This window comes from Mobula hypostoma, chromosome 30 (assembly GCF_963921235.1).
Source record: "Mobula hypostoma chromosome 30, sMobHyp1.1, whole genome shotgun sequence".
NCBI lineage: Eukaryota > Metazoa > Chordata > Chondrichthyes > Myliobatiformes > Myliobatidae > Mobula > Mobula hypostoma.
In genome coordinates, this window is record NC_086126.1 from 21154637 (window position 1) to 21218320 (window position 63684).

General features: G+C 48.1%; 1 protein-coding gene across 1 annotated transcript; it reads left to right on the forward strand.

Moving 5' to 3' along the window:
- Positions 1-27556: 27556 nt before the first annotated feature.
- Positions 27557-56485, forward strand: yif1a (Yip1 interacting factor homolog A (S. cerevisiae)). Its single transcript, XM_063036568.1, has 8 exons — positions 27557-27666; positions 31571-31785; positions 34104-34208; positions 41100-41184; positions 44727-44784; positions 47788-47943; positions 50632-50725; positions 55773-56485. The coding sequence occupies exons 1-8, from the start codon at positions 27639-27641 to the stop codon at positions 55917-55919; spliced, it is 888 nt and encodes a 295-aa protein (XP_062892638.1). The 5' UTR covers positions 27557-27638; the 3' UTR covers positions 55920-56485.
- Positions 56486-63684: the final 7199 nt, after the last annotated feature.

Sequence of the window (63684 nt, forward strand, 5' to 3'; positions counted from 1 at the left end):
CAGAGACGGGCCCCAGCGTCGGTTCAACGCAGGGTCAGGTAGATCTCGTGGGACAGCGAGCAGAATCGACCTGTCCTCACCTCCGGTCCCATCAGCCTGACCTTTTCAATCTGACCTTGTGCTTCGATCGTCCAAACAATGGGTCTTTCCTCGTTCTCGTACCGGTCCCCATCACCTCGATCCAGCTCGAACCCAACCTTTTCAATTCAGCCCAGTGTTTATATCAATCAAACCTCGGGTCTTTCCTCGGTCTCGTACCCAGTCCCCATCACCTCGATCCAGCTCGAACCCAACCTTTTCAATTCAGCCCGGTGTTTATATCAATCAATCCTCGGGTCTTTCCTCGCTCTCGTACCCGGTCCCCATCACCTCGATCCAGCTCGAACCCAACCTTTTCAATTCAGCCAGTTGTTTATATCAATCAACCTCGGGTCTTCCCTCGTTCTCGTACCCGGTCTCCATCACCTCAATCCAGCTCGAACCCAACCTTTTCAATTCAGCCCGGTGTTTATATCAATCAAACCTCGGGCCTTTTCTCGCTGTCGTACCCGGTCCCCATCACCTCGATCCAGCTCGAACCCAACCTTTTCAATTCAGCCCGGTGTTTATATCAATCAAACCTCGGGCCTTTTCTCGCTGTCGTACCCGGTCCCCATCACCTCGATCCAGCTCGAACCCAACCTTTTCAATTCAGCCCGGTGTTTATATCAATCAAACCTCGGGCCTTTTCTCGCTGTCGTACCCGGTCCCCGTCACCTCGATCCAGCTCGAACCCAACCTTTTCAATTCAGCCCGGTGTTTATATCAATCAAACCTCGGGCCTTTTCTCGCTGTCGTACCCGGTCCCCATCACCTCGATCCAGCTCGAACCCAACCTTTTCAATTCAGCCCGGTGTTTATATCAATCAAACCTCGGGCCTTTTCTCGCTGTCGTACCCGGTCCCCATCACCTCGATCCAGCTCGAACTCAACCTTTTCAATTCAGTCCAGTGTTCCTATCTTTCTTTTTCAATCTTTTTATTAGTTTCATAAAATATAAACATGACATAATAATAGTACAAAGTTATTGGGAATACATTGCTATAATTAACATGAGTAATTATAAAACCAAATAATGCTTAATTGACAAAACTCCCAATCATATAGGATGCCAATGAATAATACAGAACAAAAAGAAATATCTAGACAAAAATCATGAAAAAGGGGAAAAAAAATAACCGCCCGGTGTTTTTTTAGTTAAAAAAACTAATCTAAACAGAATTAATCAACTAAACTAAAAAAAATGACCTGGGCTGTTTTAACATCGTAAAAAATGGGAGAAAAGAAAACCTTAGTGTAGACGACTCCGTTCCTCTCAACCAACACTACAGAGAAGTAAAATAAGTTTGGAAATGGTCAAATTACATCATATGAAAATGCTGAATAAATGGCCTCAAGTTTTTTCAAATTTAATGGAGGGGTCATAAACCACACTTATAATTTTTTCCAAATTTAAACACAACATAGTTTGTGAAAACCAGTGAAATCTAGTAGGAGGGTTAATCTCTTTCCAATTCAGCAAAATGAATATTCTAGCCATTAGAGTAAGAAATGCAATCATCCGACGATTTGATTCTATCATTGGTAACCCAAAAATAGCAGTAATTGGGTGAGGTTGTAAGTCTATATTCAAAACCGTTGAAATAATATCAAAAATATCTTTCCAATATTTTTCCAACAAAGGACATGACCAAAACATATGAGGTAAAGAAGCTATCTCGGAATGACATCATAGGATTTATATAAGAGTAATCACGAGGTAGTTTATCTTTGGACATATGAGGCCTGTGCACTACTTTAAACTGTAGCAATGCATGTTTAGCACATATAGAAGATGAATTAACTAATTGAAGAATTTTTTCCCATTTTTCAATCGGTATAATAATCTTAAGTTCTCTTTCCCAATCAGTTTTAATTTTATTAGATACATCAGGACATAAATTCATAATTATATTATAAATAATTGCTACAACAATGAGAGAGATTTAAATCTAAAATTTTTCCAAAATATCCATTGGATATAAGTGTGGAAAATTAGCAGAAACAGTAATTAAAAAGTTTTTAACCTGTAGGTATCTAAAAAAGTGAGATCTGGGTAAATAATATTTATTAGAAAGTTGATCAAAGGACATAAAACAATTATCCAAAAATAAATCACGAATTTGTACTATACCTTTGATTTTCCAATCAAAGTAAGCTTGATCCATAGTGGAAGGTTGAAAAAAGAAATTAGATATAATAGGACTTGCTAAAATAAATTGGTTCAACCCAAAAATTTTTCTAAATTGAAACCATATACGTAAAGTATGCTAAACTATTGGAATAGCCTGGTGTTTATATCAATCAAACCTCAGGCCTTTCCTCGCTTTCATCGCCGGTCCCCATCACCTCGATGCAGCTCATACTCAACCTTTTGTCATAAGGGGAGCTTTGAATGCGGACCCAAATGCAAGACACAGACACTGATGTACTAGGAACAGGACTAGGACTAGAGTTAGGGACGAGACTGGATGCAGACTCAGAGCTGGGACAAGAACACCGACTTGGGCTAGGACATTGGCTAGGCAAGCAGGACCAGGACAAAGAACTGGGAACTGGGAGCCTGGGCTTGGACTCCGAGCCGGAGACTGGACAAGGACCCAGAGCCTGGGTCTTGACTCGGGCTCGGACCCCGGAACTAGGTGAGGACATGACGTGGCGACAGGACTGGACATGGCTTGGGTTCCTCGAGGCTTGGGCATGGACTCCGAGCCAGAGATGGAGCAAGGACCCAGAACCTAGGTCTTGACTTGGGCTCGGACTCCAGACTAGGCAAAGACATGACGTGGCTACAGGACGGGACGAGGCTTGGATTCTTCGAGGCTTTCCTGGGCAGGACGAGGTACTCCTGGGCTGGGCAAGGCACAAGGACAGGATGAGACCCCGAAGCCTTGACTTGGTCTTGGGAGAACAGGAAACACAAGGACTTGGTCTTGGCAGAACAGGAACACAGAGACTTGGTCTTGGTAGAACTGAGACTTAGGGTCGGGACTCGTACACGGAACACAGAGCCAGGACCCCTCCTTGGGAACAGGACTTGGGGCCGGGGCTCTACACAGAGTCAGGACCCCTCCTAGGGAGCAGGATGTCGGGCCGGGACTTGTACACAGAACACAGAGAGACGGTTTCTCAACACAAGGTAGCGGCAAACGGCCAGACCTACCTAGCGAAGGCGTGGACACAGAGACGGTTCCCAACACAAAGTGGCGGCAAACTGCCGGACCTACCTAGCGAAGACGTGGACACAGAGACAGTTCCAAACAGCGATAGACAGTTCCTTATCTAGACACAGCAAGGCTCCGGTCTTGCTCCGGCTGTAGAACTTGACAGCGATACAGACGAGGTTGTAGGCAAGGCTTCAGGCAAAGGCTTCTGAAGGAAAGGGAAGGGAAGGGAAAGGTCCATCAAATGAGGCTGCTTCTTCTTCTTCTCCTTTTTGTTTAATGGTGGTTGGCAAACCAGCTTTAAGGTGCATTACCGCCACCTGCTCGGCTCCCGTCTTTGACCAAATACGTCCTGGAGCACTTTGCTTTAAACAATCTAGTTCAGCCTGCATATCTCTATTTGTTTCACTCTGTAATGGTAATTCCTCTTGCATATGTGCTCATTAGAGAGCAGCCGCAAACTGCAGTTCTCCCTAATTTTTATCACACCGTTTTCAAGTAATTGCATCATCTCAGTTACATTAATTTCATCTGCATCATTTGTAAGACTAAAATCCTCTTATTTAAGAATATTAATTATCGCATGCTTAACTTTTAAATTTGTTTCCATGTTTTCGTTTAATAATCCGAATATAAATAATTCGCTTTGCAACAATTCCTTTTTCCTTTTATAACTTTGGAATAATTTCCTCCATTTTTAATCTGTTTTCCAAGTCACTGAATTTTTGACAACAAGTATCCTTTTCTTGTGGTCTCTCTCTCTTGCTCTCTCTCTCTCTCTCTCTCTCGTGCTCGATCTCGTGGTCTCTCTCGCTATTAAAAAGAGTAAAAATGAGTAAATATTAAAAATTTAAATTATAAATCATAAATAGAAAATAGAAAAGGGAAAGTAAGGTAGTGCAAAAAAACCAAGAGGCAGGTCCGGATATTTGAAGGGTACGGCCCAGATCCGGGTCAGGATCCGTTCAGCAGTCTTATCACATTGGAAAGAAGCTGTTCCCAAATCTGGCCGTATGACTCTTAAAGCTCCTGAGCCTTCTCCCGGAGGGAAGAGGGACGAAAAGTGTGTTGGCTAGGTGGGTCGTGTCCTTGATTATCCTGGCAGCACTGCTCCGACAGCGTGCGGAGTAAAGTGAGTCCACGGACGGAAGATTGGTTTGTGTGATGTGCTGGGCTGTGTTCACGATCTTCTGCAGCTTCTTCCGGTCTTGGACAGGACAACTTCCATACCAGGTTGTGATGCACCCTAGAAGAATGCTTTCTACGGTGCATCTATAAAAATTAGTGAGGGTTTTAGGGGGGCAGGCCAAATTTCTTTAGTTTTCTCAGGAAGTAAAGGCGTTGGTGGGCCTTCTTGGCAGTGAACTCTGCTTGATTGGACCAAGTCAGGTCACTTGTGAATTCCGGGACATTGTATATAATTTGCGGGCATCAGGGAGCCACTATTAATATGTGGGAGACTCCCAGAACTTCCGGGAGAGGTGGGATGTCTGGGTTTGCTCCACTGTGTGATGGACTGAGGCCAAGGCTATGGGCCTACTCTGGGCTTCATGCCTGTGGCCTCCGCAATGGTTTGCTCCACTGTGAGCCTGCGGGCCTGCTCCAGGCTTCATGCCTGAAACTCACTTTCATCCTGAATGCTGTTTGCTAACAAGAGAAAACCTGCAGTTGCTGGAAATCCGAGCAACACCCACAAAATGCTGGAGGAACTCAGCAGGCCGGGCAACATCTAGGAAAAGAGTACAGTCGATGCTTTGGGGCATGATGTTGACTGTTTATTCCTTTCCACAGATGCTGCCTGGCCTGCTGAGTTCCTCCAGCAGTTTGTGTGTGTTGCTCAATTTTACCATTTGCACAATTTGTTTTTTCACTCCTCCCTGCACGTTGGGTGTTTGTTGGATATTTTCTTTTAATGGGTTCTTTTGGATTTCTTGTTTTGTGGCTGCCTGTAAGGAGATGAGTCTCATGATTGTATAATGTATACGTACTTTGATAATAAATGTATTTTGAACTTTGAACTTTGGCTCTCAGGCCCGGGCTCTGCCTCTTCACTGCGCTTCACCACCGTCATCTGAAACCGGGAGATGACACCTCCCTGGCGACCAGGGGTAACTCCGAGGCCTGCAACACAACGGCAGCCACAAGAGCCACCCTCCCCACCGTCTGTAACGGCAGAGGATCTGAGAGGGGCTCTGCAGACAGTCAACCCCTGTATGGCGGCCGGACCAGACAAACGTCCCAGGCTGATACTGAGGGAGTGTGCACACCAGCTTACTGACATCTTCACAGACATCTTCAACACTTCACTCATCCAGGCTGCTGTCCTCACGTGCTTCAAATCAGCCTCCATCATCCATCTACCAAAGAACTCTGCAGCTTCAGAACTGAATGACCACTGCTCGGAGGCACCGAGTACAATCGTCACGAAGAGCTTTGAATGGCTGCTGATGTCAAAAACTCCAATCCTGTCACATTGGACACTCAGCAATACGCTTACTGACAGGACCGCTTGACAACATCTGACTTTCACTGGCCCTGACACACCTCGAAACCAGGGACACTTCTGTCAGAGTGCTGTTCCTCGGTTTCAGTTTGAGAGTTGGCACTGTTGCCCCACAGAACTTGGTGAACAAGCTTCTACTCCTCGGCCTAAACACACCACTGTCCAACTGGGCACTGGGTTCCTAACCAACAGAGCTCAGAGTGTCAGGATGCGCAACCTCTCCTCACTCCCCATCATCCTCAACACGGGAGACCCTCAGGGCCGTGTGCTGACCCACTGCTGTACACTCTGATCAGATACGGGAGACCTCCAGGGCCGTGTGCTGACCCACTGCCATACACTCTGTTCAGACACGGGAGACCCCCAGGGCCGTGTGCTGACCACTGCCGTACACTCTGTTCAGACACGGGAGACCCCCAGGGCCGTGTGCTGACCCACTGCCATACACTCTGTTCAGACACGGGAGACCCCCAGGGCCGTGTGCTGACCACTGCCGTACACTCTGTTCAGACACGGGAGACCCCCAGGGCCGTGTGCTGACCCACTGCCATACACTCTGTTCAGACACGGGAGACCCCCAGGGCCGTGTGCTGACCCACACCTGTACACTCTGTTCAGACACGGGAGACCCCCAGGGCCGTGTGCTGACCACTGCCGTACACTCTGTTCAGACACGGGAGACCCCCAGGGCCGTGTGCTGACCCACTGCTATACACTCTGTTCAGACACAGGAGACCTCCAGGGCCATGTGCTGACCCACACCTGTACACTCTGTTCAGACACGGGAGACCCCCAGGGCCGTGTGCTGACCCACTGCTATACACTCTGTTCAGACACGGGAGACCTCCAGGGCCATGTGCTGACCCACACCTGTACACTCTGTTCAGACACGGGAGACCCCCAGGGCCGTGTGCTGACCCACTGCTATACACTCTGATCAGACACGGGAGACCCCCCGGGCCGTGTGCTGACCCACCGCCGTACACGCTGTTCAGACACGGGAGACCCCCAGGGCCGTGTGCTGACCCACTGCTGTACACCCTGTTCACACGCGACTGCACGGACAAACACCCGAGCAATCAAGTCCGCCGATGACACGACTGTGGTGGGGCTCATCACCAACAACGATGAGACGGCCTACAGAGAGAAAGTGGAAGAGCCTGAGGCCTGGTGCCAGGCAAATAATATCTCCCTCAGTGTCAACAAGACGAGCGAGATGGTTATTGACTCCGGGAGAACCCGCACGTCCTGGTTTAAGTCGGCAGCACAGCGATGGCAACTGCACACGGCTGCAAACTCCTGGCAGTGCACATCTCCCCCGACATGTTACACACAATCAGGGAAGCTCACCAGCTCTCTGCGGGGCTGAAGAGAGCTGGACTGTGCACACCCACACTGACATCCATCTACCCGCGCGCAGTAGACAGAGCCCTGACATGTTGCATCACTGCACCATACGGACACTGCCCTGTGGCACTCCACAGCGGGTCGTCAATGCTGCCCAACGCCCCACTGACATCAGCCTGCCCTCATATGCTGTATGCAGAAAGGGCCAGTATCATCGTGAGGGATCCCACCCACCCTGCTCAGGGACAGTCTGTCCCACTCCCATCAGGGAGGAGGCTGCGTACCATCCACACCAGGACCACCAGATTCAAAAACAGTTACTTTCCCCAAGCAGTGAGGCTGATCAACACCCCTACCCACTAACCCAGCCCTCCAAACCCCCAAACACCACTACTTTATCATTGCCTGTCAGAGTCACCTTACGTACAGACAGTCCTGTGCCTCGTGTCACTTTATGGACATACAATCAATGTATGTATCTTGCTTATATGTGGCGATTATACATATTCATATTAATTGCAAATTATTATATTGCATTCTTTATCTTATTGCGCTACCTTGTGCTGCATCGCGTCTGGTGCAACAATGGTTTTGTCCCCCTTTTCACTCGTGTACCAGAAATGACGTTAAACAATCTTGAATCTGTTTTCCAGTCTCTGCTGCCCTCTGTTGCTCTGAATCAGTAACATCGTGGATCAGCCAGGAGGGCGTCTTCAAGTTCAAGTTAAGTTTATACTTCATACTTCATTGTCGCCAAACAATTGGTACTAGGATGTATAACCATCACAGCGATATTTGATTCTGCGCTTCCCACTCCCTGGATTACAAATATTAAATACTAAAAATATTAAAAATAGTTAAAATTAGTAAACATTAAAAATTTAAATTATAAATCATAAATAGAAAATAGAAAAATGGAACGTAAGGTTGCGCAAAAAAAACCGAGAGGCAGGTCCGGATATTTGGAGGGTACGGCCCAGATCTGGGTCAGGATCTGTTCAGCAGTCTTATCACATTGGAAAGAAGCTGTTCCCAAATCTGGCCGTACGAGTCTTCAAGCTCCTGAGCCTTCTCCCGGAGGGAAGAGGGACGAAAAGTGTGTTGGCTGGGTGGGTCGTGTCCTTGATTATCCTGGCAGCACTGCTCCGACAGCGTGCGGTGTAAAGTGAGTCCACGGACGGAAAATTGGGGTTGAGGAGGAGCAAAAAAAGGACGAGCCATGAGCCGACTTGATGGGCCAAATGGCCTAATTTTGTTCCTTTGTCTTATGGTCTCATGGCCGTTGAAAAACATAGAAAACATAGAAAACCTACAGCACAATACAGACCCTTTGGCCCACAAGGCTGTGCTGAACATGTACTTACTTTAGATATTAGATTATTAGATTAGAATATGAGGACACTCACTCCTCTTTTATTGTCATTTAGTAATGCATGCATTAAGAAATGATACAATGTTCCTCCAGAATGATATCACAGAAACACAAGACAAACCAAGACTGAAAAACTGACAAAAACCATCTAGGGTTACCCATAGCTCTCTATTTTTCTAAGCTCCATGTACCTATCCAGGAGTCTCTTAAAAGACCCTATCATATCCACCTCCACCGCTGTGGCCGGCAGCCCATTCCACACACTCACCACTCTCTGCGTAAAAAACTTACCCCTGACATCTCCTCTGTACCTACGCCCCAGCGCCTTAAAACTGTGCCCTCTCGTGTTAGCTATTTCAGCCCTGGGAAAAAGCCTCTGACTATCCACACGATCAATGCCTCTCATCATCTTAAATACGTCTATCAGGTCACCTCTCATCATCCATCACTCCAAAGAGAAAAGGCCAAGTTCACTCAACCTATTCTCATAAGGCATGCTCCCCAATCCAGGGAACATCCTTGTAAATCTCCTCTGCACCCTTTCTATAGTTTCCTCATCCTTCCTGTAGTGAGGTGACCAGAACTGAGCACAGTACTTCAAGTGGGGTCTGACCAGGGTCCTATATAACTGTAACATCACCTCTTGGCTCTTAAACTCAATTCCACGATTGATGAAGGGCAATACACCGTATGCCTTCTTAACCACGGAGTCAACACGTGCAGCAGCTTTGAGTGTCCTATGGACTCGGACCCCAAGATCCCTCTGATCCTCCACACTGCCAAGAGTCTTACCATTAATACTATATTCTGACATCATATTTGACCTCCAAAATGAACCACCTCACACTTATCTGGGTTGAACTCCATCTGCCATTTCTCAGCCCAGTTTTGCATCCTACCAATGTCCTGTTGTAACCTCTGACAGCCCTCCACACTATCCACAACACCCCCAACCTTTGTGTCATTAGTGAGCTATGTTGTCTTATGAGATGTAGCTCACTGAACAATTACTTTGCTGGACAACTATAATGATTTTTTAAATGCAAGTAGTTCGAAAAACTCAAGGATTCGCTATGTAGCTTCATTTATTGATTTCTTTAGTTTACAGTACTGTGTAAAAGTCTGAGGCACAAGTATGTAGCTTGGGTGCCTAAGACTTTTGCACAGTACTGTAGTAATTTTACACATTGCACTGTACTGCTGCCACAAAAAAAACATGATATATGTGAGTGATGATAAACCTGATTCTGTCTGACATGGACATATATATATATACACACACACAGTATTATACTATCTGCAATTTGCTATCTGGACCCACTGCAATTTGCCCATCACCACAATAGGTCCACGCAGACATAATCTCAATAGATCTTCACATGGCCTTAGACCACCTGGACAATACAAACACCTACGTCAGGATGCTGTTCAGCGACTAAGGCGCAGCATTTAATACAATCATTCCCACAATCCTGATTGAGAAGTTGCAGAACCTGGGCCTCTGTACGTCCCTCTGTAATTGGATCCTCAACTTCCTAACTGGAAGACCACAATCTGTGTGGATTGGTGATAACATCTCCTCTTGAGGTGACGATCAACACTGGCGCACCTCAGGGGTGTGTGCTTAGCCCTCTGCTCTACTCTCTCTACACTCATGACTGTGTGGCTAGGCATAGCTCAAATATCATCTACAAATTTGCTGACTATACAACCATTGTTGGTAGAATCTCAGGCGGTGTCGAGAGGGCGTACAGGAGTGAGATATGCCACCTAGTGGAGTGGTGCTGCAGCAACAACCTGGCACTCAACGTCAGTAAGACGAGAGAGCTGATTGTGGACTCCAGGAAGGGTAAGACGAAGGAACACATACCAATCTTCACAGAGGGATCAGAAGTGGAGAAAGAGAGCAGTTTCAAGTTCCTGGTTGTCAAGATCTCTGAGGATCTAACCTGATCCCAACATATCAATGTAGTTATGAAGGCAAGACAGCGGCTATACTTCATTAGGAGTTTGAAGAGATTTGGCATGTCAACAAATACACTCAAAGACTTCTATAGTTGTACAGTGGAGAGCATTCTGACAGGCTTCATCACTGTCTGGTATGGAGGGGCTACTACACAGGACCGAAAGAAGCTGCAGAAAGTTGTAAAATTAGTCAGCTCCATCTTCATAGTATCCAAGACATCTTCAAGGAGCGGTGCCTCAGAAAGGAGACGTCAATCGTTAAGGACCCCATCACCCAGGACTTCTCATTGTTACCATGAGGTTAGGAGATACAGAAGCCTGAAGGCACACACTCAGCGATTCAGGAACAGCTTCTTCCCCTCTGCCATCCAATTCCTAAATGGACATTGAACACATGAACACGACCCCACATTCATTATTTCTGTTTTTGCACTACGTATATATATATACACTTACTGTAATTGATTTACTTATTTCTGTCTATATGATCATGTACTGTTGCCGCTAAGTTATCACATTTTACGCCATATGCTGGTGATATTAAACTGGATTCGATCACAGCTTTCAATATAGCACGCACTTGAGATTAATCTGGTTCGAGTTCAGTCCTGACGGGTTCTCCGAGAGCCTGACTCAGGGAACCTTTCCTCTTTGGCCTTTGGACCACTGCGGCCTCCTCTACATCGGTGAGATCTGGGTACTGCTTTTCTGAGCACCTCTGTTCCATCCGCCAAAAGCAGAACTTTCATTTTAATTCCTTTCTCCATTCCTATTCTGACATGTCGGTCCATGGCCTCCTCTTTTGCCACTCTCGGGGTGGAGTAACGCCTTATATTTCTGTCCAGGTAGCCTCCTGAGGGCACAAAGATCGATTTGCCATTGTGGTCATTTTTTCCCCTCCCCTTCTCTCTTTTTCTATTCCCCACTCTGGCCTCTAACCTCTTCTCACCTGCCTATCACTCCCCCACGTCCCCTCCTCCTCTCCCCGCCTATCAGATTCCTCCCTCTCCAGCCCTTTACCTCTCCTACTCACCTGGCTTCACCCGTCACCTTCCTTCTATCCTCCTTCCTGTCTCCCTCCACCTTCTTTTCCAGTCCTGGTGAAGGGTCTCAGCCTGAAACGTCGACTGTTTATTCATTTCTACAGATGCTGCCTGACCTGCTGAGTTCCTCCGGCATTTTGTGTGTGTCACTCTGGAGTCACTGCTGTTGATAATGTCAAAAGGCACCCATTATATCAGAACCGCCCACGATAAATCACAATATCGTTTCATCAGCGTTACAATCATAATCACAATCACACGCTGACTTCTACACTGAACGCCCAACAAGCGCGCCAACCAGCCTTCTGTGTCCCCACTCCCAGAGAACTACAGTACTGCGCAAAAGTCTTAGGTACCCAAAAACTTCTGTCAACGTGGAGCGAGTTTGTAAATCTGGCGGGAGCAAAGGAGAGGGTGGGGCACCGTGGGAGGGGTGGGGGACAGGTGGCAGAGAAGGAGTGTCAGGGGTGGGTACAGACACACCCAGCCCTGAGACACCAGGCAAGGTCATTTGATTCCAAACAATTGGTTTATTGATCAGTACAGAATGTCTCTCTGGTGCTTCCCGCTCCCTCCCCTCTCCCTTCCCCTTTTCCCAACCATGATTCCCCTCTCCCTGCCCCCTTCCCACTCTCAGTCCACAATAGAGACCCAGATCAGAATCAGGTTTGTCATCACTCACACGTCATGAAATTTGTTTTTCTTATGACAGCAGTACAGTGCAATACATAAAATTACCACAGTACTGTGTAATACAGACTGTGTAAAAGTCTCAGACACCCCAGCTATATATATGTGTGCCTCAGACTTCTGCACAGTACTGTGCTTATTCATCCTATCTATGACCCTCATGAGGGTGACGAGGTGGAGATACATCTTTACCAAAGGAGGTGTGAGGTGCTCCTTTCCTCCGTTATCCCGCAGGTCACCCTGGGGCAAGGTGTAGCACCTGCTTAGCCCCCGATCAGGGTGACATGAAGCCGTGGGATCAGGTGGTGGATGGTCATATGAGCAGCCGGTGCAGATCACAAGTCCTGGTTATGTGACCACTGACACCAGGCAGACAATCTCTGAAGGGTATTGATCATGGCTGGGGTCACCCGTCTTGTAAAGACACTGCCCAGAAGAAGGCAATGGCAAACCATTTCTGTAGAAAAATTTGCCCAGAACAATCATGGTCATGGAAAGACCGTGATCACCCAGGTCATACGACACGGCACATAATGAGAAAATGATAATGTTTCCTACTCTGCAAGGAATGAAGTTCACCACTTGTCCAAACTCTCTGTACAACTCAGTCCCTCGAGTCCCAGCAACACCCTATTTTCTTCACTCATTCCATCTTAATGACACCTTTCCGAAAACAAGGTGACCAAAACTGAACACAATATTCTAAACATGGTCTCTCCCACATCTTGTCCACCCCAAGCTCGTTTCTCGATGCCCTGAATGATGATTGCCAGCGTGCCATATCCCTGCTTCGCCACCCTGCCCACCTGTGCCATGGCCCTGCTTCACCACTCTGTCTGCCTGTGCTGTAGCCCTGCTTCACCATCCTGCTCACCTGTGCCATGGCTCTGGTTCACCACCCTGCCCACCTGTGCCATGGCCCTGCTTCACCACTCTGTCTGCCTGTGCTGTAGCCCTGCTTCACCATCCTGCTCACCTGTGCCATGGCTCTGGTTCACCACCCTGCCCACCTGTGCCATGGCCCTGCTTCACCACTCTGTCTGCCTGTGCTGTAGCCCTGCTTCACCATCCTGCTCACCTGTGCCATGGCTCTGGTTCACCATCCTGCTCACCTGTGCCATGGCTCTGGTTCACCACCCTGCCCACCTGTGCCATGGCCCTGGTTCACCACCCTGTCTGCCTGTGCCATGGCTCTGGTTCACCACCCTGCCCACCTGTGCCATGGCCCTGGTTCATCACCCTGTCTGTCTGTGCCATATCCCTGCTTCGCCACCCTGCCCACCTGTGCCATGGCCCTGCTTCACCACTCTGTCTGCCTGTGCTGTAGCCCTGCTTCACCATCCTGCTCACCTGTGCCATGGCTCTGGTTCACCACCCTGCCCACCTGTGCCATGGCCCTGGTTCACCACCCTGTCTGCCTGTGACGTCACTTTCAGTGAACTGGACACCTCTCTCCTCGTTCCTACTCCATAAGAGCCGGAAGGAACATCAATGGATTTTTCCGATGCTGAGCACTTCAAGGGATATGGGGATGTGGCAGGAGTGTGGATGTGATCAGTTGGAGCTTTTCTGAACATCAGTGACACCCACAGGGACAAATGGATCACTTTTGATCCTATACCCCTCTCTTTCCCTGACTAATTTGTACTGTTTTAATTTCATCACATTTTGATTTTTCTGTGACAGTCACTCTTGAATATACACTCTATGGCCGCTTCATTAGGTACAGATGCTCGTTAATACAAATATCCAATCAGCCAATCATGAGGCAGCAACTCAATGCACAAGAGCACGCAGACACGGCCAAGAGGTTCAGTCGTTGTTCAGGCCAAACATCAGAATGGGGGAAGAAATGTGATCTGAGTGACTAGTTGTTGGTGCCAGGTGGCATGGTTTGGGTATCTCAGAAACTACTGATCTCCTGGGATTTTCATGCACAACAGTCCCTGGAGCTTACAGAGCATGGTGTGAAAAAATTCATCCGGTGAGCTGCAGTTTTGTTTGCCACAAACAAGTCGTTCGGTATATTTAAGGCGGAGAATGCTAGGTTCTTCATTATTCAGGGCATTAAAGGTAACGGGGATGAGACAGGAGAATGGGGTTGAGGAAGATAATAAATTAGTCATGATGGAATGGTGGAGCAGACTCAATGGGCTGGATGGCCTCATCCTGCTTCTATGTCTTATGTAAATTGCCTTGTTAATGAGAGGGGTCAGAGGAAAATGGCCAGACTAGTTCAAGCTGACAGAAAAATGACAGTAACTCAAATGACCGCATTTGCAGAAGAGCATCTCTGAACACACAACACATCGAACCTCAGAGTGGATGGGCTACAGCAGCAGAAGGCTACACTGGATTCCACCCCTGTGGCCACTTAATTGGGTACAGGGACGAATATAATAAATAGACACACTAATAAAGTAAGAGACACATGATTAAGGGAGTGGGTCAAATAGATTTCTGTCCCATTGGCACTCATCCAAGTATTATTAGCTGTATTTCATATCAGAAAGGCTACTAAATCTCTGAAACAGTGTCCAGTGGTCTGGGCTACTTCTCTGTGGATGCAAAACTGCCAGCTAGATAATTTAAATTTAATCAATTAAACTGGAATTAAGTAGTCTTATCAGTTAAGACCAGATGCCATGAAAACCCGTCAGGTTCACTGGTGTCCTTTGGAGAAGGAAATCAACCATCTTTATCTGGTCTGTATGCAACTCCAGACCAATGTTCCCTCTAATTTCTTTTAACAGCTGTATGAACCAACCATCGCTCTGAGCAGGAAATTTTCACACAGCCTGAAAAGTGAGTGGCACTTTAGATGTTTCATTTTGTAATATGCACATCAAACAAACACAAACCACAACTCCCAACACAAGTACACAATGCCAAGCTGTCAAAGCAGCCTTCAAAAAATGCTGGAGGTCAAGGAACACCTATGGCAAAGAATAAACAGTTGACGTTTTGGTCTGAGACGCTTCTTCAGGACTGCAAAGGAAGGGGGAAGACACCATACACCAGATGGGCACAATGGCCAAAAGTAAAATGTTTTGACTAGACGATGTCGGCATTCAGCAGGCCAGCAGTTCATTAACAATAAGCTACTGACTTTCATTCTGTGTTTATTGTTACAATTTGTATCAGTGTTGTAACCTGAAACACCGACAATGTAAATGCATTGAAGCACTAAAATGTTTTTTGAAAATCTATGGATTATATTCATTGACACATAATTAATAACTGGGTATTTCACAATTATATTAACATAGCTTTCAAAATTCTAGCCTCAGGACAAAAGAGGCTATGCATGCAGGAGCATTTCAGCTACCCGAGTACATTAGGGGAAACAGTGCTCCACCTTGACAACACAGTTAACTTTTGACTTTCTCCCTATTTCAGAGACAAATATGGATTCATAATCTCGGCCAATATTGTCAGCAACACACACATCTGTGAATGAAGAGATAAGAAAAAGGGTCAGTGATCGTCCTTATCTGCCATATGCATTTACACGTATTAGAAACTTGCTGAAGTGTGTTGCGTGACTTCCAACATGAAACAACAACATTCAATAATTATAAAGAATAAGGAATTATAGGAGAATATGGAATAAAATGTGCACAAATACAGAAATACCAGCATGTATTTACAATGTAAACAGCTTTTTAAAAAGTGGTTTAAAGTATTTCAGTGACCAGGGAAATAGAGGGAGTCGGGGAGGCTAACAAGAATGGTAGATCAGGTTAACTGATTTATGAGCATTTCGAGAGACATAATCTGATTAGGGATAGTCAGCATAGCTTTGTTAAGGGCAGGTCGTGCCTTACGAACCAGATTAAGGATGTGACTAAACACATTGATGAAGGTAGATCAATGGATGTAGTGTATATGGATTTCAGTAAGGCATTTGATAAGGTTCCCCATGCCAGGCTCCTTCAAAAAGTAAGGAGCAATGGTGGTGGAAATGGATACAATAGGGTCTTTTAAGAGACTCTTAGATAGGTACGTGGAGCTGAGAAAAATAGAGGGCTATGTGCTAGGGAAATTCTAGGCAGTTTCTAGAGTAGGTTACATGGTCAGCACAACATTGCGGGCTGAAGGGCCTGTAATGCGCCGCAGTTCTATGTTCTATATTCTATAACTGCCTTGGGAGAAGAAACTTTGAAGGTGATGTGAAGTTTTTGTTTTAGTAGTCCGATAGCACTTTGCAGAAGGGAGATTTGAAAAAGGTAGTTTGCTGGGTGTGTGGTGTCTGCAGTGATATTTCCCTCTTGTGTCGTTGTCCTGGGCACATGCAAGTCCTGCAGTGATGGTGGACTGCAGACATTGGCCGTTTCTGCTGACCTGACAGCTTGCTATGAGAATTCACAGGACACAGATCTGAAAGTTCACAGTAAGGTCATTATCAAAGTACATACATGACACCGTGTTTGGCACAGCGTTGTGGGCCGAAGGGCCTGTATTGTGCTGTAAGTTTTCTGTGTTCTAACATGAGATGAAAAGTCCTTGAAAGTGAATCCATAGGTTGTAGGAACATTTCAATCATGGGGCAAGTGAAGTTGAATAAAGTTATTACCCCTCTGGTTCAGGAGCCTGATGGTTGAGGGGTAATAACTGTTCCTGAACCTGGTGGTGTGGGACCTGAGGTTCCTGTACCTCCTTCCCGATGGAATCAGTTCAGAGTTGAGGTTATCCTCACTGGTTCAGGAGCCTGATGGTTGAGGGGTAATAACTGTTCCTGAACCTGGTGGTGTGAGTCCTGAGGCTCCTGTACCTCCTTCCCGATGGAATCAGTTCAGAGTTGAGGTTATCCCCTCTGGTTCAGGAGCCTGATGGTTGAGGGTAATAACTGTTCCTGAACCTGGTGGTGTGGGACCTGAGGCTCCTGTACCTCCTTCCTGATGGCAGCAGTGAGAAGAGAGCAAGGCCTGGGTGGTGGGGTCCCTGATGATGGATGCTGTTTTCCTGTGACAACACTCCGTGTAGATGTGCTTAATGGTGGGGAGGGCTTTATCCATGATGGACTGGGCCATATGCACCACTTTTTGTAGGATTTTCCATCACAATACATCTATAGAAGTTTGTCAAAGTTTTAGATGTCATGTCAAATCTTCATAAACTCCTGAGGAAATAGAGGTGCTGCCGTGCTTTCTTAGAAATTATTTTACCAAGAAAATCATCTTTTATTCTTTCTTAGTTCTCTTCTAATATTTGTATGCATATCTGTGCACTTGTAAAGCTGCTGTGACACTGTAATTTCCCTTCGGGTCAATAAAGCTATCTATTTATCTAATTGCACTCCGGTGCTGGGCTCAGTTAGGAATGATAAAAGTTATTTGATCCCTTGTGTCTGTTCCATCACGGCTTATGATGCCATTTTCCTGCTCCTCCTCTGTACCTGCAGCTCTCCCTAATGCCCAGAATTTAATGTCTTGAATAAACTTAACAACAGAGCCCTCACAGCCCTCCTGTCTGAGTGAAAAAAAATTGTTCTTCTCTTAGTTCGGTGACCCCTGTATTTTTAAAGAGATACAGCTGGTAACAGGTCTAACCAGTCCAACGAGCCTGTACTGCCCAATTACACCCACGAGACTAATTAACCTATTAACCTGTGTAATAGTCCCTCAAATTGTTTTTACAGCTGTGGAGACCAAACATTGGTCTGGGCAGGAAATTTTTACACGGCCTAAAAACTGCGTGGCACTTTAAATGTTCTTCTCGTACATGGTCACATCAAACAAACACAGACCACAACTCAAAACACAGACCAGAAGTAAATGATCTCAGGCAGTGAAACTGACAGGCACAATGGCAAAGTAAAATGTTTTTACTACACCATTTTGGCGTTCAGCAGGTAACAAGCTACCGACTTCCATACTGTGTTTAGTGTTACAATTTGTAACAATGTTACTTTATACTTTATTGTTGCCAGACAGTTGATACTAGAACGTACAATCATCACAGCGACACACACAAAAGTTGCTGGTGAACGCAGCAGGCCAGGCAGCATCTCTAGGAAGAGGTACAGTTGAAGTTTCGGGCCGAGACCCTTCGTCAGGACAATCATCACAGTGATATTTAATTCTGCGCTTCACGCTCCCTGGAGTGCAAATCAACAGTAAATAATAAAAATTTAAATTATAAATCATAAATAAAAAGTAGAAAAGGGAAAGTAAGGTAGTGCAAAAAAACCGAGAGGCAGGTCCGGATATTTGGAGGGTTCGGCCCAGATCCGGGTCAGGATCCGTTCAGCAGTCTTATCACATTGGAAAGAAGCTGTTCCCAAATCTGGCCGTACGAGTCTTCAAGCTCCTGAGCCTTCTCCCGGAGGGAAGAGGGACGAAAAGTGTGTTGGCTGGGTGGGTCGTGTCCTTGATTATCCTGGCCGCACTGCTCCGACAGCGTGCCCTGTTGCAACTTGATACACTGACAATGTAAATACATTGAAGCTCTAAAATGCTTCAGAGGTTGAGGTTCATTTATTATTTAGAAAATTTATGGATTATATTCATTTACACAAAATCAATTACAGGGTATTTAACAATTACATAAAAGAAAATTGCAACTGAGCGGCAACAAAGACTACGTGTGCAGGACCATTTCAGCTATTGCACGGCCTTGCTTGGAGGGAACAGTGGGCCCCAGTAAAATTCTGGATTATTGGACTCCAGCCTCCTCTCCACAGACTCCACTGCCTTGGGAAATTTACAGGGATGGTGAGTTATAGGGGAAGGTGAACAGATCCAGACTTTATCGCCTAGAATGTGGAAGACTGGGGGGGAGATTAGCTAGTTCATTCATGATGTATGACATTGGCGATCATGGTCTTATGAGGCATGATTTTTCTACAGAAGTGGTTTGACATCGCTGTCTTCTGGGGAGTGTCTTTAGAAGACAGGTGATCCCAGCCATTACCAATACCTACTTTGGCCAGAATGTAGCTCCTCCCCACCACCCAGATCGGATGAAGGTGTACAAAATGGTGAGGGGTAGAGACAGGGTACATGCAAGCAGGCTTTTTCCACTGAGGTCGGCTGAGACTACAACTGGAGGTCATGGGTTAAGGGTGAAAGGTGAAATGTTTAAGGGGAAGGTGAGGGGCAACTTCTTCACTCAGAAGGTGGTGAGAGTGTGGGACGAGCAAGTGGTGCATGTGGAGTCAACTTCAACGTTTCAACAACTTGAGAACACATCCCACCAGGCTGAAGGGCAGCTTCTATCCTACTGTCAGGAGACTTTCGAATATACTTCTGAGATTAATAAAGGTAAACTCCTGATTTCCTAATCTACCTTGTTCAAATTGGAGATTATTTATTTCGTACACAAGTGTAAATATAAAAAAACATGTGTACTTGGTGGCCACTTCATCAGCACCTCCTATACCAAAAGGACTGGCCACTGACTGTATATTCCTGGCCTTCTGCTGCTGTGACCCATCCACTTTAACATTTGATATGTGCATATAGAGATGCTCTTCTGCACACCGCTGTTATAGCACATGATAATTTGAGTTACAGTCGCCTTCCTGTCAGCTTGAACCAGTCTGGCCATTCTCCTCTCACCTCTCTCATTAACAAGGTGTTTTCACCCACAGAACTGCCGCTCACTGGATGTGTTTTAGTTTTTTTTTTCCGAACCATTCTCTGTCAACTCTTGTACGTGAAAATCCCAGGAGATCAGCAGTTTCTGAGATACTCAAACCACCCCGTCTGGCACCAACAATCATTCCACAGTCAAAGCCACTCAGATCACATTTCTCCTCCATTCTGATGTTTGACCTGAACAACAACTGAACCTCTTGGCCGTGTCTGCATGCTTTTAAGCAATGAGTTGCTGCCACGTGATTGGCTGATTAGATATTTGCATTAGTAATCACGTGCGTAGGTGTACTTAATGAAATGGCCACTGACTGTACTATCAAAGCAGCGGTAAATCAAGGCAACCGGACAGCATTTATAATATTGCTCTGTATATGTTTGGGTGTGGGATCCTTGTGTCCTATCCTGGGCACTTTATTCACATCGTGCCCACTTCAGAAGCTATCAAAACAGTTGGAAAGCAGCGATGTCAGGATCGTACCCTGGAGAGTAGAACCACACTCAACTCCGGTCTCTGCTCGACCTTTGTCTCAACACTACCTACTTCAAATACAAACAGGTCTTCTACAGGCAGAAACACGATCACACCATGGGTTCACTGGTGTCTCCTGTTGTAGCCAACTAGTACATTGAAGTAAAAAGGACAGCCTTGAATATCGTCTGAGGAACATCACCCAGTCACTGGTTCAGGTACGTGGGTGACACTGGGTCAAAATCAAAATCTACAAGGCACAAGCCTTCACAGAACACATCAACTCAGTGGATAGTAACATCAAATTTACATGAGAAGACGTCAAGAACAATAGGCTGTGCAGTACTTGTCAAAGAAAATGGACATCTAGATATTAAAGTTTACAGGAAACCAGCCCACGCAGATCAGTATCTGCAGTTTCACTCTCATCACCCATTAGAGTGTAAGCTGGGCAACATCAGAACACTACTTCAACACACCGAGGCTGTGCCCCCAACATTTCAGCTAAACACAAGGAGTGCAAGTATTTGAGCGAAGCCTGGAAAGCTTGTGGCTACCCTGACCGGGCCTTCATCACGACAGCAACAAAAACCAGCAGGGACATCAGCCCAGCAGACAGAGGGAAGGAGCAAAGCAGATGGAAAAACACAGCCATCCCACATGTAGCTGGAGCTTGAGAGAAACTCAGAAGATTTTTCAACGAACACCAAATTCCTGTGTTTTTCTAGCCCACAAACACACTCAGACACACTGAAACTCGTCCACTCCAAGGATCCTACACCCAATCACAAACAGAGCAATATTGTACAAGCTGTCCAATGCAATTGGAACTGCACAGATCTGTATATCAGTGAGGCAAAACAACCACTTCACAAACCGATGGCCTAACATAGGACAGCTAACACCTCGGGTCAAGACTCAGCTGTAGATCTACACCTTTGATGGTAACACAATTTGGACAGGGAGGACAGGAGGTTTGAAAGAGGGTTAAAGAAGCCATCTTTGTCAAACTGGAAAACCCATCCCTGAACAGAGGGGGTAGGGTACGACATTTACAATATGGGTGGGGTACGACAATACTTATCAGCTACTTACAGTGCAGTCCTAACATCTCGACCCCAGCATCTCCACAACAGCTCACAATGCAGAGATAAGACTAATGACCCCCTCATTACCTTCATGACTCCTAACAACCCTCATGTGATTGTGACAGCTTTTGAACAACCCAGCGGAAAGTTACCCAGCATGGACCAGAACAGGTGAATCCTCTCGGATGAGTGGTGCAAAGTCTTCTAGACAGCACAGCCAGTCCAGTTGCCTTGATTTACTGCTGCTCGGTATACAACGACCGGGGTGACTGAGAACCTTCATAGACATGTCCAGTGTACAAGTAAGTATTGAGTTTAGCCATAAATCCATAAGGTTAAGCTTACATACATACAATGATTGAATGTACACAGAGTGACTCTGGGTGCAGGGGTATCTGTACGTAAAGAAATGATAAACAGACGGAGTGACTCTTGGCAAGATGAACTTCCTAGAGCTATTGAAGACACTGTAGGGACAGTGACTGTGTCAGGGTGGGTATGAGCTGTGCAGTGTAAGGGTAACGTGTCAGTGCATGGGTGGGGGGAGAGATTGAGGTGTGCTGAGGGACTGCGAAGAGGAGTGGATCAGCCTGACAGCTCGGGGAAAAGGGACTGTTTTTGAGTCTGGAGACCCTGGCGAGGATGTTGCTCCTGATGCGAATGGGCCAAACAGTCAGTGAGCCGGGTGGGTGGGATCCTTTATTGCCGGCCTTTTTCCTATCATCATCAACCGCTGTGTTGTATGACGTGGGCGACCACGGTCTTTTCATCACCATGATTGCTCTTGGCAAGTTTTCTACAGAACTCGTTTGCCATTACCTTCTGGGCAGTGTCTTTACAAGACGAGTGACCCCAGCCATTATCAATACTCTCCAGAGAGTGTCTGCCTGGCGTCAGTGGTGACATAACCAGGACTTGTGATCTGCACCGGCTGCTCATACGACCATCCACCACCTGATCCCATGGCTTCATGTGTCCCAGATCGGGGGCTAAGCAGGTGCTACACCTTGCCCAAGGGTGACCTACAGGCCAGCGGAGGGAAGGAGCACCTCACACCTCCTTTGGTAGAGACGTATCCCCACCTTGCCACCCTACTTTTTCCTATACTTTTCTGTGTTTTCGGCGGGTAAGCTGGTGATGCGTTGGGCAGTTTTAACTACCCATTGTAGAGTCCACATTTCTGCTGCAGAGCAATTTCCAAACCTCACAGGGATGCAACATATTGGGATGCTCTAAACCGAGCATCTGCAGAAGATCATGAATATTGATGTGACTCCTCAGAATGTTCCTTTTCACACAAACACTATTCTGTCCATTTTCTCTTTGTACTACCCTGATGTCTTCTAAGACTGTAAGATATAGGAGCAGAATTAGGCCATTCGGCCCATCGTGTCTTCTCCGTCATTGCATCATGTCTGATCCATTTCACTCTCAGCCCCAATCTCCTGCCTTCTGCCTGTATCCCTTCATGCCCTGACCAATCTAGAGTCAATCAACCTCCATCTTAAATATAAAGACTTGGCCTGTGGCAATTAATTCCACCGATTCACCACTCTCTGGCTAAGGAATTTCCTCCTCATCTCCGTTCTAAACAGATATTCCTCTATACTGAGATTGTGTTCTCTGGTCCGAGACTCCCCCACTATAGGAAACATCCTCTCCACATCCACTCTCTCTGTGTCCTCTGGTCCTAGACTCCCCCACTATAGGAAACATCCTCTCCACATCCACTCTATCTGTGTCCTCTGGTCCTAGACTCCCCCACTATAGGAAACATCCTCTCCACATCCACTCTATCTGTGTTCTCTGGTCCTAGACTCCCCCACTATAGGAAACATCCTCTCCACATCCACTCTATCTGTGTCCTCTGGTCCTAGACTCCCCCACTATAGGAAACATCCTCTCCACATCCACTCTATCTGTGCCCTCTGGTCCTAGACTCCCCCACGATAGGAAACATCCTCTCCACATCCACTCTTATCTGTGTCCTCTGATCCTAGACTCCCCACTATAGGAAACATCCTCTCCGCATCCACTCTATCTGTGTCCTCTGGTCCTAGGCTCCCCCACTATAGGAAACATCCTCTCCACATCCACTCTATCTGTGTCCTCTGGTCCTAGACTCCCCCACTATAGGAAACATCCTCTCCACATCCACTCTATCTGTGTCCTCTGGTCCTAGACTCCCCCACTATAGGAAACATCCTCTCCACATCCACTCTATCTGTGTCCACTGAACCCTCTCCAACGTCAGCACATCCTTTCTAAGATAAAGGGCCCAAAACAGTTCACGATACTTCAAGTGAGGCCTCACTGGTGCAGTATAAAGACTGAAAATACATTCTTGTTTTTATATTCTCGTCCTCTCGAAACTATTTCATTTCCCTTCCTCACCACCGACTCGACCTGCAATTAACCTTTAGGGAATCCTGCACAAGGACCCCCAAGTCCCTTCGTACCTCGGATTTTTAAGTTTTCTCTCCATTTGGAAAATAGTCTACGCTTTTATTCCTTCTACAGAGCATGACCGTACACTTCCCAAAACTGTGTTCCACCTGCCTCTTCTTTGGCCATTCTCCTAATCTGTCTTTCTGCAGTCTCCCTGCTTCCTCAAAACCACCTGCCCCCCCCCCCCGCCACCTACCATTGCATTGTCTGTAAACTTGGCCACAAAGCCATCAATTGCAACATCCAGCAGCACACATAAAAATTGAGGATGAACGCAGCAGGCCAGGCAGCATCTCTCGGAAGAGGTACAGTCGACGTTTCGGGCCGAGACCCTTCGTCAGGACTAACTGAAGGAAGAGTGGTAAGAGATTTGAAAGTGGGAGGGGGAGGGGGAGATCCAAAATGACAGGAGAAGACAGGAGGGGGAGGGATGGAGCCAAGAGCTGGACAGGTGATAGGCAAAAGGGATACAAGAGTATCATGGGACAGGAGGCCTAGGGAGAAGGAAAAGGGGGAGGGGAAAAGCCCAGAGGAGGGGCAAGGGGTACAGTCAGAGGGACAGAGGGAGAAAAAGGAGAGAGAGAGAAAGAAGAAAGAAAGAAATAAGGGATGCAGCACTAAGGGGAGGTGGGGCATTAATAGAGAAGTCAATGTTCATGCCATCAGGTTGGAGGCTACCCAGACGGAATATAAGGTGTTGTTCCTCCAACCTGAGTGTGGCTTCATCTTTACAGTACAGGAGGCCGTGGATAGACATGTCAGAATGGGAATGGGATGTGGAATTAAAATATGTGGCCACTGGGAGATCCTGCTTTCTCTGGTGGACAGCCAGTAGGTCTCCCAGTCTGCATCGAGTCTCGCCAATATATAGAAGGCCGCATCGGGAGCACCGGACGCGGTATATCATCCCAGCCGACTCACAGGTGAAGTGTCGCCTCACCTGGAAGGACTGTCTGGGGCCCTGAATGGTGGTGAGGGAGGAAGTGTAAGGGCATGTGTAGCACTTGTTCCGCTTACAAGGATAAGTGCTGGGAGGGAGATCGGTGGCCTCCCGTCCCATGATCCTCTCATATCCCTTTTGCCAATCAACTTTCCGACTCTTAGCTCCATCCCTCCCTCTCTTGTCTTCTCCTATCATTTCAGATCTCCCCTTTCCCCTCCCACTTTCAAATCTCTTACTGTCTCTTCTTTCAGTTAGTCCTGACGAAGGGTCTCGGCCCAAAACGTCTACTGTACCTCTTCCTAGAGATGCTGCCTGGCCTGCTGTGTTCACCAGCAACTTTTATGTGTGTTGCGTGAAATTCCAGCATCTGCAGATTTCCTCGTGTTTTGCGTTTTTGAAATAACATATCAAGCATTTGGATGTTGTAATGTAACAAGCAGTCCCAACACAGCCCCCTGTCGAATACCACCAGTCACCGACAGCCAATCCGAAAAGGCTCCTTTTATTCCCACTCTTTGCCTCCCGCCAAAGCAGCCAATGCTTTATCCACGCTAGAATCTTCCATGTAATACTATTGGAATAATCTGTCTGGATGGCATGCAGAACAAAGCTTTCTCAGTGTAACAGAGGTGGGGAGTCACGGTAGAGTAGACGTTAGCACTGCGCTTTTTTAGTACCAGATACCCAGTAAGGAGTTCTCCCTGTGTTGGCGTGAGTTTCCTCCGGGTACTCTGGTTTCCTCCCACAGTCCAGAGTCATAGTTTAATTGGTGAATGCAAATTTTCTTGTAATTATGCTAGGGTTGAATCGGGGCTGCTGGGCGGCGTGAGGTGAAGGGGTGTATCTCAATCAATAAATAAAATGCAGCAGGCCAGGCAGCATCTAGAGCAGGGGTTCCCAACCTTTTTTATGCCGTGGGACAATACCACTGTAGCCCCCGGTAAGCCTCAGGCTCACTCAGCTCCCTTTCGTCCGGGGGGAGCAGCCTTCAGCCCCGCCAAGACTGGGTAATCAAGTTTGTGTGGATGCTGTGTGACGTACCCCACTCCGCCAAATAACAGACAGTACACCATATGTGATTAAATGACTACACATTATAAATATTTCTTGGTGATTGGTTAGTAGAAACAAATACAATAAAGGTGCCAGGTCAGTAACTCTATCAGTTCAGTGTACACACGTCAGCGCTCTTACAGAACTGGGTCTTCCTTCCTCCAATCGATGTCCTCCGAACTCCGCTGACCCTCGAATGGGACCACCCTCGGTGGTCGACCAAACGCTCCACACGAGTCTGTCCTCATCTCCTCTCCTCGCCGAAGACCCTGGGCCTCGGACTCCCGCTCGGGGTCCATTCCGTCGCCCAGCTTACAGCGTCGCGCAGCTTCCCAGCGACTGCACGGCCTCCCTCTCAATGCTGTTTGCGCCCACATTTCAAAGGCATTAGGGTTAGTATTGGGTGGTGGGGTGGAGATACGTCTCTACCAAAGGAGATGTAAGGCGCTCCTTCCCTCTGGTCACCCTTGGGCAAGTTGAAGCACCTGCTTAGCAGCCCCCACTTGGAACACTTGGCCGTATGAGCAGCCGGTGCAGATCACAAGTCCTCGTTATGCGACCACTGACGCCAGGCAGACAATCTCTGAAGAGTATCAATAAACTCATTCCCATTCCGACATGTTAGTCCTCTACTGCCGCGATGAGGCCACACTCGGGTTGGAGGAGCAACACCTTATATTCCATTTGGGTAGCTTCCAACCTGGTGACATGAACATCGATTTCTCAAACTTCTGGTAATTGTCCTCTCTCCTTCACCATTCCCTATTCCCGTTTCCCCTCTCACCTTATCACCCCATCACCTCCCTCTCATGCTCCTCCCACTTCCCTTTCTTCCAAGGTCTTCTGCCCTCTCCTAGAAATTCCCCCTTCTCCAGTCCTTTAACTCTTTCACCAATCAACTTCCCAGCTCTTTACTCCGCCCTTCCCCCTCTTCCGGTTCACCTAATACCTTGTTCTTCTTCCTCCCCCTCCCCACCACCTTCTTACTCTGACTTCTCATCTTTTTCTCCAGTCCTGCTGAAGGTTCTCAGCCTGAAACGCCCACTGTTTACTCTTTTCCATGGATGCTGCCTGGCCTGCTGAGTTCCTCCAGCATTTTGTGTGTGGGGCCATGCCTTATAAAGAGACAAACTGCCCAGGACAAACTACTTCTGCAGAAAAGATTACCATGGTCAAAGATCACAGTCAACGACACAGCACGTAATGATGAAGGGTTAGTAGGTTAATTGGTCATATAAATGGGTGCAGTGGAACAGAATGGCCTGTTACTGTGGTGTATCTCCAAATAAAACTACTACCAATGTCACTTTTACAAGATTTTTGAGCCTTATTAAACTCTGGAACAGACCCAGTCTGCTAAACCTGTTCCCAGGTGACTGGCCCCAGCAACGTCAGATCCAAATCCCAGTTTTTTTTTTGAACGGCCAAAAAATTAAAACAGTGACATCCCCTTTAAGAACGAATCCCTTTATGTGCGTCATAACAAACCCGCTCTCTTTTCGCGTTTGTTTGTGTCTGGCGGGGGTTATGAGGATGGAGACGGTGTTGTGTAAAGGAAGGAGCCCGGGTCCTGGGGCCTGGACCCCGAGCTCCGCATCGCACCGGGACCACCCTCCCTTCACCTGCCCCGTGGATCTGACTTCGTGGCAACCCGACCGCCGGGGCGCACTGCGCCTGCGCCGCCCGATCACTCAAACTTGACGCCGGGGAGGGGCGGGGCCGCGGTGCAGACGGACATCAGTGGCGACCAATAGCAAGGCGGCGTGGTGGGCTCTCTTATAAAGACCGGGAGGCAGGGGCGGGAGCTAGCGCAGGAGGGTGAGGTTTGGTTGAGCGGTCGCAGCCGGGACTGGGGGCGCAGGTTGACGGCGGATATGGCTCTGCACGGCGCCCACCGGCAGCGTGAGTGTTCTCGGGGGGAAAGGGGTCATAGGTGGGGGATCGGGGGGGAAAGGGTCTTTGGTGGGGGGATCAGGCAGGAGGGAAGGTGTCATTGCTGGGGGGAGGGGTCATACGTGAGGGGAGCAGGGAGGGGGAAGGGGTCATTGATGGGGGTTATATGGAGGGGGTAGGGGTCATTGGTGAGGGGGTGTAGGGAGGAGGGAAGGTGTCAGTGGTGGGGGGATCAGGGAGGGTGGAAGAGGTCATCTGGGGGGAACGGAGGGGGAAGGGGTCATAGGTGAGGGGAGCAGGGAAGGGGGAAGAGGTCATGTGGGGGAATGGAGGGGAAGGGGTCATAGGTGAGGGGGAAGGAATGGGTCACAGGAGAGGGGAACAGAGGTCATGTGGGAGGAACGGAGGGGGAAGGGGTCATAGGTGAGGGGAGCAGGGAAGAGGGAAGAGATCATGTGGGGGGAACGGAGGGGGAAGGGGTCATAGGTGAGGGGGAAGGAATGGGTCACAGGAGAGGGGAACGGTGTAGGAGGAAAGGGGTCGGGGGAACAGGGAGGGCAGGGAAAGGGTCATGGGGGGAGTGTGACAGGGAGGGAAGGGGACATAGGGGAACAGGGTGGGGAGGGGGGGAACCGGGCGTGAGTGGGAAGGGGAATGGGGTGGGGGAAGGAAAGGATCATGGGAGTGGAGAGGGAGGGAGGTTGTCACAGGAGGGTGAGGGGTCACAAGAGAGGGAACAGGGAGAGAGAGGGGGCACAGCAGGGGGGAGGGAAGGGGACACAGGAGGAGGAAGAGGAAGAGGGAGGGAAGGGGACATGGGAGGGGGAATGGAGGAGGGGGCAGGAAGGGGACACGGAGGGAGGACAGGGAGAGGGTGAGGATGGGAACACAGGAGGGGGAGCAGGGAGAGGGAGGGAAGGGGACATGGAGTGGGGACAGGGAAAGGGTAAGGATGGGGAGCTGGGAGGGAGAGGAGTGGAGCATAAGAGGGGGGAGGAAAAGGAACACAGGAGCAAAAACAAATCTCATGACAAATGTGAGTGACGATAAACCTGATTCTGATGTGGGCCTCTATTGTGGACTGAGAGTAGGAAGGGGGCAGGGAGAGGGGAGGGAGCGGGATGTAGGATTAATGTAGGGTGAAAGTAAATGTACGGTTAACCAGGACGCTGCCTGGATTAGAGAGGGTGCAGAGGAGATTTACCAGGATGCTGCCTGGATCAGAGAGGGTGCAGAGGAGATTTACCAGGACGCTGCCTGGATTAGAGAGGGTGCAGAGGAGATTTACCAGGACGCTGCCTGGATTAGAGAGGGTGCAGAGGAGATTTACCAGGACGCTGCCTGGATTAGAGAGGGGGCAGAGGAGATTTACCGGGATGCTGCCTGGATTAGAGAGGGTGCAGAGGAGATTTACCGGGATGCTGCCTGGATTAGAGAGAGTGCAGAGGAGATTTACCGGGATGCTGCCTGGATTAGAGAGGGTGCAGAGGAGATTTACCAGGATGCTGTCTGGATTAGAGAGGGTGTAGAGGAGATTTACCAGGATGCTGTCTGGATTAGAGAGGGTGCAGAGGTGATTCACCAGGATGGTGTCTGGATTAGAGAGGGTGCAGAGGAGATTCACCAGGATGGTGTCTGGATTAGAGAGGGTGCAGAGGAGATTCACCAGGATGCTGCCTGGATTAGAGAGGGTGCAGAGGAGATTTACCAGGATGCTGCCTGGATTAGAGAGGGTGCAGAGGAGATTCACCAGGGTGCTGTCTGAAATAGGGAGTGTATTTTGTGAAAATAGGTTTAGCGAGTGAGTGTTTTTTTAACTTTGGAGTGAAAGATGCTGAGAGGTGACTTGATAGAGGTGTACAAGAGCCGAAGGTAGAGTGGATGGCCAGAGACTATTTTTTTTTGCAGGGCCATCTGGCTAATGATGGTGTTGGGGTGGAGATATGGCTCTGCCAAAGGAGGTGTAAGGTGTTCCTTCTCTGCACTAGCCTGCAGGTCTCCCTTGGGCAAGGTGTAGCACCTGATTAGCCCCAGATCAGGGTGACGTGAAGCCGTGGGAGCAGGTGGTGGACGGTCGTACGAGCCGCCGGTGCAGATCACAAGTCCGGCTGGGGTCACCCGTCTTGTAAAGACACTGCCCAGAACGCAGTGGGAAACCACTTGCGTTAAAACTTTTTTTCCAAGAGCAGTCTTGATCACCCGGGTCAAATGAGACTGCACAGAATGAATGTGTGAATATAGCTAACACAAGGTGGCAGAATTTTAAGGGGATTGGAGGAAAATATAGGGAGGTGGCAGAGGTAGGTTCTTCAGGCAGAGAGTGGTGTGTGTGTGGAACGTCCTGCCAGGGGTGGTGTACAGACAGATACATTAGGGACATTTAAGGTGATCGGGGGTAAGTGGTGGGTGTGTGGAACGTCCTGCCAGGGGTGGTGTAGAGACAGATACATTAGGGACATTTAAGGTGACCGGGGGTAAGTGGTGGGTGTGTGGGACGTCCTGCCAGGGGTGCTGTAGAGACAGATACATTAGGGACATTTAAGGTGATGGGGGGTAAGTGGTGGGTGTGTGGGACGTCCTGCCAGGGGTGGTGTAGAGACAGATACATTAGGGACATTTAAGGTGATGGGGGGTAAGTGGTGGGTGTGTGGGATGTCCTGCCAGGGGTGGTGTAGAGACAGATACATTAGGGACATTGAAGAGACTGGACTTGTTGCCTGGCGGCTTGGGCATGCTGCTGTTGCACAGCGGGTCGGCCTGGCACCATGCCAGCCATAAGATCAAATTCCTGCCGCTGTCCGTAAGGAATTTGTACCTTCTCCCCGAGACCGCCTGGGTTTCCTCCCGATTCTCCAGGTTATTGCGGAGACAGTACGGCAGGGTGAGTGAGTTGTGGGTCTGCTACCATTTGTTGTTGCGGAACCCGCACTGTCACAACCTCTGCAAACTTCAGAGCATCACCCACTCACAGCCGGGCTTAAAGTTGATCCCCTCCTCCTCCTTTTCTCCGTATCCATTCCCCATTCTGGCTCCCCCCTCCCTCCTCGCCCGCCCGCCACTCTCCCCCTCCTCCTTCCCCCCCATGTTCAATCTACTGTCCGCGATTCCTCCTCCCTCAGCCCTTCACCACCCAGCTTCTTACTTCGTACCCACGTTTCCCCTCCGCTGGACTCGCCTTCCACCCAGCTCTGATTCTGCTTTCTTCTCTCCTTCCCGTTTACTGCTCCGGTCCAGATGATGGGGTCTTCTCCCCTTCCCGTTTACTGCTCCGGTCCGGATGATGGGGTCTTCTCCCCTTCCCGTTTACTGCTCTGGTCCGGATGATGGGGTCTTCTCCCCTTCCCGTTTACTGCTCCGGTCCGGATGATGGGGTCTTCTCCCCTTCCCGTTTACTGCTCCGGTCCGGATGATGGGGTCTTCTCCCCTTCCCGTTTACTGCTCCGGTCCGGATGATGGGGTCTTCTCCCCTTCCCGTTTACTGCTCCGGTCCGGATGATGGGGTCTTCTCCCCTTCCCGTTTACTGCTCCGGTCGGGATGATGGGGTCTTCTCCCCTTCCCGTTTACTACTCCAGTCCGGATGATGGGGTCTTCTCCCCTTCCCGTTTACTACTCCGGTCCGGATGATGGGGTCTTCTCTCCTTCCCGTTTACTGCTCCGGTCCGGATGATGGGGTCTTGGCCTGTGCCCCTGTCCGTTTCATCCTCTCCGCGAATGCTGCCTGACCTGCTGAGCTCCTCCAGCATTTTGTGTGTGTGTGTGTGTGTGTGTTACTGGGGATTAGCATTGCTGTAGAGCGGGCCCACACTGAGCACGGGGGCATGGCCGTTTTCTGACCTCCACGGAAGCGGCTAATCGAGTTTCGGTTTGTGAATGGATATTCCTGACAAGAGGGCCGGGTGCTTTTCTTTCCAGCTCCCAAGCAGAGGCTGCACGGATCAAACCCCAACGCGATGGACCCCAACCAGCTCTTCGACGACACCAGTGCCTCCCAGCCTGCTGGCTACACCGTCCAAGGCATCGAAATGGGGCTTCCGATGAACAACTTCCTGGGCGAGCCCGTGGCCAACGTTGCCATGGCCTATGGCACAACGATAGCCAGCCAAGGGAAAGATATGGTTCATAAAGAGGTCAGTGTGCCCCCCTCCCCTCCCATATCAAGCCTCCATTTTCATTTTCATTGTAACTGTCATTCTAGCGTGACGTTATCACAGCTAGTGATGTCGGTGTTCAGAATTTAATTCTCATGTCATCTGTAAGGAGTCTGCGTTCTCCCCGTGGAGTGCAGGGGTCTTCCCCTGGTTCTCTGGTTTCCTCCCATAGCCCAAAGGTGTATCGGTTAGAAGGTTAATTGCTGTTTACATTGTGATTAGGCTGGCATCGACTCGGGAATTACTGGGTGACGTGGCTCGAAGGGTGGAAACCTAACATACAAATGTTGTAGAAACATAGAAAACCTACAACACAATACAGGGCCTTCGGCCCACAAAATTGTGCCGAACATGTCCCCAGCTTAGAAATTACTAGACCCTCTGTTTTTCTAAGCTCCGTGTACCTATCCAAAAGTCTCTTAAAAGACCCGATCGTATCCGCCTCCACCACCATTGCTGGCAGCCCATTCCACGCACTCACCACTCTCTGAGTAAAAAACTTACCCCTGACATCTCCTCTGTACCCACTCCCCAGCACCTTAAACCTGTGCCCTCTTGTGGCAACCATTTCAGCCCTGGGAAAAAGCCTCTGACTATCCACATGATCAATGCCTGTCATCATCTTACACACCTCTATCAGGTCACCTCTCATCCTCTGTCGCTCCAAGGAGAAAAGGCCGAGTTCACTCAACCTATTCTCATAAGGCATGCTCCCCAATCCAGGCAACATCCTTGTAAATCTCCTCTGCATCCTTCCTGTAGTGAGGCGACCAGAACTGAGCACAGTACTCCAAGTGGGGTCTGACCAGGGTCCTATATACACCGTATGCCTTCTTAACCACAGAGTCAACCTGCGCAGCAGATTTGAGTGTCCTATGGACTCGGAACCCAAGATCCCTCTGATCCTCCACACTGCCAAGAGTCTTACCATTAATACTATATTCTGCCATCATATTTGACCTACCAAAATGAACCACTTCACACTTATCTGGGTTGAACTCCACCTGCCACTTCTCAGCCCAGTTTTGCATCCTATCGATGTCCTGCTGTAACCTCCACACTATCCACAACCTTTGTCATCAGCAAACTTACTGACCCATCCCTCCACTTCCTCATCCAGATCAAGAGCTTGTTTTATTTATAAATACCTGCTTGTTATTTATAAGTGAAAAAAAAGTGTCTGTGTAAGTCAGCAGTAGTACAGTACATTAGGAGCATTGCAGCACAGGGAACGTGGCAGGTCAGACAGCACCTACAGAGAGGAATAAACGGCTGACATTTCGGGCTGAGACCCTTCATCAGGACTGGTGGTATCTGAGGAGGGAAGGGTTGGGATAGCGGCTGAAGGGATGAGCTGGGAATTGATACAATACCGTGCATACACCAAGACTTTTGCACAGTACTGTGTTTGTCAACGTGGAGCGAAGAGTGAGTTTGTAAATCTGGTGGGAGCAGAGGATGTTGGGAATGGCGAGGGTGGGGCGCCGTGGGAGGGGTGTGGGACAGGTGGCAGAAAAGGAGTGTCGTGGGGTGGGGGGTACAGACACACCCAGCCCTGAGACACCAGGCAAGGCCATTTGATCCCAAACAATTGGTTTATTGATCATTACAGAGTGTCTCTCTGGTGCTTCCCGCTCCCTCCCCTCTCCCTTCCCCTTTTCCCAACCATGATTCCCCTCTCCCTGCCCCCTTCCCACTCTCAGTCCACAATAGAGACCCAGATCAGAATCAGGTTTATCATCGCTCACACATGGCATGAAGTTTGTTTTTTTGCAACAGCAGTACAGTGCAATACATACAATTACTCCAGTACTGTGTAAAAGTCTCAGGCACCCTGGCTATGTAAATGTGCACAGACTTTTGCCCAGCACTGTAGGTGGAAGAGAGGAAGGGCTAGGGGAGGAGGAATGTGATAAGAGTGTACCATGGGAGAAGGGGAAGGAGGTGGGGCACCAGATGGAGGTGATGTACAGATGAGGCCAGAGTGGGGTGGGAATGGAAAAAGGGAGAAAGTTCACCCTATCTGGCACCAACAATCATTCCATGGTCAAAGTCACTTTGATCACATTTCTTCCCCATTTTGATGTTTGCTCTGAACCTTTTGACCACGTCTGCGTGCTTTTATGCATTGAGTTGCTGCCACATGATTGGCTGATTAGATATTTGTATTAATGAGCAGGTGTACCTTATACAGTGGTTGCAAAGTGTGCATACATAGAGAAAGCTTAAAAAGCAGGATGATTTAAACTCTAATCCGACTCCCCGGTGTAGGGTAACACTGTTCTTTTTTGCAACAGCTGCACAGGTTCGTGTCTGTCAACAAGCTGAAGTATTTCTTCACAGTCGACACCAGATACGTCACCCAGAAGCTGATCCTACTGGTGTTCCCCTACACCCATCAGGTACTGAGACTGGGGCTTTGGGCAGCTAATGTGGAATGAGGACCAAGGTGGGGAGAAACACACGTCGGACTGCAGCCCGTCACTCAGGTTACGGCGGAGTAGTATCCCTGAGAATCGCTTGTAAGAAACAAAACTGAAAAACTGTGCGGGAGGTGACCCCGGGAACAGCGGGGACAGGAGAGCGAGCGGGCGCAGAAAGGGTAACCTCGCTGACTTTGTGAGTAAGCTCGCCTGCTGTGTGGTCCCGGCTCCACCCCACCCTGCGACTGTAGCAGCTCAGGGAACAGTGGGGGTGGGAGGGAGGGAATGGTAAGATGCAGGAGATGGTGGCAGCCCAGGGAATGGGTGGACATGAAAATGCAGGAGGTGATGGCAGCTCGGCAGTTGCCAAGAAATTCATGTGCATCTACCCTGCCAGCCATTAGTATATACGGCGTCCACACACAACCGTAAGACATAGGAGCAGAACGAGGCTATGTGGCCCATCGAGTCTGCACCGCCTTCTCATTATCGCTGATCCATTTCCCTCTCAACCCCATTCTCCTGCCTTTCACACCCTGATTAATCAGTTCTATTTAATGCCAGAGAAATGTGTACAGTATACATCCTGAAATTCTGTTCCTTCACAAACATCCACGAAAACAGAGGAGCGCCCCAAAGAATGAATGACAGTTAAATGTTCGACCCCCAAAGTTGCCCCCCAGCTCCCCCTCCCACGTGTAAACAGCAGCAAAGCAATGACCCCCCTTCCCCCACCAACAGAAAAAGCACCGGCGCCCCCCCCCACCGAGCACTCAAGCGTGCAGCAAAGCATCAGTAAGGACACAGACTTGCAGTACCCCAAAGACTACTCGTTCACCTGGTATTTGACATACCCCAGGCGCTCTGTCTCCCTAATAAGGGGAAAAAGAGGTGTCCTCATTTCACAGCAAGAGGGGGAGATGTTAGAAAACAACTCACTGATTTATGGTGTTGAAAGACTATTGTGTCGCTTTTTCCGAGCTCTGTGTCCAAAGAACTTAGTTCTCTGGGCACACAGCCAGCAGCCAGCTCACTGCTTTCGATCTTCGGTGTACTCCCATGACTCACCAGTTTTCTGCAGTGGCACCAACCTTGAATCCGCCTGCCTTCAGAGCCATGAAAATCCAGCACCCTGAATCGTGAGGCCCTGAGAGCGGGTCCCATTCCCGCAAAGAACTGAAGTCATTGTGTAACTCCAGGTCAGGGTCTTCAAAAGAACCTTGAAAGGGAAAAACAGAGATATTAAAGATAGGAATAGAAATGTTTCTAAAGATGCAAACAAAGGAGTAGCCGTTAGGTGCCATTGTCCTAAGCTCCCCCCTCCGCTAACCTACCGATCTCTGCCCAGTGACAGCCTCCACGGCTGCCTCTGACAAGGAATTCCACAGGTTCACCACTTTCTGGCTAAAGAAACTCTTCCTCATATCCGTTCTAAAGTGATTTCCCTCTTATTTTGAGTCTGTGTCCTCTGGTCCTAGACTCCCAAACTCTAGGGAACGTCCTCTCCATGTCCACTCTAACCCTTTCAACGTTTGATAGCTTTCAATGAGATCCCCTCTCATTCTTAAATTCCAGTGAATACAGAGTCTTCAATCACTGTTCATATGATAACCCTTTCATTCCCATAATCATTCTTGTGAACCTCCTCTGAACCCTCTCCAGTGTAAGCACATCCTTTCTTAAATAAACGGACCAAAACTGCCCACAATACTCCAGCTGAGGCCTCACCGGTGCCTTGTACAGCCTCAGCATTGCATGCTTGCTTTCATATTCTACTCCAATCGAAATGAATGCTAATAATGCATCTGCCTTCCTCACCACCAACTCATGCTGCAAATTAACCTTTAGGGAATACTGCACGAGGACTCCCAATCCCTTTGCACTTCTGCTTTCCGAATTTTCTTCCTGTTTAGAAAATAGTCTATGCCTTTATTCCTTCTACCGAAGTGCATGACCATATACTTCCCAACACTATTCCATCTGCCACTTCTTTGCCCATTCTCCTAACCTGTCTGTCCTTCTGCAGACTCCTGATTCCTCAAAACTACCTACCCCTCAACCTGTCTTTGTATCATCTGCAAATTTAGCCACAAAGCCATCAATTCCATCATCCAAATCATTGACATATAACGTAAAAAGGAGCTGTCCCAACACTGACCCCTGTGGAGCACCACTAGTCACTGGCAGCCAATCAGAAAAGGCCCCCTTTATTCCTACTCTGCCTTCTGCCAATCAGCCACTGCTTTATAGATGCTAGTATCTTCCTGTAACACCACGGGCTCTTAACTTGACCAGAGGACACAGATAGAGTGGATGTGGAGAGGATGTTTCCTATAGTGGGGAGTCTAGGACTAGAGGGCACAGATAGAGTGGATGTAGAGAGGATGTTTCCTATAGTGGGGGAACCTGGGACCAGAGGGCACAGATAGAGTGGATGTGGAGAGGATGTTTCCTGTAGTGGGGGAGTCTAGGACCAGAGGGCACAGATAGAGTGGATGGGGAGAAGATGTTTCCTGTAGTGGGGGAATCTAGGACCAGAGGATACAGATAGAGTGGATGTAGAGAGGATGTTTCCTATAGTGGGGGAGTCTAGGACCAGAGGACACAGGTAGAGTGGATGTGGAGAGTCCCTGTGTGAGTCCACACAGTCACATCGTCTGAGTGAAGAAATTTCTCCTCGTGTTCCCCTGAAACATTTCACCTTATAGTCCCATCCAACCTCAGTGGAAAAAGCCTGCTTCCATTTACCCTGTCCATACCCCTCAGAATCCTGTATACATCTATCAAACCTCCTCTCAATCTTCCACATTCCAAGGAATAAGGTCCTAACCTGTTCAATCTCTCCTTATAACCCAGGTCCTCCAGACCCAGCAATATCCTTCTCGATTTTCTCTGCACTCTTTCAACCTTATTTACATCTTTCCTGTAGGTAGGTGACCAAAACTGCACACACAATACTCCAAATTAGGCCTCACCAATGTCTTATACAACTTCAACATAACTTTACATCTCCCATAATCAGTACTTTGATTTATGAAGGCCAATGCATCAGAAGTTGTCTTCACAACCCTATCTCTCTGTGACACCACTTTCAATGAATTATGTTCCTGTATTCCCAGATCCCTTTGTTCTACCGCTGTCCTCAGTGCCCGACCGTTCACTGTGTAAGGCCTCACCTGGCTGGTCCTACCAAAGTGCGACACCTCGCATTGAATTCCATCTGCCACTTTTCGAGCCACAATGGCCTTCCTTGCTGTCCATGACACGCTCGGTGTCATCCTCGATCTTGCTGATCCAGTTGACCACATTATCATCCAGATAGATGACAACAACAGGACCAGCACTGATCCCTGCAGCACAGCAGTCAGAGGGGCGGCCATCTACCCACTCTCTGGCTTCTGCCACAAAGCCAATGTCTAGTTCAATTTACTACCTCATCTTGACTGCCGAGCGACTGAACCTTCTTGAGCAGCCTTACATGTGGGACCTCGTCAAATGTTTTGCTAACGTCCACGTAGACAGCATCCACTGCCTTGCCTTCATTCACTTTCCTGGTAACCTTCTGGAAAAGCTCTGTCTGGTTAGGGGTGACTCACCGTGCATGAAGGTCTGTCCCTTCGGTGAGTTGCTCATTGGTGGAGAAAACGAAGGAGCTGGACTTGCTGCTGCCCGTGCCAGAGGGTCTTCGGCGGGAAAGGCGGTGTGCAGTCTGAGAGTGAGTGATTGCCTTAGCGGCTTTTCTTGTGATCGCAAAACCCTGTTGTCCATTGTTGATGCAAGTCCGATTCACTGATTTACTGGCGAATGGCGGGGGAGCTGCGTAGTCTCGGTTGTAGTGGGGACCAGGCCTCAAGCCATGGTGTTGCCTGTTTACAGCCGTCCAGGAGGGAGGTGTTGGAGTCGGTGTGCTTCACCGCAGGCAATGTGGCGTGGCATCCAAGCTAGTGTCGGTACTGCCCCCTACTGTTAGCTCGTCAGATGGCAAGCTGGATTGTGTTCGACTGCAGACTCCTGCAACATTGACGGACTTAGAGTCTTGGACTGTATTTTTTTTGTGAGTGTATTTACTGATATCTTCTATACACTTGCTATCTTGTATGCGCTTTGTGCTGTGTATGACATTTGGTACTGTGTTTTGCCACCTGACCTCTGAGTAACACTGTTTGGTTGTATTCATGTTTGGTTGAATGACAATTGTTAGTCCTGACGAAGGGTCTCGGCCTGAAACGTCGACTGCACCTCTTCCTACAGATGCTGCCTGGCCTGCTGCGTTCACTAGCAACTTTGATGTGTGTTAATTGAACTTGAAGACCCATCGGGTAAATGGCCAAGGTTGTGTAACTCTCGGTTCGGTTAGTGGCTTGATATCGGGGAGTATAGTCCCCCGGCCCGGCCAAACTTAAGAAATCTTGTTTGGGTGGACGCTGCATGATGTTAGAAGTCAGTACCCCAAAATAACAAACAGTACACAATATGCGATCAAATGATTGAGCTTTATAATTCTTAATTTGACCACCTGGTTAGTAAAGAAACAAAAAAAAAGAAAAAGGGCCCAATCTCATGGAACAGTCTAATGCGCAACTCTCTCCATTCGCATCTTCTCTCCTCATCGCTCCCCGGCAAAAGGCCACGAATTCCCAGTTCCCAGACACAACATCCTACTCATCCCACTTCATCCGGCTGTCTACGAACTTTCTCCATTCGCATCTTCTCTCCTCATTGCTCCCCGGCAAAAGACCACGAATTCCCGGTTCCCAGACACAACATCCCACTCATCCCACTTCATCCGGCTGTCTACGAACTCTCTCCATTCATGTCTTCTGTCCTCATCGCTCCCCAGCAAAAGACCACAAATTCCCGGCTCCCAGACACACAAGAAAGAACCACATTGAGCTGAGAAAGAAAGCTCATTGGCTAACATGCCCCGTTATCTCTAGTCATAGCCCAAACATTGCTGCTACAAAGAAACCATTACCTTAGCAGTGGAACATTACAGAGAGGCCATTACAATTGCAATCATTTGTCCGCCTGCGTAGATGGAACAGTTGCCCTGAATAACAGCACCACTGGCCACGGGTCACTCTGTCAGTACTCTACAGTGGGCTCGGGGGACATCACACGAGTGGAGCTCAAATCCTGGCTTGGGTTGAAGGGTGTGGTACCGACAGGGCAGAGGGAGGTGAACAGCCTCTAAAGCTCTGCTGCTTTGTAAAATAAGAATAAATAATATTAACAATTCAAATTACAAAAAAAATTCCTTGTGATATAGTGCGATGGTCATTAAAAAATTAAATCTATTTTAACATTTACCTCATTTTTTAATATTTTGAGTGGCATAGATAAGGTAGATTACCTTTTCCCAGGGTGAAAAAGAAATGTCAATTAATTCAAGTTTAATTGTCATTCAACCGTACCCAAATGAAATGCCAGTACTCCAAGGCCAAGATGTAAAACACAGTGCCAACTGTCTCATACAGAACAAGACACATATGGCACCCATAAGACAGCAAGCACATATGAGATATCAGTAAAATACAGTCACACAACAAAAAAATCTAGTCTAAGTCCCAGTGTCCATGAATGTTGCAGCAGTCTGCAGTAGAATACAATACAGCTTGTCTTCTGCCAGTTGAACACTGGGGGGCAGCACTGACTCCGCCTTGGACGCTGCTCCACAGCGCCTCCAGTGGAGCACACCGGCTCTCTCCTGGATGGCTGTAAACAGGTGACACAGCAGCTTGGGGCCTGGTCCTCGCTGCGAGAGAGACCACGCAGCTCCCCCGACCTCCACCAATAAATCAATGAATCGGATTTGCAGCATTCCACGTTAACAATGTCCAACAGGGTCCTGCGATCACAGGAAAAGCGACTGAGACAATCACACGCTGTTAGACTGCACGCCATCTTCGCGCACCCACTCCTCCGACGCCCCTCTGACTCCAGGGGCAGTACAGTCCACACTGACTCCAGCTCCTTCAGTTTCTCCACCTATGAGCAACTGGCTGATGGGGTAGAGCTGCAGTACCTTAAGCTCTTAATCTCCAGCAGGGTCTTGTGATCATAAAATGGTGTGGAAAAACAAAAAAAAATGCAGTGAGGGACAGTTTATTTAGATTTTAATTTTATCTAAAGGTACAGTGTGGAGCAGGCCTTTATGGCCTACTGAGCTGCACTAGTCAGTAACCCACCTGCTTAACCCTAGCCTAATCACAGGACGATTTACAATGACCAATTGCCCACCTAACTGCCCACCCAGTCTTTGGACTGAGAAAACCCGCATGGTCACGGGAAGGGACTTCCCACAGAGGATGCCAGAGCTGGACTCTGAACTCCAACACCACGAACTGCAATAGCATCGTGCTAACTGCTACACTACTGTGGGTGAAAAACGCCTCATTAATGAGAGAGGTCAGAGGAGAATGGTTCAAGCTGACAGGAAGGTGACAGTAACTCGAATAACCACAGGTTACGACATTGGTGTGCAGAAGAGCATCTCTGAATGCACAACATGTTGGACCCTGAAATGGAAAGGCTGCAGCAGCAGAGACCACACTGGCTTCCACTCCTGTTCCTGATAAAGTAGCCACCTGTATTTAGTTATAGGTCTGGGAAGATGTGGCTGGGTTAATAGATTGTGCTTGTATTAGATTGCTAATGCAGTAGCTAACGAGAGGCTGCGTACACTATGTACAGCTTGGGAATACACTGCAGAGAGCGGGAGGGTGTTCTTTCCTGCCATCGCAGTTCTCCTCCTGTTCTGTATCGGAGCTTGAGGTGGGACGGGGGCCTTGTCCCAGCCACTGGGCTGCAGCGTATGTATGGAGCTAGAGTTTTGGGATTTCACGCTCACACGTTCTGTCTTGCCTCTAGAACTGGGAGCTTGGCTATCACGCAGAAGCTCGCTTGACCCCACGAGAGGATTACCACGCAAACGCTCCAGACCTCTACATTCCAAGTGAGTGCGTGAAGCTTTACCACTCTGTGCTTGCAGCGTAATAGAAATCAGTCTTGCATGGCAAGGAATTTGTTCTTTTGTGGCAGAAGGCCTGTGCAAAGACATAAAATTCATGTAAATCTATACATTACAAAATAAATAGCACAAAAAAAAGGGAAGGTGAGGAAGTGTTCATGGGTTCATGGACTGCTCAGAAATCTGATGGTGGAGAGGAAGAAGCTGTTCCTAAAATATTGATTATGTGTCTTCTGACTCCTCTACCTCCTCCCCAATGGTTATTGAAACAAAAGGGGATGTTCTGGACCACTGTTCCCTCTCAGCTGTGCGGGTGTGTTGCTGTGCGGTAACTGAAATGCTCCTACGCACTTAGCCTTCGTTGCCACGCAGCTAGAAAAAGTTTACGAGAAGTAAAAGATTTTCTGTCTTGCTGTATCTCATTATATCCTTTAACTAATTGTCACATACCCCGTGACGGATTAAAGAACCAGCAGAAATGGAAAACACTTTGGAGTCCGGTATTGCTATTAACTAATGGTATTTATTAGTAACTACACAATACTGTAATATAAATGCAGATATATCAAACAGGTTAGCAATGATAATATATACATATATATATATAAATGTGGAAATATAGAAACCGAGCTTCTTCAAGCCTAGGGGTAAAATGGATGCAGTCTTATGATGATGAGTAAAGTTCAATTCAGTTCGTGGTATTGAGTTGAGTAGTGACGGAGAGAGAGAGAGATTTGAGTCTTCAGGTGAGCTGACGCCGTCGATCTTCCTGTTGTCCTCTGAAATCCTTTAGAAGTCACCGACTGTTGACTGTTGACAACCAAGGGGACCGTTCTTCTGTGGTGGAATTATCAACCCAGGCAAGGGTTGGACACACGAATAACTCCCCACCGGTCACACCTTTTCCCCACTGCAAGAGCCACTGATTGATCCTCCAAAACCCACCTTTTCTGTGGGCACAGCAAAGCTCATTCAGTGTCCAAAACCATGTGTCAGTGAGTCTTATCGTCTGACCTTCTATTTATCTCACCGTACTGAACACCAGCTGCCCATCAAGCTCCCTTCTCTCTCTGTAAGAACTTGGAAGCTGCCAGTGTCCTTGCAGAAGTGTAAACATGCTGCAGAGAAACCATAACACCATCTCCAAGCAGACTTCGCCTCTTTCTCTCTTAATAACAAGGTGTCTGTGTTGGACACCTGTCTCTCTCTTTCTCTTTTAAAAGCACAGTTCATAGGGATAATTCAGGATCCCGTCACATAACAAAGTGAAAAGTATGTGTTTCTTTTCAATTTTCATTCTAAATATTCATGGTATGCACGTTACAAAAAAAAATTTCAAGTGCTATGCAGATTTCAGACTGTAAATAAATAAATGAATAAAATCCTGCTAAGAGCACTGTTTCCTGCTCAGAACAGCTGTTTTAAAATAAGTATTATAGGGAGCATTGTGATTGGACCAGTTTGTCTTTGGAGTGTGGGAAGAAACCGGATCACCCAGGGGAAACCCATACGTTCACAGTGGTGCCGGAATTGAACTCTGAACTGCACCCCGAGCTGTAATAGCGTTGTGCTAACTGCTACGCTACTGTGCCGTCTGGTCAGGTGAGGAATAGATACCGACATGTCAAACTGAGAAAAGCTCGCCCGCTGCTCCGTGTGATGTAGCATGGGCTCGATGGGCCAAGTGGTGCTCTCAGTACTGCTAGCTGCGATTCAAGTGTGACACAGCTGAACCATGGCTAGTGCCAGTGGTCAGACCACTGTGCTCCTTCATGACATGTCAGAATCAGGAAATGCCGTGGAATTTATTGCTTTGCAACAGCAGTACAGTGCAATATGTAAAAAATTTCTTACAAAAATACAATGAGCGGTACAAAGGGTTAGGTGGTGGCCATTGTCCGTTCAAAAATCAAGTGGCAGAGGGAAAGAAGCTGTTCCTGAATCATTTAGTGTGTGTCTTCAGGCTCCTGTACCTCCTCCTTGATGGTAGCAATGAGAAGAGGGCATGTCCTGGGTGATGGGGGTCTCGATGGATGCTTCTTCTTGAAGCATCGCCTTTTGAAGATGTTCTTGACAGCGCAGGAGCTTGTCACGGTGATGGAGCTGGCTCAGTCTGCAATCCCTGCATCGTGTGCATTGGAGCCTGCAACCCAGACAACGATACAACCAGTCAGAACGCCCTCCACCATACGTGTGTGGAAATTTTAAAGAGCAACTGTGGTTGGCGGGATCCCAGATGGTCATGAGGAGATGTACAGAAGTGAGATAGATGGGCACATTTGACGACATACCAAATCTGGTCAAACTCCTAATGAAGTAGAGCTGCTGCCATGCGGTCTTTGTAACTGCATCGATATGTTGGGCCTAGGGTAGATCTTCAGAGATGTTGACACCCAGCAATTTGAAATTGCTCTTCCTTTCCACCTCTGATCCCTCGATGAGGTCTGGTGTGGGTTCCCTCGATTTTGCCCCATCTTGAAGTCCACCATCAGTTCTGTGGTCTTGCTGCAGGGGCCTGTTGCCAACCAGGTTCTAACTAGTTTCAGTCGTGTGCACTTGTGTGGCTATTAGACGCTTTGCTGTGCTAAGAGCGAACAGTTTTTAAATAGCATCAGTTGTGTGTGCTTGTTTTCAAAAAACAGTGATTTATGTCCCTGAAGTCTCGGCCCGAAACGTCGACTGTTTATTCATTTCCATAGGCCTGACCTTAGATCCTCCAGCATTTAGTGTCTGGATTTCCAGCATCTGCGGCATCTCTTCTGTGCATGATTTTTGTCACATAGTTGGCAAGAAATAAGCAGCAAGACAATTCCGAACAACAGTTTCAGGCGTTCAGGCTTGTAGGTGCCAGAAACTGCAGGGAGTGAAGATGAAACAATTCCACTACTTCAACAAGTCTGGGAGCTACGAAGAATTTGAAGGTATCAACAATCACCTTGATTGTTACAATGAAAATGAAGATTTGGAGGACGCATTTGCTGATTGGATTATATGAAGGCAGTCCATTATCTGCACTGATTTTGTTCATTGGGTACACTAGATGGATTCCACTGTCGATAACTATTAGCTAATACAGTTTTATAGTTCCATGCTACTGTTGGTAGTGTTCTAATTTGTTCTGTATTTTATTTAAGTTAGGGGTTCCCAACCTGATTTTTGCCATGGACCCCTACCATTCCCGTGATTTAAATACATAATTTGTTACTCAGTTTGTCTTTTTTTATACGTTTTTAGCTGTTTTCATGAAACTCGGGCCAATTGGGACAGTCGCTTAATTGGGCCGAAAGGCACTGGTCCAGTTAACTGAAATCCACTATCAAAGTTGCAGGGTCACCAGCAACTTTGATGTGTGTTGCTTGAGTTTCCAGCATCTGCAGATTTCCTCGTGTTTGCGTGGAATCCATTATACTTTGTTTCAGATTTCCCGCATCTGCATTTAACTTTTGTGTGTGCTGGTTTCCAGCCGAGCGGATGGAAGTGCCGGCGAGCTTGTAGCAGCTGATTCTCTGCTTGGTTTTCTCTTTCAGCCATGGCTTTCATTACCTACATCCTGCTGACGGGGGTGGCCCTGGGCGTGCAAAAGAGGTTAGTATGACTGCCAAGGGTAGTGGGGACGTGTCGGGTCTAATCACCCTGGTGTACTTCATGAGATTTGTTTTGTGGCAGTGTGATACGTAATTTAAAAAAATATATATAAATTATAATTGTGTGGGTGTGTGTGGATGTATGTGTATAAGAAACACACCCAGCCCTGAGACACCAGGCAAGGTCATTTGATTCCGAACAATTGGTTTATTGATCATTACAGAATGTCTCTCTGGTGCTTCCCGCTCCCTCCCCTCTCCCTTCCCCTTTTCCCAACCATGATTCCCCTCTCCCTGCCCCCTTCCCACTCTCAGTCCACAACAGAGACCCAGATCAGAATCAGGTTTATCATCACTCACGTATGTCAAGAGATTTTTTTTTGTGGCAGCAGTACAGTGCAATAAATAAAATTACCACAGTACTGTGCAAAAGTCTCAGGCACATGTTAAAAGAATTCTGTAAAGGGAAAATGGTTTCAAAATCATAAAATGAAAAGCTAAATATTTTAAAAAATGCCATAGAGCAGTAAACAGTAAAAAGCTGAACAAATCAGCCTTTGCCTTTAAAACTGCATCAATTCTCTTAGGTACATTGTCTTACATTTTTATAAGAAAATCAAGCTGGTACGTTATTCTAACCATCAAACTTTGTTTAGGAATTTGTTCCTAAATCGTTGAGTGTGTGTCTTCAGGCTCCTGTGCCTCCTCCCTGATGGTAGCAATGTCCTGGGTGATGGGGGTCCTTAATGATGGATGCTGCCTTTTCGAGGCATCGCCTTTTGAAGGTGTTGTTTCCCTAATATGGGAATTGTAGCCAAGTTTGAGCACTGATAATCCTTACTCCGCTCAATATATCAGTCTCCTTGTACAATCTGTTCTTACTGGAAAGCCCCGATAATCTGCTGATCCCTTTCTTCTCCTTTAACTACACACAAATACCCTTTGGCATTAATCCCATTTCTCGGCATTTGGTATGAAGTCTTAGAGTCTCTGAGGACAAGAAGGGGCCCTTGGCCCACCTCTCCATGCCAAGATGGCAACCTGAGTTAGTTCCGTTGGTCGAGATTTGGCCTACGTCATTCCCATCCTGGGGTCTGTGGACCCCTTGCTTATTGGCATTAGTACCCCAGCATCAAACAGGTTGGGAACCCCTGATTTAAACCTTTCCTATCCATGTACCTACACAAATGTCTACCCACCTCTGACATATTCTGCGGCACCTCCTTCCAAATACGTGCACTGTGGGGATAAAGTTGAACTCAGATCCTTTTAAATATTTCTCTTCTCACCTTAAATCTATCCTTTCTAGCTTTAGGCTCCCCAATACCATGACCATCTCTGCCCCCCCACCTGAATTTAACATTCCTTCTATGCCTTGTCTAGATAACGTTGTCACGGTTTGCCCGACCACAGCAACCCCTCGGGCAGTGTGCTCCTGATTTCATCTAACCTTTGATTTAAAAAGTTATTCCCCAGATCCTTTCTCCCCCCCCCCCCGACCTTACGCAAGGCCTATGTCAACTTTCAGATAGATTGCCTCAGGGTATCTCAACCTTTACTGTAATTTTCTTCTGGCTATCTGTGGCAGTGTGATGAAGTTCCCATTGTTTATCCTTCGATTCTACCTTAAAGTCGTAGAGCACCACAGCAAAGAAGCAGGCAGTTTGGCCCCCCTAGTCCATGCCAGACTATTACTCTACTTGGTCCCATCGACCAGCACCTGGACCAGAGCCCTCCACACACCTCCTGTCCAAGCTTCTCTGAAATGCTGCAATTGAACCTGCATCCACCATTTTCACTGGCAGGTTGTTCCACACTTGTACCACCTGAGTGAAGAAACTATTTCACCTTTCACCCTTAACCCATGACCTCTAGCTCTAGTCTCACCCAACCTCAGTGGAAAAAGCCTTCTTACATTTACCCTATCTATACCCTTCATAATTTTGTACACCTCGAACAACTCTCCCCTCATTCCCCTACGCTCCAGGGAATAAAGACCAAACCTATTCAACCACTCCCTATAACTCAGGTCCTCAAGTCCTGGCAACATCCTTGTAATTTTCTTCGTTCTCTTTCAGTTTTAGCGATATCTTTCCTGCAGGTACAGTAAATAACCAGAACTGCACGTGGTATTGCATATTAAACCTCACCTACGCCTTGTGTATCTACAACATAACATCCCAGCTCCTGTACTTAGTGCCTTGGCACCAGTTAGCACAACCCTCGGCGTGTCAAAGTTCAAATCTGGAATCCTCTGTAACGAGTCTGTGTGTGTCCTCTCCTTGGAAAGCTTCAGTTTTCCCTGGGTTTGACAGTTTCCCCTCTCAGTCCAAATTCATGATAAATTGACCCATGATTAGGCAAGGGTTAAATCAGAGAATGCTGGGTGGGGTCACTCAACGGGCCTAAAAGGACTATACTGCCCGGTATCTCAATACATACCTAAAAAAGAAAAGCTTGCTTGCACTTACCCCATCAATAGCATCCATAACATCATAACCCAAAGGGAGTGAATGGGGAAGTTCTGGACCATTAAGATTCTGTCCAATGGGGAGGGTCTGAACCATTGAGATTCTGTCCAACGGGGGAGGGTCTGGACATTGAGATTCTGTCCAATGGGGAGGTTCTGGACCATTGAGATTCTGTCCAATGGGAAGGGTCTGAACCATTGAGATTCGTCCAATGGGGAGGGTCTGGACATTGAGATTCTGTCCAATGGGGTGGGTCTGGACCATTGAGATTCTGTCCAATGGGGAGGTTCTGGACCATTGAGATTTGTCCAGTGGGGAGAGTCTGAATCATTGAGATTCTGGCCAATGGGGAGGGTCTGAATCATTAAGATTCTCTCCAATGGGGTGGGTCTGGACCATTGAGATTCTGACCAATTTGGTGGGAATGGACCTTTAGGAATCTGGCTAATGTGGGGAGGTGTTGACCATTGAGGTTCTGTTGATCACTGTCTCTGAATTTAGCACCATAACAGGGTCTGATTATTCTGTTTCAGGTTCACCCCTGAGGTGTTGGGTATGTGCGCCAGCACCGCTCTCGTGTGGATCATTATCGAGGTTCTGGCTCTTCTGCTTGCCTTCTACCTGATTTCAGTGCACACAGATCTCACCACCTTTGACCTTATTGCATACAGTGGGTACAAGTATGTCGGGTGAGTACTGAGGGAAAGGGTGACAGTCCAGCTTTTGTTTTGGATTGGTGAAATGAGACAATCCAGGCAACGGCATAGTGTGGGGTACATACTGTCCAAAAGACTTGGGCGTATATATATCACTAGGGTGACGTGTGTAAGGCATCAGAAACCCAAAAGGAACAAAAGCAGTAGCTGTAATGTATGTGGCTTGATCAACATCACCAACCGACATTTGCTTTAATTTACTTTCCATAGCTACACGGACCAACCATGGCTCTGAGCAGGACATTTTTATACTGCCCGACAACTTCACAGCACTTTAATTGGGTTTTTTAAAAAACTTGAAAGATTTCTTACCAAATCAGTCAGAATATAGAATTTTTCCATCAAATAAATATAATTCACAACTCATAACACTCATAATGATGTCAGGCCGTCAAAACAACCAACAGGAACAATAGCAAAAGTTAAATGTCTTGACTGGATGGCATTGGCATTAAGGCCAACTGTTTATTAACTATGAGCTACTGACTTCCATTCTGTGTTTATTGTTACAATTAGTAACAAGTTGTAACTTGTAACACTGACAGTGTAAATATGATGAAGCTCTAAAATGTTTTAAAGTAAAGGTTGTGATATGTTCATTATTTGGAAAATTTAGTGATTATATTCCTTAACACGCAATTAATTAGAAATATACAGCACAATACAGGTTCTTTGGCCCACAATGCTGCGACGAACATGTAAATTATCTAAGGTTACACATAGCCCTCTACTTTTTTAAGCTCCATGTACTTATCCAGGAGTCTCTTAAAAGACCCTATTGTATCTGCCTCCACCACTGTTGCCGGCAGCCCATTCCACACACTCACCACTCTCTGCGTAAAAGAAAAACTTACCCCAGCGTCTCCTCTGTAGCTAATTCCAATTATTAAAACAGTACCCTCGTGTTAGCCATTTCAGCCCTATGTTAATATAATTGCAGTATACTTCACAATAATACTAACGTAGATTTCAAAATGATATTAACATTATATAAAAGAAAACTCGAGCTGTGCGGCAAGGAAGGATATGTGCGCGGGGGCATTGCAGTGTCTGCTGGGCCACGCACCCAGGCAGCTTTGAGGGAACATTGTCACCAAGTACAGAGTGGGGAGTTCTGAAGAAGGCTCTCGGCCCTGAACGTTGACTGTTTATTCCTCTCCATAGATGCCTGCTGACCCTGCTGAGCTCCTCCACCATTTTGTGTGTCATCACATACAAAATAATGGGGCTATTTCTTTTTGAGGATTTGCTCTGAGTCCTGTAACGGGAACTAGCTTCTCAGAAAGTTACTTGAGTGCCTGTGAAGTGATCAGGGAGTTATCTCCTGAGATTGTAAGGGTGCTTGGCAGAGGTGCGACAAACAATCTACTAAAAGAGTCGAGCAGCGTCTGAGGAAAAAGGAATTGTCAGTATTTTGGGGCAAAACTGCAGAGTGTCGACATGAAATATCGATAGTTCCTCTCCCCCACAGATTCTATTCAATCCACTGAGTTCCACCAGCAGACTGTTGCTCCAGATCCTGCTGTCTGTCTCCTGTCTCTCCAGGGTATCAATACCACTGATTCACACGCTCAACATTTTCCTCTGTCTTGGGCCCAGCTTTGCTCCAGGGAGCAGAATTAGACCATTCGGCCCATCAAGTCTGCTCTGCCAAACCATCATGGCTGATTTATATTCCCTCTCAACTCCTTTCTCCTGCCTTCTCCCTGTAAACTTTGACTCCCTGACCAATCAAGAATCTTCTCAACTCTGCTCTAACTGTACACAATTGCTTGGCTCCACAGCTGTCTGCAGCAATTAATTCCGCAGGTACACTGCCCTCTGGCTAAAGAAATTCCTCCTCATCTGAATGGATAGCCCTCTATCCTGAGGCTGTGCCCTCTGGTCCTAAACTCCCCCACTATAGGAAACATCCTCGCCACATCCACTCTATCTGTGCCCTCTGGTCCTGGACTCCCCCACTATGGGAAACATCCTCTCCACATCCACTCTATCTGTGTCCTCTGGTCCTAGACTCCCCCACTATAGGAAACATCCTCTCCACATCCACTCTATCTGTGCCCTCTGGTCCTAGACTCCCCCACTATAGGAAACATCGTCTCCACATCCACTCTATCTGTGTCCTCTGGTTCTAGACTCCCCCACTATAGGAAACATCCTCTCCACATCCACTCTATCTGTGTCCTCTGGTCCTGGACTCCCCCACTATAGGAAACATCCTCCCCACATCCACTCTATCTGTGCCCTCTGGTCCTAGACTCCCCCACTATAGGAAACATCGTCTCCACATCCACTCTATCTGTGTCCTCTGGTCCTGGACTCCCCCACTATAGGAAACATCCTCCCCACATCCACTCTATCTGTGCCCTCTGGTCCTAGACTCCCCCACTATAGGAAACATCCTCTCCACATCTATTCTATCATGGCTTTTCAGAATTCAGTAGGTTTCAGTTAAGTTCTCCCCCGCCCCCCCCCCCATTAATCTGTATCAAGTAGAGGCCCGGAGCCAACAAGCATTCTGTTAAACGCTGACCTTTTCATTCAGACTCAGTCTGGTGAGTCTCCTCCTGGACCTGTCCTGGGATTTCTGTTATCTGGAGCCTCGAATTTCCTCTGACTACCTTCCATGGCAGAGATGTAACACTCGTTTCTTTCTTGCAGGATAATAATCACCATTCTCAGTGGCTTGTTATTTGGGCGAGATGCGTACTATGTTGCGTTAGCCTGGACGTCCTGCGCGATCATGTTCTTCTTAGTAAGTGACCCCTTTGCACCTCGCTGCTCTCCAGAATGCTGTCTCGCTGCATGCAGTGTGTCTTGTAGGATAAGAGGCACTAGAATCAAAAGACTGGTGTGTTCGGGGTGTGCAGAGAGGGGCTGCACCTCTGGCGGAGGGGCTTGTCGTGTCCATTCCGGGACAGCTCACTCACCTTTGGGGCCCCACTGGGAGCTCAGCTCTCACCTGGAGCTCCAGGTCGCTGTCTGCAGGTGAGGGTATCTGACAAGCTTCGATGTGATGGGTCATAGCAAGCAAGGTCAGTTCTGATTGACTTGGGCGTTTGAGATCCAACGGCCAGGAAGCTGGTTCTACAACGCTCCGTGGAGAGCGAAGAGCATGGCGAGGTGCTGAAGACGTCATGGCCATCCACTGCAACCCAGGAAGAGCCCAGTTTGTGACGACCACTTGTACCGCTGGAGTCAGACTTCCGAGGCCAATGGGCCTCAGTTCAACGACTTCTCCACTCTAAAAAAAACTCTCCCACTGTCATCTTCAGATAGGACAGACAACCAATCAATCATAACAATCGCCACCAACTCAGGAGTCCAGAGTTGTTCCTGCGGAATTGAAATTCAGCTCCGAATCTGGAAGTGTGTGTGTGTGTGTGTGTGTGTGTGTAAAGGGTGTACAATCATGAATGATATTGTAACATCCCATCTGATTCAAAACTGTCTCTTCGGGCAGGAAATCCTCACCCAGGGTCTCAAGATGAAGGGGCTTGAGCTGAATTATCAACGGAACATTTCCCTCCACGGATAAAACGCACACAAACCGCGGGGGGAACTCAGCAGGTCAGGCAGCAGCTGTGGAAGTGAATAAGCAGTCGACGTTTCAGGCTGAGGCACCTTCATCAGGACTGGAAAGGAAGGGGGAAAGATGCCAGTATAAAGAGGTGAGGTTGGGGATGGAGGACAGCCAAAAGGTGATGGGTGAAGCCAAGTGGGTGGGAAAAGTAAAGGACTGGAGGGGAAGGAATTTGATAGGAGGGGAGAGGAGGTAAGAGGCCAGAGTGAGGGAATAGAGGGAGAGGAGGGTGGAGGGAAATTTTTTTTTACCAGAAGGAGAAATCGATGTTCATGCCATCCACAGCTCTGCTGCCTGACCTGCTGGGTAGCTCCAGCATTTTGTTTATTGTTTGGTCCTCACCCAGGTCTGCCCCAGATGCAGCTTTGGACCCTCCAGTATTGATCTTAAATACCACCCAGTCGATTGGCAGATCCCCAAAAGACTGAACCAGGCTCCACTATTCCAACCTGTGATTCCTCATGAGGCAGCATCTCACTGAAACCTATCGAATATTGAACGGCCTCGATAGAGTGGATGTGGAGAGGATGTTTCCTATAGTGGGGGAGTCTAGGACCAGAGGACACAGATAGAGTGGATGTGGAGAGGATGTTTCCTATAGTGCGGGAATCTAGGACCAGAGGACACAGATAGAGTGGATGTGGAGAGGATGTTTCCTGTGGTGGGGGAGTCTAGGACCAGAGGGCACAGATAGAGTGGATGTGGAGAGGATGTTTCCTATAGTGGGGGAGTCTAGGACCAGAGGGCACAGATAGAGTGGATGTGGAGAGGATGTTTCCTATAGTGGGGGAATCTAGGACCAGAGGACACAGATAGAGTGGGTGTGGAGAGGATGTTTCCTGTAGTGGGGGAATCTAGGACCAGAGGGCACAGATAGAGTGGATGTGGAGAGGATGTTTCCTATAGTGGGGGAGTCTAGGACCAGAGGACACAGACAGAGTGGATGTGGAGAGGATGTTTCCTATAGTGGGGGAGTCTAGGACCAGAGGGCACAGATAGAGTGGATGTGGAGAGGATGTTTCCTACAGTGGGGGAGTCTAGGACCAGAGGGCACAGATAGAGTGGATGTGGAGAGGATGTTTCCTATAGTGGGGGAGTCTAGGACCAGAGGACACAGACAGAGTGGATGTGGAGAGGATGTTTCCTATAGTGGGGGAGTCTAGGACCAGAGGGCACAGATAGAGTGGATGTGGAGAGGATGTTTCCTATAGTGGGGGAATCTAGGACCAGAGGACACAGATAGAGTGGGTGTGGAGAGGATGTTTCCTGTAGTGGGGGAATCTAGGACCAGAGGACACGGATAGAGTGGATGTGGAGAGGATGTTTCCTACTGTGGGGGAGTCTAGGACCAGAGGGCACAGATAGAGTGGATGTGGAGAGGATGTTTCCTATAGTGGGGAGTCTAGGACCAGAGGGCACAGATAGAGTGGATGTGGAGAGGATGTTTCCTGTGGTGGGGGAGTCTAGGACCAGAGGGCACAGATAGAGTGGACTTGGAAAGGATGTTTTCTATAAAAACATAGAAAACCTTCAGCACAATACAGGCCCGTTGGCCCACAATGCTGTCCCAAACATGTACTTTCTTTAGAAATTACACATAGCCCTCTATTTTTCTAAGCTCCATGTACCTATCCAGGAGTCTCTTAAAGACCCTATTGCATCTGCCTCCAGCACAGCCACCAGCAGCCCATTCCACACACTCACCACTCTGCGTTTTAAAAAAAACCTACCCCTGACATCTCCTCTGTACCTACTTCCAAGCACCTTAAAACTGTGCCCTCTCGTGCCAGCCATTTCAGCCCTGGGAAAAAGCCTCTGACTATCCACACTCGTCATCTTGTACTCCTCCATCTGGTCACCTCTCATCCTCCATTGCTCCAAGGAAAAAAGGCCGAGTTCACTCAACCTATTCTCATAAGGCATGCTCCCCAATCCAGGCAACGTCCTTGTAAATCTCCTCTGCACCCTTTCTGTGGTTTCCATGTCCTTCCTGTAGTGAGGCGACCAGAACAGAGCACAGTACTCTATGTGGGGTCTGACCAGGATCCTATATAGCTGTAACATTACCTCTCGGCTCTTAAACTCAATCCCACGATTGATGAAGGCCAATGCACCGTATGCCACCTTAACCACAGTCAACCTGCGTAGCAGCTTTGAGTGTCCTATGGACTCTGACCCCAAGATCCCTCTGATCCTCCACACTGCCAAGAGTCTTACCATTAATACTATATTCTGCCACCATATTTGACCTGCCAAAATGAACCATCTCACATTTATCTGGGTTGAACTCCATCTGCCTCTTCTCAGCCCAGTTTTGCATCCTATTGATGTCCCTCTGTAACCTCTGACAGCCCTCCACACTATCCACAACACCCCCAACCTTTGTGTCATCAGCAAATTTACTAACCCATCCCTCCACTTCCTCATCCAGGTCATTTATAAAAATCACGAAGAGAACAGATCCCTGAGGCACGCCACTGCTCACCGACCTCCTTGCAGAATATGACCCGTCTACAACCACTCTTTGCCTTCTGTGGGCAAGCCAGTTCTGGATCAACAAAGCAATGTCCCCTTCGATCCCAAGCCTCCTTACTTTCTCAATGAGCCTTGCATGGGCTACCTTATCAAATGCCTTGCTGAAATCCATATACACGACATCTACTGCTCTACCTTCATCGATGTGTTTTGTCTCATCCTCAAAAATTTCAATCAGGCTCATAAGGCTCGACCTGCCTTTGACAAAGCCATGTTGACTATTCCTAATCATAGTGGGGGATTCTAGGACCAGAGGACACAGATAGAGTGGATGTGGAGAGGATGCTTCCTATTGTGGGGGAGTCTAGGACCGGAGGGCACAGATAGAGTGGATGTGGAGAGGATGTTTCCTATAGTGGGGGAGTCTAGGATCAAAGGACACAGCCTCAATACAAGGATATTGCTCTAGAACAGATGAGGGGGAATTTCTTCAGCCAGGGTGTGGTGAGTTGTTGGAATTCATTGCCACAGACAGCTGCCAAGTCATTGGGTATATTTAAAGTGGAGGTTGATAGGTTCTTGATTAGTAAGGGTGTCAAAGATTATGGGGAGAAAGCTGGGGACTGAGGTTGAGAGAGATAATAAATCAACCATGATGGAATGGTAGAACAGACTCGATGGGCTCAATGGCCTAATTCTGCTCTTATGGTTTATGGTGTAAAGATCTGTCTTGGCCTTGAATCTCCATAAAGAGTTAGCCCATGTTCAGAAAATTGTACTTAAGTGGTTGGCTCTTTCTCCTGGAACTATGCCCACCAGTTGTAGGCTCTCACAGGGAAATTCGGTAAAGAAAACTTTGAAGGCTTACCATCTGCTGATATTGAAAAATACCTGGGAGCCGGGGTTGGCTCAACGTGCGATCTCCATGGAGAACTGGAAGTCAAATGTAGTGGGGGCGGGGTTAGTGAAATTGGGAAAGAGCCCATGCAGAAAATCAAACTGGGTCTGGTTGCAGTGATGCAGAATTGGGATACCCCACACTCAATGGCTTTGAAGTTTCAGTGCACACCTACCAATACGAGTGATCACTTGTCAGTTTCCAACCCAACACTCTTTGAGGCCTCCAGCACTGAAACTGGCAGTCTGTGTCCTTAGCAGACAGTGGTGTCTGATTGTCGTGGGGAGGTTGGACAATGAAGATTCATAACAATAACATTCGTGGGAGCTTCTTCACATGCAAGGTTGTCTGAAAGCCTGGTGTTTGTAACCCAGGGAGGACCTGATTAGTTCCAACCTGGTTATTTTTCCCTTCCCCTTCTCTCATCTGTTTCCCACTCTGCTCCTCCCCTGACTGTCACGTCCCTCTGGGTCCCCCCCTCCTTCCCTGTCTCCTACAGTCCACTCTCCTCTCCTATCAGATTCCTTCCTGTCCAGCCCTTTACCTTTCCTACCCATCTGGCTTCACCTGTCTCCTTCCGTTACCCCAACTCCCCCACACCTTCTCCCTTCCTTCCCGGTCTTGGCCTGAAATGTCGACTGTTTATTCATTTCAATAGATGCTGCCTGACCTGCTGAGTTCCTCCGGCATTTTGTGTGTGTTGTCCACGATGGCGGGATAAATTATAGAAATGGTAACCAGCTTCACCTGGACGGGTGTGGGATGGTTAACAAATCCATGCCACAGTTTGCCTGCATCTCACTCCCTTTTTCTGCTTCTGCACCAAATTCCCAACCCCGCCCACAGGTCCGCTCCCTCAGAATGAAGGTGCTGTCCTCGTCGGGCATGTCCGCGAACTACAGCTCCAGGAACCGGCTCAGGATGTACGTCACCCTGGCCCTCGCCGGCTTTCAGCCCCTCATCATCTACTGGCTGACCGTCCACCTGGTTTGATGGGTAGGGTGACCCTTCCTATTCCACGGCGCGAGATTGGACTTCTCCTCCCTGGAAGCATTGATGCCAGATGTTTTAACGATTGAATTGTTTTTAGTTTTTCCTTGGCCAAAGGCAATCATAGTGTGTACTTCAGTAAGTATCCTGACTGTGACCTCACCGTAGAGAGCCTTGTTGTAGGTGTGGACCGTCCCGTCAATGACAACGGAGTGGGAATTGCTGTGCCTAGGACAGGGACGGGGTATTGTTGGTGAATCCCGTGAAGAACCAAGGGAATAGCAGAAGTATCGCTGACCTCCTCCGGACTTGGTCCACGAGCTGCTCTCGGATCAACAGCTGGAAGCCGTGGAGTGTCACCTACCTGTTAGGACACTCTTCCAGCTCCCCCAGCCACAGATTCTTCGCCGTCGACCTGAGCCCATTGCTTCCCGGCGAGAGGACTGGAAAACATGACCACGCCCCTGCATCGGCATATTGCACCCGGACAATATTGGTGCCGGTTTTCGGTCGTGAATTTTCAAAGGCTGACAAATACATCTTGGTTTTAAGTCATCTGCGTCTCAGTCCCTCCCTCTTCTGCTTCCCCTTCCATAAGACATAAGAGCAAAATAAGTCCATTCAGCCCATCGAGTCTGCTCTGCCATTCCATCATGGCTGATTTATTATCCCCCTCAACCCCATTCTCCCGCCTTCTCTCCGTAACCTTTGAGTTCCTGACTAATCAAGAACCTATCAAGATCTGCTTTAAGTATACGGAATGACTTAGTGTCCACAGCCGTCTGTAGCAAAGAATTCCACAGATTCACCATCCCCTGCCTAAAGAAATTCCTCCTCATCTCTGTTCTAAATTGACATCCCTCTTGTTCCGAGGCTGTGTCCTCTCATCCTAGATTTCCTCACTGTAGGAAATTCCCTCTCCACGTTCTCTTAATTCAGACCTTTCAATATTTGATAGGTTTCAAAGAGATTCCCCCCCACCCATTTTTCTAAACTCCATCGAGTACAGGACCAGACCCATTAGACTCTCCTCGTACAGTACAGTGCAAAGGTCTGTGGTGCATATAAGTCTGGGTGCCTAAGACTTTTACACAGTCCTGTATTTGTCAACGTGGGGCGGAGAGCGAGTTTGTAAATCTGATGGGAACAAAGGATGTTGGGAATGGTGAAGGTGGAGCACCGTGGGAGGGGTGAGGGACAGGTGGCAGAGATACAGACACACCCAGCCCTGAGACACCAGGCAAGGTCATTTGATTCCAAACAATTGGTTTATTGATCATTACGGAATGTCTCTCTGGTGCTTCCCGCTCCCTCCCCTCTCCCTTCCCCTTTTCCCAACCATGATTCCCCTCTCCCTGCCCCCTTCCCACTCTCAGTCCACAATAGAGACCCATATCAGAATCAGGTTTATCATCACTCACACGTCGTGAAATGTGTTTTTTTGTGTGACAGCAGTCCTGTGCAAAAGTCTTAGGCACCCAAGCTATATACGTGTGTTTAAGACTTTGCACAGTACAGTACCATCTCCTCTCAGCCACAGAAAAGACAGGAGGATGGGGAGTGTCAGTGTAATGACTGAAATATTTTTTGCATGGAGCTGCCGAATGCAACACCCTCTCTCTACCGGTCCACAATGTACTGGGGAAAGGCTCTGCTTAAAGCGACTCCAATATACCGGGGGAAAGGCTGCTTAAAGTGACTCCAATATACCGGGGAAAGGCTCTGCTTAAAGTGACTCCAATATACCGGGGGAAAGGCTGCTTAAAGTGACTCCAATATACCGGGGAAAGGCTCTGCTTAAAGAGACTCCAATATACGGGGGAAAGGCTCTGCTTAAAGAGACTCCAATATACGGGGGAAAGGCTCTGCGTAAAGAGACTCCAATATACGGGGGAAAGGCTCTGCGTAAAGAGACTCCAATATACCGGGGGAAAGGCTGCTTAAAGTGACTCCAATATACCGGGGAAAGGCTCTGCTTAAAGAGACTCCAATATACGGGGGAAAGGCTCTGCTTAAAGAGACTCCAATATACCGGGGGAAAGGCTCTGCTTAAAGAGACTCCAATATACGGGGGAAAGGCTCTGCTTAAAGAGACTCCAATATACGGGGGAAAGGCTCTGCTTAAAGAGACTCCAATATACGGGGGAAAGGCTCTGCGTAAAGAGACTCCAATATACGGGGGAAAGGCTCTGCGTAAAGAGACTCCAATATACGGGGGAAAGGCTCTGCTTAAAGAGACTCCAATATACGGGGGAAAGGCTCTGCTTAAAGAGACTCCAATATACGGGGGAAAGGCTCTGCTTAAAGAGACTCCAATATACGGGGGAAAGGCTCTGCGTAAAGAGACTCCAATATACGGGGGAAAGGCTCTGCGTAAAGAGACTCCAATATACGGGGGAAAGGCTCTGCTTAAAGAGACTCCAATATATGGGGGAAAGGCTCTGCTTAAAGAGACTCCAATATACGGGGGAAAGGCTCTGCGTAAAGAGACTCCAATATACGGGGGAAAGGCTCTGCTTAAAGAGACTCCAATATACCGGGGGAAAGGCTCTGCGTAAAGAGACTCCAATATACCGGGGGAAAGGCTCTGCTTAAAGAGACTCCAATATACCGGGGGAAAGGCTGTGCGTAAAGAGACTCCAATATACCGGGGGAAAGGCTCTGCTTAAAGAGACTCCAATATACGGGGGAAAGGCTCTGCTTGAAGAGACTCCAATATACCGGGGGAAAGGCTCTGCGTAAAGAGACTCCAATATACCGGGGGAAAGGCTGTGCGTAAAGAGACTACAATATACCGGGGGAAAGGCTCTGCGTAAAGAGACTCCAATATACCGGGGGAAAGGCTCTGCTTAAAGAGACTCCAATATACGGGGGAAAGGCTCTGCTTAAAGAGACTCCAATATACCGGGGGAAAGGCTCTGCTTAAAGAGACTCCAATATACGGGGGAAAGGCTCTGCGTAAAGAGACTCCAATATACCGGGGGAAAGGCTCTGCTTAAAGAGACTCCAATATACCGGGGGAAAGGCTGTGCGTAAAGAGACTCCAATATACCGGGGGAAAGGCTGTGCATAAAGAGACTCCAATATACATAGAAACATAGAAAATAGGTGCAGGAGTAGGCCATTCGGCCCTTTGAGCCTGCACCGCCATTTATTATGATCATGGCTGATCATCTAACTCAGAACCCAGCCTTCCCTCCATACCCCCTGACCCCTGTAGCCACAAGGGCCATATCTAACTCCCTCTTAAACATAGCCAATGAACTGGCCTCAACAGTTTGCTGTGGCAGAGAATTCCACAGATTCACCACTCTCTGTGTGAAGAAGTTTTTCCTAATCTCGGTCCTAAAAGGCTTCCCCTCTATCCTCAAACTGTGACCCCTCGTTCTGGACCTCCCCAACATCGGGAACAATCTTCCCGCATCTAGCCTGTCCAATCCCTTTAGGATCTTACACGTTTCAATCAGATCCCCCCTCAATCTTCTAAATTCCAACGAGTACAAGCCCAGTTCATCCAGTCTTTCTTCATATGAAAGACCTGCCATCCCAGGAATCAATCTGGTGAACCTTCTTTGTACTCCCTCTATGGCAAAGATGTCTTTCCTCAGATTAGGGGACCAAAACTGCACACAATACTCCAGGTGTGGTCTCACCAAGGCCTTGTACAACTGCAGTAGTACCTCCCTGCTCCTGTACTCGAATCCTCTCGCTATAAATGCCAGCATACCGTTCGCCTTTTTCACCGCCTGCTGTACCTGCATGCCCACTTTCAATGACTGGTGTATAATGACACCCAGGTCTCGTTGCACCTCCCCTTTTCCTAATCGGCCACCATTCAGATAATAATCTGTTTTCGTATTTTTGCCACCAAAGTGGATAACTTCACATTTATCCACATTAAATTGCATCTGCCATGAGTTTGCCCACTCACCCAACCTATCCAAGTCACCCTGCATCCTCTTAGCATCCTCCTCACTGCTAACACTGCCACCCAGCTTCGTGTCATCCGCAAACTTGGAGATGCTGCATTTAATTCCCTCATCCAAGTCATTAATATATATTGTAAACAACTGGGGTCCCAGCACTGAGCCTTGCGGTTCCCCACTAGTCACCGCCTGCCATTCTGAAAAGGTCCCGTTTATTCCCACCCTTTGCTTCCTGTCTGCTAACCAATTCTCCACCCACACCAATACCTTACCCCCAATACCGTGTGCTTTAAGTTTGCACACTAATCTCCTGTGTGGGACCTTGTGTGGTTCCCATCCCTCTGTTGTGAACTAACCTCCTCACGCCTAGCCTCATTAATTTGATTCCCACCCCCCAACCATTCTAGTTTAAAGTCACCTCAGTAGCCCCCGCTAATCTCCCTGCCAGGATATTGGTCCCCCTAGGATTCAAGTGTAACCCGTCCTTTCTGTACAGGTCACGCCTGCGCCAAAAGAGGTCCCAATGATCCAAAAACTTGAATCCCTGCCCCCTGCTCCAATCCCTCAGCCACGCATTTATCCTCCACCTCATCGCATTCCTACTCTCCCTGTCGCGTGGCACAGGCAGTAATCCCGCGATTACTACCTTTGCGGTCCTTTTTCTCAACTCCCTTCCTAGCTCCCTATATTCTCCTTTCAGGACCTCATCCCTTTTCCTACCTATGTCATTGGTACCTATATGTACCACGACCTCTGGCTCCTCACCCTCCCACTTCAGGATATCTTGGACACGATCAGAAATATCCCGGACCCTGGCACCAGGGAGGCAAACTACCATCCGGGTCTCTGGACTGCGTCCACAGAATCGCCTATCTGACCCCCTTACTATCGAGTCCCCTATCACAACTGCCCTCCTCTTCCTTGCCCTACCCTTCTGAGCTACAGGGCCAGACTCTGTGCCGGAGGCAGGGCCACTGTCGCTTCCCCCGGGTAAGCTGTCCCCCCCAACAGTACTCAAACAGGAGTACCTGTTGTTAAGGGGCACAGCCACCAGGGTACTCCCCATCACCTGATTTTTCCCCTTCCCCCTCCTAACCGTGACCCACTTGTCTGCCTCCCGTGGCCCCGGCGTGACCACCCGCCTTCCACTCCTCTCTATCACCTCCTCGCTCTCCCTGACCAGACGAAGGTCATCGAGCTGCAGCTCCAGTTCCGTAACGCGGTCCCTTAGGAGCTGCATCTCGATGCTCTTGGCGCAGATGTAGACGTCCGGGAGGCTTGGAGACTCCAGGGCCTCCCACATCCGACACCGAGAACAGCAAACTGCCCTCACACTCATACTGCCCCTCTCCTCAAATAGCAACAGAAAATGAATGTCAAACCTTCCTCGCCTCGCCCGCTTCCGCCTAAACCCATCGAGCCGAAGCCCTTAAGCCTTCACTCTGCTCCCGGCTCACTCCGCCGCCCGCAAACTACGCTCCCCGCTCTATGAGGCTCTGTTCCTTTTAAATCTGCCGCGCTGCACTGCCCGACGTCACACGCCTGCGCAGTCCCGCCTCTCAGAACGCCATTGGAGGAAAAAAAATAACGAAAATTTCAAAAATCTCTTTCTCGGCACTCCCACTCAGACTCTCAGACTCCTTCTTCGAAGGAGAATATACCGGGGGGAAGGCTCTGCTTAAGGAGACTCCAATATACAGGGGAAAGGCTCTGCGTAAAGAGACTCCAATATACCGCAGGAAAGGCTCTGCTTAAAGAGACTCCAATATACTGGGGGAAAGGCTCTGCTTAAAGAGACTCCAATATACCGGGGGAAAGGCTCTGCATAAAGAGACTCCAATATACGGGGGAAAGGCTCTACTTAAAGAGATTCCAATATACCGGGGGAAAGGCTCTGCATAAAGAGACTCCAATATACGGGGGAAAGGCTCTGCATAAAGAGACTCCAATATTCGGGGGAAAGGCTCTGCGTAAAGAGACTCCAATATACCGGGGGAAAGGCTCTGCTTAAAGAGACTCCAATATACCGGGGGAAAGGCTCTGCTTAAAGAGACTCCAATATACGGGGGAAAGTCTCTGCTTAAAGAGACTCCAATATACCGGGGGATAGGCTCTGCGTAAAGAGACTCCAATATACCGCGGGAAAGGCTCTGCTTAAAGAGACTCCAATATACCGGGGGAAAGGCTCTACTTAAAGAGACTCCAATATACCGGGGGAAAGGCTCTGTGTAAAGAGATTCCAATATACCGGGGGAAAGGCTCTGCTTAAAGAGACTCCAATATACCGGGGGAAAGGCTCTGCTTACAGAGACTCCAATATACCGGGGAAAGGCTCTGCTTAAAGAGACTCCAATATACGGGGGAAAGGCTCTACTTAAAGAGACTCCAATATACGGGGGAAAGGCTCTACTTAAAGAGACTCCAATATACGGGGGAAAGGCTCTGCGTAAAGAGACTCCAATATACCGGGGGAAAGGCTCTACTTAAAGAGACTCCAATATACGGGGGAAAGGCTCTGCGTAAAGAGACTCCAATATACCGGGGAAAGGCTCTGCTTAAAGAGACTCCAATATACGGGGGAAAGGCTCTGCTTAAAGAGACTCCAATATACGGGGGAAAGGCTCTGCGTAAAGAGATTCCAATATACCGGGGGAAAGGCTCTGCGTAAAGAGACTCCAATATACGGGGGAAAGGCTCTGCATAAAGAGACTCCAATATACCGGGGGAAAGGCTCTGCGTAAAGAGACTCCAATATACCGGGGGAAAGGCTCTGCTTAAAGAGACTCCAATATACGGGGGAAAGGCTCTGCTTAAAGAGACTCCAATATACGGGGGAAAGGCTCTGCATAAAGAGACTCCAATATACCGGGGAAAGGCTCTGCGTAAAGAGACTCCAATATACCGGGGGAAAGGCTCTGCGTAAAGAGATTCCAATATACCGGGGGAAAGGCTCTGCGTAAAGAGACTCCAATATACGGGGGAAAGGCTCTGCGTAAAGAGACTCCAATATACGGGGGAAAGGCTCTGCATAAAGAGACTCCAATATACCGGGGGAAAGGCTCTGCTTAAAGAGACTCCAATATACCGGGGGAAAGGCTCTGCTTAAAGAGACTCCAATATACGGGGGAAAGGCTCTGCTTAAAGAGACTCCAATATACGGGGGAAAGGCTCTGCATAAAGAGACTCCAATATACCGGGGAAAGGCTCTGCGTAAAGAGATTCCAATATACCGGGGGAAAGGCTCTGCGTAAAGAGACTCCAATATACGGGGGAAAGGCTCTGCTTAAAGAGACTCCAATATACCGGGGGAAAGGCTCTGCTTAAAGAGACTCCAATATACGGGGCAAAGGCTCTGCGTAAAGAGACTCCAATATACGGGGGTAAGGCTGCATAAAGAGACGCCAATATACCGGGGGAAAGGCTCTGCTTAAAGAGACTCCAATATACGGGGGAAAGGCTCTGCTTAAAGAGACTCCAATATACCGGGGGAAAGGCTCTACTTAAAGAGACTCCAATATACCGGGGAAAGGCTCTGCTTAAAGAGACTCCAATATACCGGGGGAAAGGCTCTGCTTAAAGAGACTCCAATATACCGGGGGAAAGGCTCTGTGTAAAGAGACTCCAATATACGGGGGAAAGGCTCTGCTTAAAGAGACTCCAATATACCGGGGAAAGGCTCTGCTTAAAGAGACTCCAATATACCGGGGAAAGGCTCTACTTAAAGAGACTCCAATATACGGGGGAAACGCTCTACTTAAAGAGACTCCAATATACGGGGGAAAGGCTCTGCGTAAAGAGACTCCAATATACCGGGGAAAGGCTCTGCTTAAAGAGACTCCAAT

Bases quoted from the DNA above. Each gene is read 5' to 3' on its own strand.
- yif1a (XM_063036568.1), top strand. From the start codon at position 27,639: ATGGCTCTGCACGGCGCCCACCGGCAGC. The intron at 31,786-34,103 runs GTCAGTGTGCCC...TTTTTGCAACAG, and splicing joins AAGATATGGTTCATAAAGAG to CTGCACAGGTTCGTGTCTGT. The intron at 44,785-47,787 runs GTTAGTATGACT...ATTCTGTTTCAG, and splicing joins GCCCTGGGCGTGCAAAAGAG to GTTCACCCCTGAGGTGTTGG.